We start from the raw sequence: 72089 nt of genomic DNA, 5'->3' as shown, positions 1-72089 counted from the left end.
CTCTGCTGAGGATCTCTTCATTTGAAGAAGACGCCTACAGAAGCTCAAGAGCTGATTGAAATGGTTGCAAATAACCAATTCATGTACACTTCTGAAAGGAATCCTGTGAACAATGGATAATCAGAAGAAAGGAGTTCTTGAGATTGATGCTCTGAATGCCATTCTAGCTCAGAATAAAATATTGATTCAACAAGTCAATCTGATTTCTCAAGTCTGTCTGGAATGCAAAATGCACCTGGCAGTACTAAGGAAGCTCATCTGGAAGAAGCCTATGATCCTGAGAACCCTTCAATGGAAGAGGTGAATTACCTAGAGAACTATGAACACCTATAATTCTTCATGGAGAATCACCCAAATTCTCATGGAAGATCAACAGAGACCTCAACAAGGTTTCAACACATAATGGTGAAGAAATAGGTTTAGCAATAGCAAGCCTTTTCCTCATCTTCTCAGCAACAGACAGAGTTCTAAGCAAATACCTCTGACTTAGCAACCATGGTCTCTGATCTAATCAAAACCACTCAAAGTTTATGACTGAAATAAGGTCCTCCATTAGAAACTTGAAGGACAAGTGGTCAGCTGAGCAAGAAAATCACTGAACTCCCTCCTAGTACTCTCCCAAGCAATACTGAAGAAATCCAAAAGGAGAGTGCAAAGCCATTAACATGGCCGAATTCTGGAGAAGAAGAGGCAGTGAACACCACTGAGGAAGGCCTCACTGGACGTCCACTGGCCTCCAATGAGTTCCCCAATGAGGAACCATGGAATCTGAGGCTCAAAATGAGACCATAGAGGTTCCATTGGAATTACTTCTGCCATTCATGAGCTCTGATGATCTTCCTCTGAAGAGGATGAGTATGTCACTGAAAGCAAGTTGCTAAATACCTTGGAGCAATCATGAAGCTAAATGACAAGTTATTTGGAAATGAGACTTGGGAGAATGAACCTCCTTTGCTCACCAAAGAACTGATGACTTGTCTAGGCAGAAACTGCCTCAAAGAGGCAGGATCCTGGGAAGTTTTAATACCTTGTACTATAGGCACCATGACCTTCAAGAAGGCCTGTGTGACTTAGGGTCAAGTGTAAACCTCATGCCCCCTCTGTAATGGAGAAGCTAGGGATCTTTGAGGTGCAAGCTGCAAAAATCTCACTAGAGATGGCAGACAACTCAAAAACAAGCCTATGGACTTGTAGATGTTCTGGTTAAAGTTGAAGACCATTACATCCCTACTGATTTCATAGTCCTAGAGACTGGGAAGTGCATGGATGAATCCATCATCCTTGGTAGACCCTTCCTAGCCACAGCAAGGCTGTGATTGATGTTGATAGAGGAGAGTTGATCAAGTGAATGAAGAATCCTTGGTGTTTAAGGCCCAAGGATATCCTCTATCACCATGGAGAGAAGCATGAAGAGCTTCTTTCAAAGCAGAGCAAACGCCCCCACAGTCAAACTCTAAGTTTGGTGTTGGGAGGCCACAACCAAACTCTAAGTTGTGTTGAACCCCACATTCAAACTCTAAGTTTGGTGTTGGGAGGTCCCAACATGGCTCTAAGTATCTGTGAGGCTCCATGAGTCCTCTGTCAAGCTAATGACATTAAAGAAGCGCTTGTTGGGAGGCAACCCAATGTTTTATAATTAACTATTTTCTTTTGTTTTTTTGTCTTTTGTAGGTTGATGATCATAGAAGTCACAAAATTAATGAAAAAAGCAAAAAAGAATGAAAAACAGAAGAAAATAGCACACCCTGGAGGACGCACCTACTGGCGTTTAACGCCAGTGAGGTTAGCTGTTGGGCGTTTAACGCCCGTCTGGCACCATTCTGGGCGTTTAACGCCAGAAAGGGGCACCAGACTGCGTTAAACGCCGAAAGGGCAAAACCTGGCGTTAAACGCCAGGAATGGCACCAGCCCGGCGTTAACGCCAAAAAGGCACAAAACGTGATTTTGCATGCCATTTGGTGCAGGGATGACTTTCCTTGACACCTCAGGATCTGTGGACCCCACAGGATCCCCACATACCCTACCACTCTCTCTCTCTTCACCAATCACCTCAACACCTCTTCCCCAAAAACCCCTCACCTATCAATCCCTTCTTTCTCTTCACCACTCACATCCATCCTTCATAAAACCCACCTACCCCACCATTCAAATTCAACCACTTTCCCACCCAAACCACCCTCAAATGGCCGAACATCCCTCTCTCTCTCCTATATAAACCCTCCTCACTCCTTCATTTTCACACACCTTAAACACCATATCTCTCCCTTGGCCGAATACAAAGCCATTCCCTTTCTCCCATTTCTTCTTCTTCTACTCTCTTCTTTCTTTTGCTCGAGGACGAGCAAACATTTAAGTTTGGTGTGGTAAAAGCGTTGTTTTTCGTTTTTTCCATAACCTTTATGGCATCCAAGGCCGAGAAACCTCTAGAAAGAGGAAAGGGAAGGCAAAAGCTTCCACCTCCGAGTCATGGGAGATGGAGAGATTCATCTCAAGGGTGCATCAAGACACTTCTATGAAGTTGTGGCCTTGAAGAAGGTGATCCCCGAGGTCCCTTTTTCACTCAAAAAGGGTGAATATCCGGAGATCCGACATGAATCCGAAGAAGAGGTTGGGAAGTCCTTACCAACCCCATTCAACAAGTCAGAATCTTGATGGTTCAAGAGTTCTATGCCAATGCATGGATCCCAAGAACCATGACCAAAGTGTGACCCAAATCCAAAGAATTATCTTACTATGGTTCGGGGAAATACTTGGATTTTAGTCCGGAGAATGTGAGGTTGGCGTTCAACTTGCCTATAATGCAAGGAGATGACATCCTTACACTAGAAGGGTCAACTTTGATCAAAGGTTGGACCAAGTCCTCACAGTCATATGTAAGAGGCGCCCAATGGAAGAGAGATTCAAGAGGAAAGCCGGTTCAATTGAGAAGGCATGACCTCAAGCCCGTGCTAGAGGATGGTTAGAGTTTATACACGCTCAATCATTCCCACTAGCAACCGGTCCGAAGTTACCATAGACCGGGCTATCATGATCCATAGCATCATGATTGGAGAAGAAATAGAGGTTTATGAGGTATAGCCCAAGAACTCTACAGGTGGCGGACAAGTCCTCTACCTTGGCAAGGTTAGCCTTTCCTCATCTCATTGTCACCTCTGTTATTCAGTAGGAGTTGACATAGAGGAGACACCCCCATTGAAGACAAGCCCATCACTAGAAAAGGAGGAGCACACAAGAACCCCACTCATCATGAGATCCCTGAGATGCCTCAAGGGATGCACTTTCCTCCACAAAACAACTAAGGGGAGCATCAAGAACACTCCATCATCCTTCATGAAATTAGAGAAGACCAAAGAATCATGAGGGAGAGCACAAAGACAAGGAAGAGATATTGAGCTCAAGCACTCCATAGGATCTTCAAGAGGAAGAAGAGCCGCCATCACTAAGGTGGACCCGTTCTTTGATTTCCTTGTTCTTTATTCTTCTGTTTTTCGAATTTTATGCTTATGTTTATCCATGTTTGTCTTGTGATCATTGTGTCTTAGTGTCTATGCCTTAAAGTTATGAATGTCCTATGAATCCATCACCTTTCTTGAATAAAAACGTGCTTAATTGAAAACAAAGAAGAATTGCATGAATTTGAATTTATAATAGTTTAATTATTTTGATGTGGTGGCAATACTCTTGTTCTCTGAATGTATGCTTAACAGTGCATATGTATCTTGAATTTGTGGTTCATGAATGTGGCTCTTGAAAGAATGATGAAAAAGGAGATGTTACTGAGGATCTGAAAAATCATAAAAATGATTCTTGAAGCAAGAAAAAGCAGTGAATAAAAAAAACGAAAAAAAAGGGAAAGAGAAAAAGAAAGAAAAGAAAGAATAAAGTTGTGATCCAAGGCAAAAGAGTGCTAGAACCCTGGACACCTCTAATTGGGACTTTAGCAAAGCGAGTCACAATCTGAAAAGGTTCCAATTATGTGTCTGTGGCATGTATGTATCCGGGGTAATACTGAAGACAGAGTGCTTTGGGCCACGGCCAAGACTCAATAAGTAGCTGTGTTCAAGAATCATCATACTTAACTAGGAGAATCAAACACTATCTGGATTCTGAGTTCCTAAGAAGCCATCATTCTGAGTTGCAAAGGATAGAGTGAGATGCCAAAACTGTTCAGAGGTAAAAAGCTAAAAGCCCCGCTCATCTAATTAATACTGATCTTCATAGACGTTTTGGAATTCATTGCATATTCTCTTCTTTTATTATTGATTTTTAGTTGCTTGAGGACAAGCAACAATTAGTTTGGTGTTGTGATGAGCGGATAATTTATACACTTTTTGGCATGTTTTTAGTATGTTTTTGGTATGATCTAGTTAGTTTTTAGTATTTTATTAGTTTTTAGTTAAAAATCACTTTTCTGGACTTTACTATGAGTTTGTGTGTTTTTCTGTGATTTCAGGTATTTTCTGGCTGAAATGAGGGACCTGAGCAAAAATCTGATTCGAGACTGAAAAGGATTGCAGATGCTGTTGGATTGACCTCCCTGCACTCGAAGTGGATTTTCTGGAGCTACAGAGCCCAATTGGCGCGCTCTTAACGGCGTTGAAGTAGACATCCTGGGCTTTCCAGCAATATATGATAGTCATACTTTGCCCAAGATTTGATGGCCCAAACCGTGTTCAAAGTCACCCTCAGGAATCCCAGCGTTAACGCTGGAACTGGCACCAATGGGAGTTAACGCCCAAACTGGCATAAAAGCTGGCGTTTAACTCCAGGAAGAGTCTCTACACGAAAATGCTTCATTGCTCAGCCCAAGCACACCAAGGGGCCCGGAAGTGGATTTTTATGTCATTACTCATCTGTACACCCTAGGCTACTAGTTTTCTATAAGTAGGACCTTTTACTATTGTATTGAGATATCTGGGTAGCTATCTTCGTGTTTATGCTATCTTAGATCATTGGGAGGCTGGCCATTCGGCCATGCCTAGACCTTATGCTTATGTATTTTCAACGGTGGAGTTTCTACATCATGATTAAGGTGTGGAGCTCTGCAGTACCTCGAGTATTAATGATGAATGTGATGATCCGTGACACTCATCATCATTCTCACTTATGAACAAGGTGACTGACAACCACTTTTGTTCTACAAGCAACCAAGGCTCTAGTGAATATCTCTTGGATTCCTGATTGTACGATGCATGGTTGATCGCCTGACAACCGAGTGCTCGCCTGACAAACGAGCCAACCATTCCGTGAGATCAGAGTCTTCGTGGTATAGGCGAGAACAGATGGCGGCATTCAAGAGAATCCGGGAGGTCTAAACCTTGTCTGTGGTATTCTGAGTAGGATTCAATGATTGAATGACTGTGACGTGCTTCAAACTCCTAGCAGGCGGGGCGTTAGTGACAGACGCAAAAGAATCGATGGATTCTATTCCGGCCTGACCGAGAACCGACAGCTGAATTCCGCGTGCTGTGACAGAGCATATGCAATCGTTTTCACTGAGAGGATGGGAGGTAGCCATTGACAACGGTGAAACCCTACACAAGCTTGCCATGGAAAGGAATAAGAAGGATTGGATGAAGATAGTAGGAAAGCAGAGAGACGGAAGGGAAGGCATCTTCATGCGCTTATCTGAAGTTCCTACCAATGAATTACATAAGTATCTCTATCTTTATCTTTTATGTTATTTTCGTTCATCACCATATCCATTTGAGTCTGCCTGACTAAGATTTACAAGATGACCATAGCTTGCTTCATACTAACAATCTCCGTGGGATCGACCCTTACTCGCGTAAGGTTTATTACTTGGACGACCCAGTGCACTTGCTGGTTAGTTGTGCGAAGTTGTGTAATGCCATGGAATTGAGCTACCAAGTTTTTGGAGTTCATGACCGGGGATTATGAGAGTTGTGAAAAAGTATTGTTCACAATTTCGCGCACCAGTCTCTTACAGCAAAAGGGAAAAGCATGAGTCTGTAGACTTCAGGATCAACTCCATTCGTCTTTACAGTCTCACAAATCTGCAAGAACGCAGTTAAAAACTGATAAGGATCTTCAGATGGAAGTCCATAAAACTTACAGTTCTGTTGCATTAAGGCAACTAGCTGAGGTTTCAGCTCAAAGTTATTGGCTCCAATGGCAGGAATGGAGATGCTTCTTCCATCAAATTTGGACGTTGGCTTTGTGAAGTCACCAAGCATTCTCCTTGCATTATTATTATTTTCGGCTGCCATCTCCTTCTCTTGTTCGAAAATTTCTGAAAGGTTGTTTCTGGATTGTTGTAATTTAGCTTCTCTTAATTTTCTCTTAAGAGTCCTTTCAGGTTCTGGATCGATTTCAACAAGAGTGCCTTTTTCCCTGTTCCTGCTCATATGAAAGAGAAGAAAACAAGAAAAGAAAGAGGAATCCTCTATGTCACAGTATAGAGATTCCTTTATGTTAGTAGAAAAAGAAAGGGGAGAAGAGTGAAGAAGAATGGGTTCGGATATTTAGATGAAGAGAGGTGAAGAGAAGTGTTTAGTGATTAAATAATTAAATAGAAGAAGAAAAGAGAAGGGAAATTTTGAAAATAATTTTGAAAAAGGGGTTAGTAATTTTCGAAAATTAAAGATAAAATATAATTGAAATTAAAAAGAGAATAAAGTGATGAAGGGACTAATTTGGTGCTTAGTGCACGAAATTGTGATCATCAACTATGGCTCCAATAGTTTGGTAGCTCTCACACGTGAATTACACTCAGTCACAACTCCGCACAACTAACCAGCAAGTGCACTGGGTCGTCCAAGTAATACCTTACGTGAGTAAGGGTCGATCCCACGGAGATTGTTGGTATGAAGCAAGCTATGGTCATCTTGTAAATCTCATTCAGGCAGATAATAATTAGTTATGGGAAATATAAAGAGATACTTGCTTGAATAATAAAGGATAGAAATACTTATGTAAATTAATGGTGGGAATTTCAGATAAGCATATGGAGATGCTTGTCCCGGTTGAATCTCTGCTTTCCTACTGCTTTCATCCAATCCTTCTTACTCCTTTCCATGGCAAGCTGTATGTAGGGCATCACCGTTGTCAATGGCTACATCCCATCCTTTCAGTGAAAATGGTCCAAATGCTCTATCACAGCACGGCTAATCATCTGTCGGTTCTCAATCAGGCTGGAATAGAATCTCGTGATTCTTTTGCGTCTGTCACTAACGCCCAGCCTTCAGGAGTTTGAAGCTCGTCACAGTCATTCAATTCCAGAATCCTACTCGAAATACCACATACAAGGTTTAGACTTTTTGGATTCTCATGAATGTCGCCATCAATTCTAGCTTATACCACGAAGATTCTGATTAAGGAATCCAAGAGATATGCGCCCGGCCTAAGATAGAACGGAAGTGGTTGTCAATCACGCGCGTTCATAGGTGAGAATGATGATGAGTGTCACGGATCATCACATTCATCAAGTTTGAAGTGCAACGAATGTCTTAGAACAGGAATAAATCGAATTGAATAGAAAATAGTAGTAATTGCATTAAAACTTGAGGTACAACAGAGCTCCACACCATTAATCTATGGTGTGTAGAAATTCCACCGTTGAAAATACATAAGTAAAAGGTCCAAGCATGGCCGAATGGCCAACCCCCATGATCTGAGAACTAAACGTCCCAGGATGTCTAATACAATAGTAAACTATCCTATTTATACTAGACTAGCTACTAGGGTTTACAGAAGTAAGTAATTGATGCATAAATCCACTTCCAGGGCCCACTTGGTGTATGTTTGGGCTGAGCTTGATCTATCCACGAGCAGAGGCTTCTTTTGGAGTTGAACGCCAAGTTGTAACATGTTTTGGGCGTTCAACTCCGGTACGTGACGTGTTTCTGGCGTTTGACTCCAGATAGCAACATGGAACTGGCGTTGAGCGCCAGTTTACATCATCTAATCACGAATAAAGTATGGACTATTATATATTGCTGGAAAGCTCTGGATGTATACTTTCCAACGCCATTAAGAGCGCACCATTTGGAGTTTTGTAGCTCCAGAAAATCCATTTCGAGTGCAGGGAGGTCAAATTCCAACAGCATCCGCAGTCCTTTGTCAGCCTCCTATCAGAGTTTTGCTCAGGTCCCTCAATTTCAGCCAGAAAATACCTGAAATCACAGAAAAATACACAAACTCATAGTAAAGTCCAGAAATGTAAATTTATCATAAAAACTAATGAAAACATCCCTAAAAGTAACTAGATCATACTAAAAACTACCTAAAAACAATGCCAAAAAGCGTATAAATTATCCGCTCATCACAACACCAAACTTAAATTGTTGCTTGTCCCCAAGCAACTGAAAATCAACTAGGATAAAAAGAAGATAATATACTGTAAATTCCAAAATATCAATGAATATTAATTCTAATTAGATGAGCGGGACTTGTAGCTTTTTGCTTCTGAACAGTTTTGGCATCTCACTTTATCCTTTGAAGTTTAGAATGATTGGCATCTCTAGGAACTTAGAATTTCGGACAGTGTTATTGATTTTCCTAGTTAAGTATGTTGATTCTTGAACACAGCTACTTTTATGAGTCTTGGTTGTGGCCCTAAGAACTTTGTTTTCCAGTATTACCACCGGATACATAAATGCCACAGACATATGACTGGGTGAACCTTTTCAGATTGTGACTCAGCTTTGCTAGAGTCCCCAGTTAGAGGTGTCCAGAGCTCTTAAGCACACTCTTTTTGCTTTGGATCACGACTTTAACCACTCAGTCTCAAGCTTTTCACTTGGACCTGCATGCCACAAGCACATGGTTAGGGACAGCTTGATTTAGCCGCTTAGGCCTGGATTTTATTTCCTTGGGCCCTCCTATCCATTGATGCTCAAAGCCTTGGATCCTTTTTACCCTTGCCTTTTGGTTTTAAGGGCTATTGGCTTTTTCTGCTTGCTTTTTCTTTTTCTTTCTAAATATTTTTTTCGCCATTTTTTTTCTTTCTTTTTTTTTCGCAAGCTTTTGCTTTTCACTGCTTTTTCTTCCTTCAAGAATCAATTTCATGATTTTTCAGATTATCAATAACATTTCTCTTTGTTCATCATTCTTTCAAGAGCCAACAATTTTAACATTCATAAACAACAAGATCAAAAATATGCACTGTTCAATCATTCATTCAGAAAACAAAAAGTATTGTCACCACATCAATATAATTAAACTAATTTCAAGGATAATTTCGAAATTCATGTACTTTCTTGTTATTTTGAATTAGAAACATTTTTTTTATTTAAGAGAGGTGAAGGACTCATGGAATTATTTATAGCCTTAAGACATAGTTACTAAATACTAATGATCATGAAGTAGAGACACAAAACATAGATAAACATATAACATAAAAACCAAAAAACAGAGAGATAAGAACAAGGAAATTAAGGAATGAGTCCACCTTAGTGAGGGTGGCGCCTTTTGAAGGTCCAATGGTGCTTTTTGAGCTCCTTTATATCTCTTCCTTGCTTTTGTTGCATGATCCCTAGTGATTTTGGTGTTCCTACCCCTTAGTTGCTTCCAATAATTATGTGGAGGAACATATATCCCCTGAGGTATCTCAAAGATTTCTTGATGAGGGAATTTCTCATGCTCTCTTGATGTGCAGTCAAATACTCTTCTACTGAGTTATGGACCCTTGAGATGAATCTCTCCATCTCCCATGACTCAGAGGTGGAAGCTTTTGTCTTCCCTTTTCTCTTCTTCTTTTTTTTTTTTGAGGTTTCTCTAGCCTTAGGTGCCATCAATGGTTATGAAAAAGCAAAAAAGCTATGCTTTTACCACACCAAACTTAGAATGTTGCTCGCCCTCGAGCAAAAGAAGAAAGAATAGAAAAAGAAGAAGAAGATATAGAGGAGAGGGAGAGAGGTGTGTATTCGGCTATGTAGGGTGGGTTTGGGTGGGAAGAGAAGGATGGATGTGAGTGGTGAAGAAGAGAGAAGGTGAGTTGAGGTAGGTGGGGATCCTATGGGGTCCACAGATCCTGAGGTGATCCTGTGGGATTCACAGATCCTGAGGTGTCAAGGATTTACATCCCTGCACCAATGAGGCATGTAGAATGCCTTTGCATACAATTCTGGCGTTTAAACGCCGAAGTGATGCTCATTCTGGGCGTTCAACACCCATGTGTAGCATGTTTCTGGCGTTGAACGCCAGTTCCATTCTTGTTACTGGCGTTCAGCGCCAGATCCATGCTCTGTTTTGGCGTTGAACACCAGCCAGATGCATCTTACTGGTGTTTAAATGCCAGTAAGTCCTTCCTCCCGGGTGTGATTTTTCTTCTACTGTTTTTGATTCTATTTTTAATTTTAATAATATTTTTGTGACTCCACATGATCATGAACCTACTAAAACACAAAATAACAATTAAATAAAAATAAAATTAGATAAAAATTGGGTTGCCTCCCAACAAGCGCTTCTTTAACGTCAATAGCTTGACAGTGGGCTCTCATGGAGCCACAAAGGTGGTCAGGACAATGTTGTGGACTCCCAACACCAAACTTAGAGTTTGGATATGGGGGTTCAATCCCAAACTTAGAGTTTGGTTGTGGCCTCCCAACACTAAACGTAGAGTTTGATTGTGGGGGCTCTGTTTGACTCTGTATTTAGAGAAGCTCTGCATGCTTACTCTCCCTTGTTACAGAAGGATAGCCGTGTGCCTTAAACATAAGGTAGTCCCCATTCAATTGAAGGACTAATTCTCCTCTGTTAACATCAATCACAGCACCTGCTGTGGCTAGGAAAGGTCTTCCAAGGATGATGCATTCATCCTCTTCCTTCCTAGTGTTTAAGATTATGAAATCAGCAGGGATGTAAAGGCCTTCAACCTTTACTAATACGTCCTCTACTAATCCATAAGCTTGTCTTACTGACTTGTCTGCCAATTGTAATGAGAATAAGGTAGGCTGTACCTCAATGATCCCTAGTTTCTCCATTACAGAGAGTGGCATAAGATTTATGCCTGACCCTAGGTCACACAGAGCTTTTTCAAAGGTCATGGTGCCTATGGTACAGGGTATTAAGAATTTCCCAGGATCTTGTTTCTTTTGAGGTGGAGTTTGCTGAACCCATGTATCAAGTTCACTAATGAGCAAGGGAGGTTCACCTTCCCAAGTCTCATTACCAAATAACTTGGCATTCAGCTTCATGATGGCTCCTAGATATTGAGCAACTTGCTTTCCAATTACATCTTCATCCTCTTCAGAGGAAGAATAGTCTTCAGAGATCATGAATGGCAGAAGGAGGTTTAATGGAATCTCTATGGTCTCTATATGAGCCTCAGATTCCTTTGGGTCCTCAATAGGGAACTCCTTCTTGTTTGAGAGACGTCCCAGGAGGTCTTTCTCACTAGGATTTTCGTCCTTCTCCTCCCTTGTGCATTCGGCCATATTGATTACGTTAATGGCCTTGCACTCTCCTTTTGGATTCTCTTCTGTATTGCTTGGGAGAATACTAGGAGGAGTTTCAATGATTTTTTTACTCAGCTGGCCCACTTGTGCCTCCAAATTTCTAATGGAGGATCTTGTTTCATTCATGAAACTTAAAGTGGCCTTAGACAGATCAGAGACTATGTTTGATAAGTTAGAGGGGCTCTGTTCAAGATTCTTTCTCTGTTGCTGAGAAGATGATGGAAAAGGCTTGTTATTGCTTAGCTTGTTTCTTCCACCATTATTAAAGCCTTGTTGAGGCTTTTGTTAATCCTTCCATGAGAAATTTGGATGATTTCTCCATGATGAATTATAGGTGTTTCCATAAGGTTCACCCATGTAATTAACCTCTGCCATTGCAGGGTTCTCAGGATCATAAGCTTCTTCAGAAGCTGCTTCTTTAGTACTGTTGGATGCATTTTGCCATCCATTCAGACTTTGAGAGATCATGTTGACTTGCTGAGTCAACACTTTGTTCTGAGCCAATATGGCATTTAGAGCATCAATTTCAAGAACTCCCTTCCTCTGAGGCGTCCCATTATTCACGGAATTCCTCTCAAAAGTGTACATGAATTGGTTATTTGCAACCATGTCAAAAAGTTCTTGAGCTTCTGCAGGTGTTTTCTTTAAGTGAATAGATCCACCTGCAGAATGGTCCAATGACATTTTAGAGAACTCAGACAGACCATAATAGAATATATCTAATATGGTCCATTCTGAAAACATGTCAGAAGGACACTTTTTGGTCATCTGCTTGTATTTTTCCCAAGCTTCATAGAGGGATTCACCATCTTTTTGCTTGAAGGTCTAAACATCCACTCTCAGCTTGCTCAGATTTTGAGGAGAAAAGAATTTATCCAAGAAGGCTGTGACCAACTTATCCCAGGAGTCCAGGCTATCTTTAGGTTGAGAGTCCAACCATGCTCTAGCTTTGTCTCTTACAGCAAAAGGGAAAAGTATGAGCCTGTAGACTTCAGGATCTACTCTATTAGTCTTTACAGTCTCACAGATCTGCAAGAACTCAGTTAAAAACTGATAGGGATCTTCTGATGGAAGTCCATGAAACTTGCAGTTTTGTTGCATTAGAGCAACTAGTTGAGGTTTTAGCTCAAAATTGTTTGCCCCAATGGTAGGGATTGAGATGCTTCTTCCATCAAACTTGGAAGTAGGTGTAGTGTAATCACCAAACATCCTCCTTGCATTATTGTTGTTAGGTTCGGCTGCCATCTCCTTCTCTTGTTCGAAAATTTCAGTAAGGTTGTCTCTGGATTGTTGTAATTTAGCTTCTATTAGTTTCCTCTTCAGAGTCCTTTCAGGTTCTGGATCAGCTTCAACAAGAATGCCTTTTTCCTTGTTCCTGCTCATATGAAAGAGAAGAAAACAAGAAAAGAAGAGGAATCTTCTATGTCACAGTAAAGAGGTTCCTTATTATTAGTAGAAGAAGAAAGGGGATAAAGAAAGGAGACTCCAAACAGAAGGGTGAGGATAGGGGTAGTGAATTGAGATGAAGAGAGGTGAAGAAAAGTGTTAGTAAATAAATAAATAAATAGAAGAAGATGAGAGAGAGATTTTCGAAAATATTTTTGGAAAGGAGTTAATGATTTTCGAAAATTAAGATAAGAAATTAAAATTAAAATTAAAATTTGAAACAATTAATTAATTAAAAAGAATTTTTGAAAAAGAAGGAGATATTTTCAAAAATTAGAGATAGAAAAGTAGTTAGGTGATTTTGAAAAAGATAAGAAACCAACAAAAAGTTAGTTAGTTGATTGAAAGAGATTTGAAAATCAATTTTGAAAAGATAAGAAGATAAGAAGATATTTTGAAATCAAATTTTTGGATAAGACAAAATTTTTGAAAAAGATATGATATAAAAGATATGATAAAAAGATATGATAAGAAGATAAGATAGAAAAGATATGGTTTAAAAAAGATTTAAATTTTAAAATTAAATTTGATTACTTTACTAACAATAAACTATAAGATACGATTCTAGAATTTAAAAATTGAACCTTTCTTAACAAGAAAGTAACAAACTTTAAATTTTTGAATTAATCACATTAATTGTTAGCACATTTTCGAAAATTTTGAAATAAACTTAAGAAAAAGATATTTTGAAAAATAATTTTCAAAATTTTCGAAAAATAGAAAAAATGAAAAGTATATGATTTTTGAAAAAGATTTTGAAAAGATAGGATTTTTTTTTAAATTGAAAATTTGACTTGACTTGTAAGAAACAACTAATTTTAAAAATTTTTGACTAAGTCAACCCAAATTTTTGAAATTTTGAGAGAAAAAAAGAAAAGATATATTTTTTATTTTTTTAAAATTTTTAATGATGAGAGAGAAAAACGACAAAAATGACTCACAACATAAAAATTATGAATCAAAACTCATGATGCATGCAAGAACTCTATGAATGTCAAGATGAACACCAAGAACACTTTGAAGATCATGATGAACATCCAGAACATATTTTTTAAAAAATTTTGATGCAAAGAAAACATGCAAGACACCAAACTTAGAAATCTTTAATGCTTGGACTCTAACAAACGAAAAATGCATATGAAAAACAAGAAAATACACAAAACAAGAAAACATCAAGATCAAACAAGAAGACTTACCAAGAACAACTTGAAGATCATGAAGAACACTATGAATGCATGAATTTTTGAAAAATGCATAATAATTTAAAAAAAATGCAATTGACACCAAACTTAAAAATGGACTCAAGACTCAAACAAGAAACACAAAATATTTTTGATTTTTTTTATTTTATTTTATTTTTTCGAAAAATATATAGGAAAAAGAAAATAAGAAATTCAAAATCTTTAAGAAGAATTCGAGGAATCTTTCAATATTAGCCCAAAGCTCCAATCAAAGGGTTGGACATGGCTTAATAGCCAGTCAGCTTTAGGATGGAATTACATGCATTGTGGTGATTAGTTGAAGACCAATTCCAAAGGAGTTTGAATATGGCTTTGCAGCCAGCCAGGATTCAACATGCTTCATGAAACTTTGGAATCCATTCTTAAATGTTTTGAAGCCATAGAATGATTTATTTTTAAAAAAAATTCAAAAATAGGAATAAAAAATTTTTTTGAAAGATTTTTGAAAAGTTTTTGAAAAGAAAATTACCTAATCTGAGTAACAAGATGAACTGTCAGTTGTCCATACTCGAACAATCCCCGGCAACGGCGCCAAAAACTTGGTGCACGAAATTGTGATCATCAACTATGGCTCCAATAGTTTGGTAGCTCTCACACGTGAATTACACTCAGTCACAACTCCGCACAACTAACCAGCAAGTGCACTGGGTCATCCAAGTAATACCTTACGTGAGTAAGGGTCGATCCCACGGAGATTGTTGGTATGAAGCAAGCTATGGTCATCTTGTAAATCTCATTCAGGCAGATAATAATTGGTTATGGGAAATATAAAGAGATACTTGCTTGAATAATAAAGGATAGAAATACTTATGTAAATTAATGGTGGGAATTTCAAATAAGCGTATGGAGATGCTTGTCCTGGTTGAATCTCTGCTTTCCTACTGCTTTCATCCAATCCTTCTTACTCCTTTCCATGGCAAGCTGTATGTAGGGCATCACCATTGTCAATGGCTACATCCCATCCTCTCAGTGAAAATGGTCCAAATGCTCTGTCACAGCACGGCTAATCATCTGTCGGTTCTCAATCAGGCTGGAATAGAATCCCGTGATTCTTTTGCGTCTGTCACTAACGCCCAGCCTTCAGGAGTTTGAAGCTCGTCATAGTCATTCAATCCCAGAATCCTACTCGGAATACCACAGACAAGGTTTAGACTTTCCGGATTCTAATGAATGCCGCCATCAATTCTAGCTTATACCACAAAGATTCTAATTAAGGAATCCAAGAGATATGCGCCCGGCCTAAGATAGAACGGAAGTGGTTGTCAATCACGCGTGTTCATAGGTGAGAATGATGATGAGTGTCACGGATCATCACATTTATCAAGTTGAAGTGCAACAAATATCTTAGAACAGGAATAAATCGAATTGAATAGAAAATAGTAGTAATTGCATTGAAACTTGAGGTACAACAGAGCTCCACACCCTTAATCTATGGTGTGTAGAAACTCCACCATTGAAAATACATAAGTAAAAGGTCCAGGCATGGCCGAATGGCCAGCCCCCATGATCTGAGAACTAAACATCCCAAGATGTCTAATACAATAGTAAACTATCCTATTTATACTAGACTAGCTACTAGGGTTTACAAGAGTAAGTAATTGATGCATAAATACACTTCCAGGGCCCACTTGGTGTATGTTTGGACTGAGCTTAATCTATCCACGAGCTGAGGCTTCTTTTGGAGTTGAACGCCAAGTTGTAACGTGTTTTGGGCGTTCAACTCCGGTTCGTGACGTGTTTCTGGCGTTTGACTCCAGACAGCAACATGGAACTGGTGTTGAGCGCCAGTTTACGTCATCTAATCACGAATAAAGTATGGACTATTATATATTTCTGGAAAGCTCTAGATGTCTACTTTCCAACGCCATTGAGAGCGTGCCATTTGAAGTTCTATAGCTCCAGAAAATTTATTTCGAGTGCAGGGAGTTCAGATTCCAACAGCATCAGCAGTCCTTTGTCAGCCTCCTATTAGAGTTTTACTCAGGTCCCTCAATTTCAGCCAGAAAATATCTGAAATCACAGAAAAACACATAAACTCATAGTAAAGTCCAGAAATGTGAATTTAGCATAAAAACTAATGAAAACATCCCTAAAAGTAACTAGATCATACTAAAAACTACCTAAAAACAATGCCAAAAAGCGTATAAATTATCCGCTCATCAGTGCTCAACATTTTATTTTAGGGACTAAAATGATTTATTTAATGCAAAGTAAGGGGACCATTTTAGTGCATATGTAATGATGATATAGTGGATGACACGTGGACAAATAGCATTGTGACTCGTGGCATAACAATCTACATCACCATGCCACGTGTCATTGACCGACAGGTCATCATACTGTTGCATGTGGCTAAATCATGAGGTGACACGTGTCACTAAAGGTCCGCATCATCAAGCCACGTCAGTGCGTCGTTAACGGAATACGGATCAGTGGCTAATATAGTGCAATTCTTTCAATCTTAGGGATGTAATTGGTACAATTAGAATCTCAAAGACGATTTTGGTGTACAATATCAATCTCAGGGACCATTTTTGGAATTTAGTCGAATTGTTGATGATGTATGATGATTATTGATGTTTGTGATTACTTTGATGACTATTGATTGTGTGGTTGATGTTGATAAAGATTGGAGGTGGTGGTGAGTTTGATGATGATTGAATTGGAAAATAATGATTTTGATGAATTTGATTAGTAGTGATGATGTTTCATGGTGATGATGTTGATAGGAAATATAAGGAAAATTGTGAAATTAATAGTTTTGATAGTGAATAAATGAGGGATATTTGAGAAATGCTTGGTATGATGCTTGAGTATGTTTTGAGCTAGTTTGGTTTTAAGAGTTTTGAAAAAGCTAGAGAATTGTCACTTTTGGTAAAAATCTGTTTTTAGTGAATTTTGGTGGATCATAACTGGAGTCTCAATTTTTGAAATTGACTGAATTTTATTTTATTTTAAATTGAAAATTATTTAAAGAGTTTTAAAATGATATAAAGTTTGAGAAAAATATAGTTTTGTAGAGGAAGTTATGAACGTCGAAAGTTCCGTACAAAAATCTAAATTCTGCAGCTTTTGAATTTTTTCATGTCTGATAAGAGCTACGTAGGCGGACCTATGCACACGACATGAGCATTTTTCACTGTCTTGTAATCTCATGTACGCGGGCACTGGCATGCGTATGTGAGCATGTGACTTTCAGCCATGTGTACGCGAGTTTTTGACACATGACGCAAGCATTCCATGAGGTTTGGGACTCTTGTGTACGCGAAGAAGGTGTCACGTACGCGAGCACCATTTTTACACACATGCGTACGCGAAATAGGAGCTTGCGTACGCAAGCTTTCTATTTTGTTAAAAACTTGTTTTTCTTTATTTTTAAAGGATTCTCTAGTTTTCCAACCTTCTTTAACTTCTATTTTAGACTCCTAACTAGTAATTGACACTTGAGACTAATGAGAAAGAGTTAGAGGGCTTAAATTAGATAAAGTTAGTTAAATCTTAGAAGACGGAGACTTAGGTGTGGTATGAATTATAGATGAATTATTCTGAGTAAGCTGGTGGAGAGTTCTTTGAGACTGAATGGAGGACACATGATGTGATGATGATCTTATTTTAAGATTGAGAATATTGAGGCATGAATGCCGAGTACGATAAGACTCAGAATGAGCTGAGAGATTTTAACATGAATCATTAAACTATTTTTTAAAATGATGATTTCTTTTGAATAATATTGATGAGTTTAGGTATAAGGGCAGGATTCGTCCCACTTTTGCTTAGATGTAGGCTTAAGGATAGTGGTTCGTCCTGCTTATGTTGAGATATAGGCTTAAGGGCAGTGGTTTGTCCCGCTTATGCTGAGTTGTAGGCGTAAGGAGTGGGGTCGTTCTTCTTATGCTGAGATGTGAGGGCTGTGGTAAATGTCTCACTCACATACTTTCGTTCATAAGAGTGGCCAAGCATTATATCTCTGGGAAAGTGAGCCGGGCACTATATCCTTAAGGGTTCCCATTTATAAACATGAGCGAAATTGACATTTTCATGAGAATATGTCGAGTTGACAGTTTAACCAACAATCTGATATAACAGCCAATAGGACAGACATTCTTCATGTGCATTTTTTATATGTTTGCTTGCTTTGCCTACTTGCATTAATTTGCCTAATTATATAAAATGTTTATATATGCTTCCTGAATTCCTTGCTGTATATGTCATATTACCTGCGTATTACTTGTTTGTATCTATTTATGTTTGCCACTGGGGTTGAGGAGGTTCGGTAGGCAGTAGCGATGGGATCGTGTGGAGGTTAGGCTGGTGAAGGCTGTAGGATAGCCGTGTTGGTTTAGTTAGAAATTTCTAAGTTAGATTACCTCTGGTGCACTGTTACCATGCTGAGAACTTCCGGTTCTCATATCATATGTTGTTTTTTAGATACAGGTCGTAACCCACCTCGGTTAGTTGCGGGATGATAACAGAGTGGAGGAGATTTTGTGATCCTTGTATTTTGGTTTATATGTTGTAGATACTCTCACTTTTGTATATTTAAAACTTTGATGCCTTAGAGGCTTAATATGAGAGTTAGTATGTTGCTGTTTTATATCAAACACTCTGTTATATTCTGTATTAACTAGCTGGCCTAGACTCCAAATGTTGTGACTATTCTATCCTTTATATATATATATATATATATATATATATATATATGTTATGTTCTTTCTTGAACCTTACGTTTTAGTTATCGTGTGTGATGATTTGCGATTCTATATATCTGTTTTCTACGTCTTTGAGCTATATTTTTTCATCGCGCTTCTAGTATTAATATTCCTTTCTATATTTACTATTGTATGAGCTTTAGAACTATCGTGACATCTTGTTATCTTTTGCTTTACGGCTAGAGGTAAGGTTTAGGATAATAGGGTGTTATAGACCGCGAGCTGCATTGAACATTGAGATGGAGGATGGAGGTGGTGGTGGTTAGGGAGGATGCCTCGTGCACGGTAGGAATGTCCAAAATAGACGGTGAAAATAAGCATGCGAATTATCGGACTACCCCTCCATTCGCACAGACTGATCTTTAATACTGCAACACTACCAGGCATCATCATCTACACACCTAGAACCCACCGCGGTAACTCATTATATGACTCATGATCTCCGTAAATCTGAGCCACGGCCTTCTACTTAGCCAACCAAACCCTCCTGTAAGTCGGTCTGAAACCGAAATGTGCCTTTGTCGCATTCATCAGTACCTTGATTGATATGGAAGCATCCGCTCTAATCATAGACAGTATGAACACTGAGATTACCTGGTAATCAAGCCTCTTATGATCGCTCGATATCAAGGTGGCCAGACAATTATGAGATCCATTGTACCATTTTACCTCCCAAATACATCTGCACTGGCAGAAACTGATCCGAATCAACCATGGGCACCCGTTGTTAGATTCCTTACATTTTTCATAGTACTTGTGTTATTCATGAAAAACCTCAAAAGAGGCATATACTAAGATGCTTTCCACTTTATAGCTTGCAGTAGAAACAGTACCATGAGTCATCTGAACCAAAATACAGAACACCAAACGAAGAAAAAAAAGGAAACGACAGAAAATAAAATTTGCATTTTGTAATTTAGTGGTGTCTGTTTTTTAATATATCTTTTTTTATATATAAAAAAATAACCAAACCCGTTATTGCATGGTGTAAAAGATGGAAGCAGTATTTCTTTTGCCATGGCTTTAAACTATGGCTGTATGAGGTATAGTGACAACTTACACTAATCAGTTTTAAAGTGAATGTTATAATATCAACCAACCAATATTTAACTTTCCAATCTAGGTTTATATCCTTCTTTAAATGATTAGTTGTCCATGCTTCTACATTACTAGACAAAGACCAGGGAAAGAGGAAAAAAAGAAGAAAGCGACTACGAAAACCTAAAAGGAACGAAATGGGAATAACACCTTCAAATGCTAGAAATGTTTAAACAGAAGATGAGGTTGCTGTAGCAATTGCCACCTCTTTAAAATAGGTGCTGGTCAAATTAACGCTTGTTTCGCAACCATGACAATCAATTAAACCATGGTGAACATGCAAACTAGTTGGGGACGGTCTTACTCTTGATGTGCAGAGGAATGCTAGAAATGGAAGCCGGGAAGGGTGATGGAGGAAAGTATGGCAAAACTTTGAAGCCTAGTTGGCTAAAATGTTATTCTATATTATATCAATATTATAAGACACATTTTAAAGAGCACAAGACTAAAATATACTAGGGTGCAAGTTTTGTCGCTTATTTTGGTAAAGACTATAATTCAAGGACAAATATAAGGCACTAACCCTACAAAAAATAACAGATTTTTACCTGTACAATTGTCACTTTGAGCTAATGAGTTTCATCGTTGTCTCAATCTTCATCATCAGAGCTGACTTCATCACTGTTGTAATCGTTACACTTGAATGACTTCAGGTTGCTTAGGCTAAGAGATGTGACGGGGTACTTGTTGCTGCTCAAACCTTGGTACAAGAAGTGAGTCCTTGGGTGGCAATGGCACAGGATCCCCAAGTTTTCACCCAAGTTGGGTAAGTGGAAGATCAATAGGCAATTGCATAGGCATTCCAGGCTTCCAGCCAGGTGGAACTGTAAAATTTGATGGAAGCAACCCTTGAATTGCAGACAAATTGGCATCCACTTGCTGTGGAGGTAGAGGCTCAATAATGGCCTCAATTGTTTTCTCTTTTGTTTCAATAACTTTAGGCAATCCAACATCAAGGTCAACAAATTTATATAACTGTGAAGCCCTCATTTGCTCCTCTTGTGGCGCAGGTGGCATTGGACCACGTAAAGGAGCTTGCCCAGCTTCAAATTATGGCGACGCAAAGGTTGTATAACTTATCCGGTGAGCATATGATAATATATCTGATAGCTTCAGTTGGGATGAGATAGTTGAGGATGTCAAAGAATCATCTTCACTGTCATCTCCTTATTTCAAGCTCTTGGTGCTGCAGCGATAATCAAAGTAATCATTAACAAGAATGTCGAGACACCGCTCAACATCTTTGAGTTTGTTAGCAAATGCAAGAAGTGATGAATCTTTTGAGTGAATTTCCTAATCAATCTTCTGCTTAGCATCTTACAGATTAAGAATTTCTTAGAGTTCAGCGACATCTTCAAAGCTCTGAGTTTGAAGAATAGTGAATTGTGAAATAACTTCTTTGGTTGTGGAAGAAGAATTATGTGGGGTAGATGAACGAGCTTGGCCTTGGGTGGAAAGGAAGGTGGGGATGGATAAAGTGACCTGTTGGGTGAAACTTCAAATAGTTTAGAAGCTAAGAAAGCCATTTGTTGAAGAAGTGCTTGTGCTCGAGGGAGAGGTAGGAGAAGAGAGAGCAGAGCTACAGAAGGGCCAGCTGCATGGCAGTCTAAGTGGGGCTGGTGATGATGACCATGTGAGGAAGGGAGCTTTGGAGGAGTAAGATTCGGAATGGATGGGAAATTTGGGTTTGTGAGGCCTAGCCTAGCAGGGGATTGCACAATTTGGTGCTTTGTACAAAAATTAGGGGTTCACATGGCCGATCTGGCCGAGGCTCGAAGCATTTTGGACGATGAAGACTCGAACCCAAAATGACCCGGAGTTGACCTGGGGAGAAAAAAATGAAATCTGGAAAGAGAGTGAAATCGGGACTGGGCCATAGCTTGGGTCACCTGAACCTAACCCGGTCATTATATACATTACACAATTAGGACTAGGGCAGGGGTGTACACGCAATAATGCAGCCCTCAAGGTTTGTTTAGGTGCCATTCTCAAAAAAAATCTTTTTCTAAATGATATTTTTTTAAATGATATCTTTTATGTTAATCCAAATAAGATACTAAGTATAACTCAATCTTGTACACTTTACACGAAACACAATACAAAAACTTAATTTAGTCTTTGTCTTTCATTTTTTGTCTCCAGTTTCTTCTTTCAGTTTTGTCTCCCTTCCATACGTTAATTAAATTTCTGTCCTCCTCACTCGTCGCTTCTTTAAAAAATGGAGCAAATTGGAAAGCAACGACGGTGACAACTAGCAGATCCAGAATGTTGGCACAGTAGAGACAGATCCAGAATGCTGGGGTGGCAATAGCAGATCTAGATTTTAAAATGAGATTATATGGTGGCGGTAGAAAATATAACAATCTAACTCCTAGCACGTCATAATCAATATTAGTAGTCAGATGCTACTATTTGGCTTAACTTAGGGACTCTAGGCTAGATATAATAAGCATATAGATATGAGCCTGTATCGCTTATTGAAACCGTGTATTAACTAGATATAAAGGAATAGATATAAGTTAGGCAATCAAAATATGTAGCATATAAATATACAAAAGCATATTAATAACATGTATTTGTTCATAACCAATTTAGGTTGGTTGAGTGGTTAGTTTACTCGTTTACTTAAATAAGTTTGGAAATTTAAAACTTGCCTTGTGCATGCAGTAACTCATTGGTCAACAACAAATCCTTAAATAGAGCTCAGATCTATGATATCATAAAAAAACATCTACTTAGTCATAAGTTCAGTTTAATACATTATAAAAAGTACAACTACTTATTTATATTACATATAGATATTTACAAACTCTACTACTTATATTAACATACTCAACTCTACAGTAACAATTCTACTCTGGAATCCAACTATAACTCTCTCTTAAATTCTCTCATTCTTTTTTCAAAATTGATTACAATAAAATAAGTATATGCATAAAGTTTGCTTCATCGGAAACTAATTTTCAAATTAAAGTCGGAACTCAAAAACTTCTATTTTAGTATATGTAATAAGTATAATAACTCGTATCATGCACGTGATAAGATTGAAATTATAATTTTAAATTAATCTATTAAAATTAATTTAAATTGTAATAACTTAATTAATAAATAAATAATATGATGTGCATTGTTATTTTTTTTAATATGGTATTAAGTGTATTAATTTGAATGTAGCTATTAAATGTATAAAAATTATGTTTGAATTATGAATTCTCTAAATAAAATTATCCCGTTCAAAATATTTAAATTATGATTTCAATCATAAATTACAATTATGATTTAAAATTTTTTTTTGATATGATATTATATTTTTTTCTCCACTTCACTATTAATATACTAATATTGCAAGTCTAAATTACAGTATCTTACTAAATCTTGACTGAAAAAAATATAATTATGTGTTTCTATCATTCAATTTATTTATTACACCATGTACTAACATTAATGGTATTTTTTAAAAAAATATATTGATAAAAATAGATATAATATGATTATAAATTAAATACAACATAAATAAATAAAATATATAAATAAATGCTAAATCAATATGCTTACCAATGCTTTTGTTAAATTTTGTAAATTAGAGAATAATTATGTATTCGATTGTTTAGTGATCACATAGATAATCAAGTAATTAGATTATAAATTGATCTCACAGCTGACATCTTATTTTTTTCTCATTTTTGAATGAAAGCGAGAATTAAAAAAAAAAGTAGTAATACATAAAAAAAAAAGATTTTGCACCACAACACATAATTATTACCAAAAGATATTTTTTATATTAAAATATTAAAATTTTATATACCGCAAATCATGAAGATCAATCACAATGTATTAGTTATTTCTCTTTATTTTTGACCATAATATAAATTTTTCTTTTCCGGTCAAGAGTCTAATAACATCTAATTGAACAAAAAAATTGAATTAAAAGTACTAAATTAAGGACAAATGAGTGAATAATATAAGAAATTATAACTTTGTATGTATATAAAATAAAGAGAATTTACTCATTTATTTTATGTTAAACAATAAAACTAATAGTAGTATATTAATAAAAGGATATACCTTTAAAAAAGTCATAATACAATTTCAAATATTTTTATAAATATACTGTTAAAATTTTTGTTATCAATAAAATGATGCTATTATACAATTTCTTGACGAAACTTAAAATTAAAAGGAAAACAGTTTTGTGTGGGTTAATATAAATTAACTACGTACCAAATAAGTAGAATCGTTTATTTGTTTGTTTCAGTATATCAGCATGAGAAAGCAAATTAAAATGTATCATCCGGAGTTTTACGATCGTCGACGTATGTACTATACATGACTCATTCTTAAAAGATATTTTGCACTGTGTGCAGTCGGAAGATATATTCCACTTGATTCCTCAATCTCAAATAAATTTGAGAAGAAATAGACTTTTCTTTTTACCAATTCATTTTCAAATATTTTTATCAAATAATTCTTAATTGAACAACGAATTTTATCGTACTGCAAAACAAATTAAATATAAAAGCTATTATCATCTACAAAGCTATTAAAAAGAATTGTCTTTGACATGTGGAATGGTGTACTTATAAAATTAACTTAAAATACAAACTACAAAGATTTATAAGAATTTAATTTTGATGCACTAACAGTGTAAAGTAGTTTTACACGTGCATCCAATTACGTAATGACATATCACTAAAAATAACTATTTTTCACATTGACCGCGTGATGTCATCCAAAAGAACGGATATGATTGTATGACTGTGTAAATCGATTTACACTGTCAGTGCATCAAGATTAAACTCTATTTATAAACTGAACTTGGAAACAATTGCTCAATCAAATAAAAATAACAAATTAGAAAAAAAGAATGTTTTGCCTCTTATTTTTAGACTCACAAATCGCAAAAGAAACATTATATATAGCCTTTAGTAATACAAAAATAATTATAAAAATTAATTATTGATATTAATATCAATTTACCACTATTAACGTTAGTATCATATTTATGTCAATTAAAATTATAAATTTATGTTTATTTTTTATTTTTAATTATTGATATCTTAATCCTTTTAAAAATATATTTTGTTTTTTTTAAATATAATGTGTGTGCTGTTTAGACCTTTTCTATTATTATTATTATTATTATTATTATTATTATTATTATTATTATTATTATTATTATTATTATTATTATTATTTGATATCAATATCAATTTATCACCATTAATGTATGTATTAATTTTTTACTAATTATGCTTGATTAAAAATAATAATTAAAAAATAATAATTAAAAAACATTAATAATTGATAATTAGTATTATACAATTAATATAATAATTAGTATCAATTTGTTTTAACGTATATATCAAGTTGCACAATGATTGAAAATTAGAATTATATAAATTAATATAATAATTAGAATGATTAAAGATATGTAATGATTGACAATTAGTATAATAATATATTAAATATTTTTATATAATTATTAAAAAGATATTTTTTTAAAATAGATTGAGCAGAGAGTAAATATAATTAAATATATTAAAAGTAGAGCTTTTATTTTAAATAAAAAAAATTATGAGAAATTGATATCTCACTTCCAATATTTCTAAAAATACACTAATATACCAATAATACTAATAGTTAAAAAATAATTGTGGAGACTTATTAATAATCAATATCTAAAATAAGTAAATTAAATAATAATAATTGAAAAAAATATTTAACAAATGTGAGAAATAAAAATAAAAGAAATTGGTAAATAATAAATATAAATATATTAAACAATGTATTAAATATTGATTTAATATAATTATAATAAAAATATTTTCCTAAGTTAATATAATTATGTATTATTCATTAAATACTAATTGTAATATTATAATATAATTATAATAAAAATATTTTTTTAAATAAATTTATTTAGAGAAATATAAATTGATTATTAATAACTGATGCCATTATTATATAATTATCATATCATATTATTATTATTATTATTATTAAAATTATTAAAAATATTTTCAATTGATAATTGATAAGTAGTTTAATAATACATTAAATATTGATTTTATATAACTATATAATAAAGATATTTTCCTAAATTAATATAATGATGCATTATTATCTATTTTGACGAAAAAATGAATTGAAATTGACACTTTCATTAGTTGGGAGAAAACCCAAATTCAGTATATTAAGTAGATAAATAGTTGTGCTTGAATCATTGTTAATATATATATGTAGCATTTAATAAATCCGATGAAATAATATGTAGCAAAGTAAAACATACAGGAGTATATATGCGTTGTGATGTGTTGTCAAAAGTAAAAAAGGGAAAAGAAAAGGAACGGGATGAGCCAACTGCAGAAAAAAGGTAACACCATAAAAGGACTAAAAGCCAATCGTTTAGTTGAATCAATCTAGAATAATAATGTTGCATTCTTTTGCATCTTCGTGATATTATTTGCTGATAAATAAAATGCTCCTCATTTTTGCAGATAACAATAGAGCACAGGAGACAGAGATTCAAATACAAATAATTAAAGAAAAAAATTTTGTTGAGGGAAAAAATGAAAAAGAGAAAGATATTAATTAGCACATACATATATATATTATTGGTCACAAATATAATAGGATGATTGACTTGACCAAAAATTAATTTATCGCACAACATTAATTTGTAAATATCGTTATGTGTTAGGTAAGCATCGAGAATCGTAAGAAAGGACATCTTTTCTATTAGGGTGCTGCCGAAACAACAATGTTAATACTAAGCCTAAAACCAAAAAAAAAAAAAGGAAGAAGAAGAGAAGATGGTAACGAGAATCGAAGAGTAAAATAAACAACTTCATATGCAGCTATTATTATAGTTTGTGAAATTATTTAGCACAAAGAAATAAAAAAGGTAAAACGGAAAACTACCTTAGAAAAAATATGAAGAACCACCGTTAAGAGGCTTTAGGTATTTATATGTTCAAGAATAAGAAGGTCCATCAAGGTAATTTATTATTCACATTATAATCTCTTACCATGATTTTATTATTCACATTATAATCTCTTACCATGATTCTCGTAAAATAATTTATTCTATTAAATTACATTTATTATTCCCATATCTTTTTTTCTATTATTATTTACGAAAGTCAAATATAAATATAAATTTTTAGATAATTATGATATTTTAAAATATTATATTTACAACACTAAATTAATCATTATATATATATATATATATATATATATATATATATATATATATATTAATTAACTTATTTTTAATATATATATATGTTATACAAATTAATCTCTTATATCCATATAATATCATTAATATTTTGTCTTTGAATATTTTTTCTATTTTCTATTAATATCATTATAATATCTTTTTTTTTTGCTACTAAAGGTCATAGTTATTAATTATGTATATGTAGTAAGATGATCGAAAACTAACATACAGTTGAGAATTTAATTATAAATTATCTATTTTGTTATGCATCTTATAAAGTAATGAATTAAAGTAATTGATTGATATAAATTATAATAAATTATGTGATATTTAAATATCTAATCAAATCAATTAGTTGATATAATTAATTTATTGTAATGAATTGAATTTAATGAATTAAAAGAAATAAATCAAGAAACACGACCGGTGTAATTATTATATCATTAATTATTATTATTATTATTATTATTATTATTATTATTATTATTATTATTATTATTATTATTATTATTATGATTAAAAGTATTTTTAATTGAAAATTGATAACTAGTTTAATAATGCATTAAATATTGATTTGATATAATTATAATGAAGATATATTCCTAAATTAGTATAATTATATATTATTCATTAGATATTAATTATAATAAAAATATTTTTTTATAAAATAATTTAGAATAGAGAATAGTGTATTCATTTTGGAGAGAAAACGGAGTCACGAGAAATCGACATTTAACCTTTATTAGTTGGGGGAAAACTCAGTTTTAATATATTAAGTAGAAAGTAGATAAGTTCTTGAATTTGAATTTCGGATACAAAAGATAAATTGCTTTGCATACTTTTGTTTCATATTTAACATTGACTTTTCGTGAAGCACTTAAATATTCCAGATTTACCCGGTAAACAATTATATTGCATTTGAGTGACATCTGTTTTAAAATTGCGGTTATGGCCCCACGAATTATACAATGCACAAAATTTGTTTGGACACCATTTTTAAAAAATATCTTTTATAAAAATAAAAATAATTTTATATTTAAATATTTCATATAAAAAAATATTTTATTTATCAATTATATTTGAATAAAATAAGATAAAAATATTTTTTTATTAATTTATTATATAAAAAATATATTTTTTTCTAATAATTTTAATTTTTATTAAAAATTTATCAAACACACTTAAAATTTTTTTATATTAAAATTTATTTTTATCAATTTAATAGCACCAAATCAATCACTCAAGTTCCTGTCTCCCTCTGCCATTCAGCTTTACTCTCCCGGTCTCCACTCCCTAGACTGGCAGTCCGCACTCCCCATGCCTATGAAGCACGGACACTTGGCTGAGTTGTCGTGTTTGCGTGTCGGACACATTTCAGATACAACACTCGTCCGACACTCGTCTGACATTAGTGTCTGTTGTATCCAACCGTATCTTAATAAAAAATAAAAAATTCTTCGTCGGACACATTTGAACACACCTAAATACTATCACGTGTTAGTCAGTTCAGTCTTATTGTTAAGATATATTCTTGAAATAAATTTAGCTATAATATATATTATTATTTATTAAAACAAAAAATATTTTAAATACTTGATATATTAAAATAAGACATTAAAAATAATTAAAAAATTAATTTATATTTTAATATTAATAAAATATTAAAATATTATTACGATTTATTTAAAAAAATACTTTATATTTTATATGTATACGTATCCTCGTATCTTATAAGATTTTAAAATTTACGTGTCCATATCGTGCCGTGTCCCATGTGAGTGTCAGTGTCCGTGGATCAGAGCCCCACGCTGACCCTGACCTCGTCTTCTCCCCCACTCCCAGTCTCCCAGCATGCACGACGCACTCCCAGCACGCACCACGCAGTCGCACCCTCCTCCCCTCCTCGTATTCTCAGCCCTCCGTGTCTCACACCAGTCACCGGCGAAACTCGTCGTTCGACTGACGACGGTGAAGACCGACGACTGACGACCTACGGTGCTGCCCTGCTTCTCGGTGACCACTGACGCTTCTCTGCTTGGCCCGGTCGTCTTCTTCTTCTCTATTACTCCCCCGCCACTGCTCTGCTCTGCTAGTCCCGCTCCCTCTGCTCCGCTCTCTTCTCCGGTCTTCTTCTCAGGTAAATAATTAATTTTATTGTTTAATTAATATTGTGATTAGGGAATAGGGATTTTGATTATCAGAATTTGTGAATTTAGGGATGTGGGTGTTGATTTTGGTTATTAAAATTTTGATTAAGGGTGTGGGTGTTGATTTTTTATTATTAGAACTCTGATTAGGTGTGGGTGTTGATGCTTCCAAACCCAAATGGAGCATATTTCTTAGCTTTTGCTACTGTTTTGAACTGAAGCAGATATTGTTACATAATTTAATTTCTGTTATAATTTCTCCTCATGATTGCTTTGTCTTTAAATGGAGACTCAAGCTGCAAGCTTATTAAAATAAAATTATGCGTTTTGCTCAGCTGAAGTCACTCAATTCACGAGCACGAAATAAACTTGTTCTTGACCTTCATTTCAATTCCATTTAAACTTTTAGAGTGTCTCAGTTCAAACTTGTTCATGTTAAGCTCCACATATGTAGTTATAATGAAATCTAACTCCCAAAATTATGCTTTTTAATATAATGAGGGCATGGTTTTAAAGATTGGATTCCTGCACTTTTGTTGTCTTTTCATATTTTTGGCACAATACATATGCTGGCTGATTTCTCCCACTCTGTTAATATATGGCCGTAATATGTCATATTATCAGCCACCTCTAAACCCGATCATGCCGATAGACAACCAGCTAAGTTTGGCAGATATAGACACAATCAAAGTGGTTGGAAAAGGAACTGGAGGGGTTGTGCAGTTGGTGCAACATAAATGGACTAATCAGTTTTTTTTCTGATTTGTTCAGTTGATGTGTTTACTGATTTGATCTAAATTATTACTTGGTTTTTTACTAATTTGTTTAGTTGATTATTGTTCTGTTTATTTTACTGTTTAGTTGATTATTGTTTTGTTCTTCATGTTTTATTATAAGGTTTCTGTCTTTCTGATTTGCTGATTATTGTTGAATTTGTTCTTCATGTTTGTTGATTATGGTGGTGGGCTTGGTTAAGGTTGTTTGTGTTTAGGAAGTGGTGGGTAATATGGTGGTTAGGTTGCTTCAGTATGGTTAAAGAGATGTGTGATGATTGTCATGATTTCCTGCATTGTGGTTACGTATTTGTGTGCTGACTTATGTGTGTTTGGAAGGTTGTGTTGTGTTGAATCCAGGTTTTAAACTGTTTATGTAAGTGATTTTTGTGGATATATGTTTCAGATGGCTATGAAGCCATGAGGGAGTTAACGTAGAAAAACCCCATCATCCCAAGAACATCAGATGAAGATAAATACTTAGACTTTGAAATTAATCCTTGGACATAGTGCATAGAATATTATTCTCATTGTGTCAAATTAAGATATTATTGTAGCAGTTCTGATTAATTTTATGTCTATTTTCATATTAGTTATTTTTAGAATTTGAGACTTGATTGTTGTTCAAATGTTAGTGAAGGCATGTATTTCAAATTTTAATTTTAAATTTTGACTATTTTATATTTTTATTTAAATAAGACCGGATCAACCAGTTCAATCAATGACTCACCGGTTGAACAAGAGGCTTAATGATCCAATAGTCTGAACGGTTCGATTACCAGATTAATTCTGACAACTATGGATATATCAATTACAGTTCTAACTAAAGATAATTACAATAGTAAAATAACAAAATGATAAAACTTAAACTTAATCCAGCTAAAAAAAGTTGAATTTAAAATAATATCATTTTATGATTTATTAATTAATTATCAGTTTCCACGGTTAGCAATAATTCTATATTAACAACTTATTTTAAATGTTAATATATGAACATTTCAAAAGGCTACTCACAATTATTAGAAACACATTAAATCAATTAACCATAAAGTGTACTCCTAGAAGGAAAAAACAAAAATGCTTTCAGTTTTTTTTTTTTTTTTGGTGACTGAAAATGCTTTCAGTTGGGAAGCCATTTGAAATTTCTAGCTAAATTTGTTTTTTCTTATTCTGAGCTTCTCTTTGCAGAGTTGCACTTCTCTTTACTCTTTCTTTTCATCTTCTCGGTGATCGTCGAGTTCTTCATTACTTGAACCATTCACTCACGAAGGCTGCACGAATGAAAATTCTCTCAAGAAGCCAAGGTCCTTTTTTTTTCATTGTCCTTATCATCATAAATATGCTTTTTACAGTTTCATAGTTAAATTGAAGTCTTCTTGTTTGATGTTTTCTTTCCCTTTTTTGGGGGTTGCAGTTCTAAAACTTCGATTTTTTCTGAGATGCCGAAAAAAGATTGAGCCCTTATCAAAGAGGTTCTCTTCACAGTGGTCAAATGGATTTCCTCCTTCTCCTGAGATGAACGGTAAAGCTGTTCCCTTTGTGGAAGAGAATGCAACAAAAGTGGAAGGTATTCATAAGGCAGTGTTTGATGTGTGTGGGGTATTGGAAACTAGCATGTGGGGACCTGCCGTTGAGGATGCCCTCAAGATGTATGATGAAATGCTTCAACCAGAACTTGTTGTTGGAGTGATAAGGAGGTTGAAGGATGTGAATAAGGCGTTGCATTTTTTTCGATGGGTGGAGCAGAAAACTGAAGAAGCTCATGGTCGTGAGGCCTACAATGCACTTCTCGTGGTTATGGCTAGGACTAAAAACTTGGTGTACTTGGAGCAGGTTCTTGAAGAAATGTGTGTGGCAGGGTTTGGACCAGATAACAATACTTGTATTGAATTGGTTGGTAGTTTTGTCAAGTCAAATAAGTTGAGGGAAGCTTTTGGGATTATTGAGAGTATGAGGAAGTACATGTTTCGCCCTGCTTTTTCAGCTTATACTACATTGATTGGTGCGCTCTCTTCAGTTCATGAATGTGATTCCATGCTTACTCTCTTTCATCAAATGCAGGAACTAGGCTATGAAGTAAATATACACTTGTTTACTACGCTTGTTCGTGCGTTTGCAAGGGAGGGTCGTGTTGATGCTGCTCTTTCCTTGCTGGACGAAATGAAGAGTAATTCGTTTCATGCTGACCTTGTTCTCTACAATGTTTGCATAGATAGTTTTGGCAAAGTCGGCACAGTGGATATGGCCTGGAAATTCTTTCATGAATTGAAAGCACAAGGGTTGGTTCCTGATGATGTGACCTATACTAGCATGATAGGTGTTCTTTGCAAGGCTGAGAGGCTGGATGAAGCTGTTGAGTTGTTTGAAGAATTGGATCAAAACAGAAGTGTCCCGTGTGTTTATGCTTATAATACCATGATTATGGGTTATGGTTCAGTTGGAAAATTTGATGAAGCATATGATTTACTCGAGAGACAAAAAAGAAAGGGATGCATACCTAGTGTAGTTGCTTATAATTGCCTTCTGACTTGCCTGGGTAAAAAGGGTAAAGTAGCTGAAGCATTGAGGATCTATGAAGAAATGAAAAAAGATGCGGCACCAAATCTTGCAACCTACAATATCTTGATTGACATGCTTTGTAAGGCAGGACAGCTCGAACCCGCACTGAAGGTTCAGGAAGCCATGAAAGAGGCTGGTTTGTTCCCTAATATCATGACTGTAAATATAATGATTGATAGACTATGTAAAGCTCAAAGACTTGATGATGCTTGCTCCATATTTTTAGGATTGGATCATAAACTTTGCACCCCTGATGCAGTTACATTTTGTTCTCTTATTGAGGGTTTGGGTAGACATGGCAGGGTAGATGATGCCTACATGCTTTATGAGAAGATGTTAGATTCCGATCAAAGTCCAAATGCAGTAGTGTATACATCTCTTATTAGGAATTTCTTCAAGTGTGGTAGGAAGGAGGATGGTCACAAAATTTACAAGGAGATGATGCATAGGGGTTGTTCTCCTGATCTAACGCTCCTTAATATTTACATGGATTGTGTTTTTAAAGCAGGTGAAATTGATAGAGGAAGGGATTTGTTTGAAGAGATAAAGGCTCAAGGGTTAATTCCTGATGTTCGGAGCTACTCAATTTTAATTCATGGTCTTGTGAAAGCAGGCTTTGCAAAAGAAACATACAAGTTGTTTTATGAGATGAAGGAGCAAGGACTACATTTGGACACCCGCGCTTACAATGCTGTTATTGATGGGTTTTGCAAGTCTGGTAAGGTCAATAAGGCTTACCAACTGCTGGACGAAATGAAGACAAAGGGCCTGCAACCTACTGTTGTCACTTATGGATCTGTCATTGATGGACTTTCTAAAATCGACAGGCTCGATGAAGCATATATGTTATTTGAAGAAGTAAAATCCAAAGGTGTTGACTTGAATGTAGTGATCTATAGTAGTCTCATTGATGGGTTTGGGAAGGTGGGAAGGATTGATGAGGCATATTTAATTTTGGAGGAGTTGATGCAGAAGGGTCTAACTGCAAACACATTCACATGGAATTGCTTACTTGATGCATTGGTGAAAGCTGAGGAAATCGATGAAGCTCTTGTCTGCTTCCAGAATATGAAAAGTTTGAAATGTCCTCCAAATGAAATAACTTATAGCATTATGATAAATGGTCTTTGCAAGGTTAGAAAATTTAACAAGGCTTTTGTGTTCTGGCAAGAGATGCAGAAGAAAGGGCTAAAACCTAATACTATCACATACACAACCATGATTGCGGGACTTGCAAGGGTTGGAAATGTTCAAGAAGCAAAAGGTCTCTTTGAGAGATTTAAGGCAAGCGGGGGTAGGCCTGATTCAGCTTGTTATAATTCTATGATTGAAGGATTAAGCAGTGTCAATAAAGCAATGGATGCATATACACTTTTCGAGGAAACTCGCACGAAAGGTTGTCGTATTTATAGCAAAACATGCGTTATCCTTTTAGATGCACTGCATAAGGCTGACTGCCTTGAGCAAGCCGCAATCGTTGGAGCTGTCTTAAGGGAAATGGCAAAGTCCCAACATGCCACAAGATTCTCTTGAGAATAAGTTATATATGTGTGTTGTACTGGTATTGGTATTGAAAGCCGTTTTCCATATAAAGATTGTTTGCACTTTATCGCCCTTCACATTGACTGCTCAGGCAATTTGTGAGATATTTAAAGACTTCTAATGTCACCACTTCTCTGGATAATGTTAATGGCTTAATGGTCTTAGCCCTAAGGTAATCCTTACAAATTAAAGTAGTTATGCATACTATTTTTTGAAGTATTGTGCTATAATTTATTGTTATGCCTGATGGTTATTTTCTGAGAAGGAATACACTGGATTTTTTTTCTATTATGTTTTGTCCTGTGTGCAATATATTTTTGTTGTTGTTTCTTTGTCCATAATAATGTTTTATTTTGAAGTGATTGATTCAAAAGGTATTGTTAATGTGATAATGTGTTTATAAACTTATTGCAGGGAACAAGTACCCAATCAAGTTACACCTTCGTTGTATTTTTTCCATTCTTGAAGAATATGTACACAAGATTTACTCTCAATGCAGTGTCTTCATTCTTCGAGTTCTTTCTATACTCATGTAATTCTAAGTGAATGCCAATTTTGTTTCTTATTTGGCAAGAGTTATAACATCATTCATTTTTGTACACTCCTAATTTCTTTGAAAAATAATTGAAAGTATAAGAGAATGTTGGTTAACATTTACATGGTATTGTAATTTGATGATTTATTGGCATCCCGTTGTTAATAATCAAATGAAATATTTGAAGTGCTTTGGTTACAAGTGTTAATAGCTTTCTGTCTTTGTACTATCATTTCCTTATTATATGATTTTAAGCAGCGCTTTGCAGAAAATGCTCAACTCATACTGAAATTTGAGCAGAACATTCTCCTTATTCTATAGATAGATAATATATATCCTTCACGATTTAATACATGGAATCCAAACTTAATTTTATATGTACACTTATAATCAAATGTTGAACTCCATTACTTAGTTGGAAGGATGAACAATGGACCAATTTTCAACAATCTCACCTAGGTTCCATCACTGGCCTCCAATGATGAGCGTAAATGGAGGAGGATCAATGTTTTTGGCACAATGTTATGTACATTCTTAACTTTTATTGTTGCAACACAACACAATGCAAACGCATGTAATTGGAATTGAATTTATTTATTCAATATGTATATTACTTTTTAAATTTTTTTGAAGTGATAGATGTCCAATTTATCTGATGGAGAATAATAAAAGTTTATTTAAAGTATTTAATCTAAAATTCTTAAAACCAAATTAGATATTTACTTTATCTCTTTTGTTGTAATTTCAATAACTCATCATGTCAAATTCGGAATTGATTATCTTTTACAGATTTACCAGCATTTTTTTTTAAGTGCACAAGATGCTTCACACTTTTGTCATTTCTAGACTTGATTCAACTTTGGTTTAAAACAAGTTAGAAACTTAAAATTGGAAAAGCATCATAAATAAATTTTATAATAGCAAAAACAGGAAATATACCATGATCACGACACGAAAACACCAAGTCATGCAGTTCTATCTTAATCTGACAGTAGCACTTACATTTTAGTTTGAAAAACGAAGTAATATGTCTCATTATATAATTAATCAAAGGAAAACCAACTCGTGTTTGAATATTATTCCATGCTTGACGAAAACCAACTAAATTTTAATTAGTTGAATTAGTTTAGTTATTAACTCACTAATTTGCTTAAACAAATGGCAGAGGTTCGAATCTCGCATTCGGGTTATTTGTACTTATTTATTTGGCGTACCAAGTTGATATATACCATATTATTAGATAGAGTGTGAGTTCCACACAACCACTCTTCATCTAATCTTTTGCTTCTTCTGATAATCGTGATCACTAGCATGGGATTGGAGCTTCAGGTTTTCGTTTCCATGATCCTCCCTTTCTTCATCTTCTTGTTTATGTTGCTCACCATCTTTTGGAGGATGTCATGATCACTCATGAAGGATGTCATGGAGGCAGTTTAGGGTTCTCTGTTGTTGATCTGTATCCTCCGTTTGGATAGGATACTCGAGAACATTGTGACAGATCATAGGGACAAAATTACAGTTGGTGGAGGAGGAGGAGGGGAAGATCTTGTTGATATTCTTTTAAGGCTTCAAAAGCAAAATGATCTCCAATATCCCTTATCAGACAGTGTTGTCAAAGCAATCATTTTGGTTAGTATGTTTCAGTTCAAAAACCATGCAAAAATTAAATTGATGTCATGACACTGATATGATTCTTTTTCTTCAAGCTTTTACAGTTTTGTCAAAGTAATCATTGATTAGTATTCTTTTGAATATGAAACCTTGCATATAATAGAGTTCCCTTAAGATCACTCCTTTTTTAGTATTTTCATTTATATACTTGATAATGAAGATTGATAAACTGATGAACTCGTTTTATCCAGAAAGGTTCATTGATGATTATAATAACTCATCAGATGATTAATACAAGTTTATAGCAAACCTGAAGAACTTGACATGGCTGAATCCTTTGGATTATCTGTAAGAAGAAAATATGATTTGGAGTTGATTCCTATCACTTATCACTCAGCAGAATAAAATGTAATTTTATTAGCACAAGTTCTCAAGTTAAGTAGAATAAAAGTTTTGAATGTAAATTTCACTAGACTATATATTCATATCTCTCATTTCCTTTTATTATAGTGATAACCTATTTCTATAACTATGTATTATGTTAGGAGCTTAATCTAAATTAGTTACAAATATTGAACATATCTAGAGAAAAAAATTACTATACGTTAAACATAGTGAGAAACTACAAATTTTAATAAAACAAGATATTTAATATAAATTTTTTTGGTATTATCATTAACCATCCCATTTTTTCTTTTTTTTTTTTCTTCACTCTAAATTCTAAACAAAAGAAACTCATTCAATTTTTGAGAGATTCTATTATCTATTATTTAACAACAATTCATTCATTTTTTAAAAATCTCTTCTCCTCTAATTATTTTAAGAATTTTTCTCAATTTTCTTATACTACATTTTGTATTGTAGTTCCAACTCTACCCTCCTTGCATTTAATTACGGAAATGTTTATTCACTATTACAAAAGAAGAAAAGCATGCTTCTTCTCTTCATCTTCCTCTGTTCCTCATTCAGAGTAACATTTCTCCCATTTTTTCAGCTTCAGGCAAAGAAAAGGCAATAACTTTTTCGAATCCCACTTCCCTTTTTCTTCAAAGTTCGAATCTTTTGCCCTTGTCACGTCAATTCAACCAAAAACCAAACCTGGGTCACTCCCCATTCTCTCATCAAACAACCGGTAACAAAAGCTTGGAGACGATGAGCATTCCTGAGCTCATTCAAATTCTTCGAGTTAAGCGGCAAAAAGAGGATTATGACAGAGTTGAAAAGGCTTTGATAGCAAGAGAGGAAAAACTTAAAACCAAGGTTGGTCAACTTGAAGAGAAGTTTCAGATTCAGAGTCTAGCTAGAATTGATGCTGAGAAGGTACAAGGGCTTTATGAGACGTTGTTTAAGGAAGTGAAGGAAAGTGGGTTGGACAAGGAAACCATTAAGAATTTGAGGAAGAAGAACAAGGAGGTAGAGTGCGAGAATCTTAAGTTGTTGGAGTTGAAGAACAAATGTGAGGTTAATGGCAATGCTGTTGAATTAAGGAAGAAAGTGGTTGAGTTAGAGGCTGAAAAGAAGAATAATTTGAATAGTTGAATGATGAGAATGAGAAGTTGGAAGATGAGAAAATAGAGGATCAGCCTATAGCTCGCAAGAAAAATTTTAGCTTAGAAAAGAAAAAGAGTGGAGATTGATACTCAGAAGAATAAAATGGTAGATCTGATCAACTTTAAAATTGCGGGAAAAAAGATTGGTTTGGGATAGAAAAATTTATCAAAAATCAAAAGAGATAATACTCAATTTGGTTCCTAAACTTACACATGAGTCTCAATTTAGTTCCTGAGGTTTTAATTGTTTCTATTTAGTCCCTGAAGTTTATAAATGTGCCTCATATTAGTCCTTGAGACCATTTTTAGTATAAAAACGTTAATAGAGCGCTGTTGTGGACTATCACATGTCACGTTAAAATTTGTAAAATGATGCAGTTTTGGTTTTGACATTTAAATAGCTCAAAAAGGGCATCGTATTACTTATTTTGTTAGGTAAAATTTTAATAAACACCATTTAGGATGTTGTTTTTGGGTTATTTGAGTGCCAAAACAAAAACGACATTATTTTACAAAGTTTAGTGTGCCATCCGACTGTCACGACAGTGTTCCGATAACGTTTGTACGTTGAAAATTGTTTCAAGGACTAACATGAGTTATGTTCACAAAGTTTGGGGACTAAATAGATGTAATTGAAACTTTAAGGACTAAATTGAGACTCGCATGTAAGTTCAGGGACCAAATTGAATATTACCTCAAATCAAAAAGAATTTCATGGATATAAGAGAAATGATGTTCCTTTATCTATATGGAGTGAGCACTTTCCATTTATGTTAATAGCTGATGAGTATGGACAATGTTATCCTGACGTGAAATTGGTTCATGATGTGAGTGATATTGGTATAGCTCAATATTTACAGGTAAGTTTTTGTTATAATGTATTGTTATTTATTATGTTAGTAACGAGACTATAAAAGTAATTTATTAAGTATAGCTCAATATTATACACAGCATACGATACGATACAAGACACGTCGACACGCGAATTTTAAAATTTTACAAGATACTAGGACATGTATACATATAAAATATAAAATATTTTTTAGATAAATCGTAATGATATTTTAATATTTTATTGATATTAAAATATAAATTAATTTTTTTGATTATTTTTAATGTCTTATTTTAATTATATCAAGTATTTAAAATATTTTTTGTTTTAATAAATAATAATATATATTATATCTAAATTTATTTTAAGAATATATGTCAAGAATAAGATTGGACACGCAGACACATGATAATATTTAGGTGTGTCAAAGTGTGTCCAGAAAATTTTTTTTTGTTTTTTTATTAAGATATAATTAGACATAACAGACACGTGTGTTGGACGAGTGTCGTGTCCAGCTCACAGACACGACAACTCAGCGAGGTGTCCGTACTTTATAGGTTATAAAAGATGGGTTGTTATCTATCTCAAAAATTGAGACATGCTTGACAATAAAAATATGAAGAAACTTATGCAGGAGAATCTAGAATAAAAGAAGAAATTCTGGGTCGTTTTAGAGCAGATAGACTCGAAAGATGAAAAAATGAAAAGCTTGACAGAAAAGATGTTACTATTAGAGAAAATAGGGGTGAGTACGGATCGGTTTGGTTCAGATTCAAGGTAAAATTAGAACCGAATCGATCAAAATATAATTGGTTCGATTTGGTTCGGATTTGCATTTTTTTTATATATATCCGAACCAAACCAAACCGATTAAGAACGGATTGGTTCGATTCGGGTAATTGGATAGCCGATGACTTTGAAATTCATAAAAAAAACTAAATTTTTATCTTAAAAATTCAACAAGTACAATAAACGTGTATCACTAATAGAAATAATCCAAACATGTTAAACACTAAATACATTAAAAACTAAACACATTAAAATCCAAAATATTAATAGTGAATAATCTTTGTCTAATGAAAATATAAAAGTGCAATAGAAATATTAGAAGCTAAATACAAAAGTCTAGTGAATAATCTTTCAAAGAAGCTAAAATAAAAACACATTAAAATCCAAACATTAGAAGCTAAATACAAAAGGGCAATAGAAATATTTGTCTAATTTTCAAAGTGTTAGGGTTACGAGTTGCAAAACTCACTAAAGGCCATATTTTTTATTTATTTTTTATTTAATTAATATATGATCGGGTTTACGGGTTGGTTCGGATTTCGCACTCCTAGAATCGATATCCGAACCGATCAGTAACAAAAGTTATCGGTTTGGTTCGGATTGGACCCAATTACTCGTTAGTTTTAAAACCAATTTAATTGGTTTGGTTCGGATTTGGACGGATAATTGGATACCCGCTGCCCGTGTTCACCCCTAAGAGAAAAAAGAAAAAAATTGAATGAAAAAAAAGTGGATTTGTAGACAAAGATACTGGAGTTGATAATAGAAAAGATGTTTGAGACTGAGAGGGATAACCATGGATTAGAAATGTTTATCATTGGATTTGATAGAGAGCACGAGGTCATTAATGGTCAACTGATTGATGATGCTCAGGATCAAGAGGGTGGAAGTAAAAATGTGACCGTCCCCCCTAATGTTTGTTACTTTTGTTTTATGTAAGAGAATATGTTTTTTTGTTTCTATTTAAATAGATGATATTAGATGAATTTTGATGATAATATTTTGGTAGATTTGTGATCTGAGTTTAACTTGGTCAAATATAGTATGTTTATTATTTTGGGAACAGTTTTTAATATTTGAAGTATTTTGAATAAACATAATTGAAGTATGTTTCATGTTTTAATTGTTTGCATGGTAATTGTTTTGCTATTCTAAAATATGTTGTGGAAAAAAAGTTGATGTTTCGACTTATAGGTCGTCGGTATGAATTTTGCTTAATTAGAAGATGTATAAAAATAATAATTAAAAAAATGTGGAGAAGTAAATGGTGGTTTGTTCGTACAAATATTTATAGATAAATATAAATATTATAAAAGATAAAGTAACTTATATGTGTTGTTCTTAAAATTGCAAAATTGAATAAGTATAAGGATTAATCTTTACATACAAATATTTTGTGCTTACAAATTTTACAAATCTGAATAAAACGAAACTCCTAAACATACTATTTATGTTACGTGCCTCTTTAATAGATTTTAAAATCAATTCAAATTAATTAACGCGTAAATATATAACTTCCATTTTTCAAAAGATTTCGTTTCTTTTTTCGAGTTTCTTGCCAAATTTGTTCGATCTCTTTCGTGCGTTCTATCTTTACATTTTCATTCGTTGTTTTACCTGCGTTTATCACTGGTTTCTTCTTCGTCATTTACGTGCGTTTCTCTCTCTATATTCTTGCTTCGTTTTTTTTTTCGATTTTCATGGTTTCTGAAATCAAGCTTTGAAATCGTCTTGAAGATAATGAAACTTCAGAAATAAACCAAAACGATTACAGAAATATACCCAAATGGTTGCAGAAATACACCCAAACGATTACAGAAATATACCAAAAGGATTAAAGAAATACATCCAAAATTCGTTGAAGTACACCTTACCACAATATCATGGGGAAGACAGTATATTTCTTCTTGAAATCTTTTAACGTTTTTCTGGTTAAGGATGAGGCACATGGCAGAGACAATCTAGGAAAAAAACCTAGAAGAATAGTAAAACAGTATCTTGAATAATGTTTCTTCATTTTTTCTGTGATTTTTATGGAGATTTGTATCTTTTCTTTTTTATTTCTTCTACTCTTCGCGAGGAGTTGGAATCGTTTCTTTAGAATCGTAGTTTGTTTCGAATGTCGCTTGAATATTGACGGTTTGCGTTTTGATTGAGGAAGAAGAGGAAGAGTGCGGCATAATGAACGTGTTATGGAAAAACGCAACGGGTGATTAAGGCGCGTGCGTTGGATGCTCGATTCTAAAGGAGTGGTGCCCGTATTTTTTTTTTAGACTTGCAACTTGTATAACTTGTAAGCTAAAAAGTTTGTATGTGTAGCAAGCCTCCTTTATAATTAACGAGGAATGCTAGGGGACCAGCAACTTTTGAAATTTATAACCATCAAATAGTCATTAATGAGGCTTTTAATGGTGTAAGATTGGTGTAGGATTTCATCTAATGACTTACTTTTCTTTGTTGATTACATACTGGCCAGAATTTGATAAAATTGCTAACCCTAGACTTTTCTATATTTAATAATAATTGATGAGGAGCAATTTTAATAGGTCAAATAGATAGCTTTGATTGTCAGTAAGTTGTTTGACTAATTTACAAGAGCAAAATTATTTTATAGGAATTATTAGATGACCAATGTAATTGGTCGGTTTAAAACTTGGTTATGGAAATAGCGTATATAATATCAATTAGCATGGGATTTTGGTTTGACATATAGGTCAGTTTGTGTTTCTAACATTAAAGAGATAAAAAAATAAAATATAACTGTTCTTGTATGGATACCTGGAGGGAGAGCTCCGTCTCGGGGAGTCGACGTCGAGTTGTTACTTTCGGTGTCGACCTTTGCGTTTTGTGGTAATCCGAGCTTTTCTCCAAGAGGGTGTCCAATCGTGTATAGCTTTGAGCAAGAAACGGGGGGGGGGGGGGGGGGGGGGAGTGTACCTGCAAAGGCACTCCGAAGCTTAAGTCAGTATTGAGAATTTAATGTGTCTTTAGGATAGGAGATCATACCTTTTGTAGACGAAGATGTATTAGTCCGTTATGATTCTACTTTATTGCATGTATTAAAGAGCAATAATAAAGTGAAACGTTAGGTTGGACGTTTCATTTTTATAAATCAGCCCGTTAGGCTGAGTTGTAACGTAAGTGGCCGACTAATGACGTTGAATGCCGATTAATGACTACAATGCCGAACTATAACGCCAGGTTTCTGGGTAATAATGTGAATAATGCCGAGTTATGAATGATAAAGCCGATTTATGATGTTGGATTTGTAATGGCCGGATCACAGCCCCCAAGCTTAGCCTGAGGAAATGTTTAATGAAGCAGGTTGAGCTTTAAATGATGTATGAGTCGGCTGCTGAATAGTTCGGCGTGTGGTTCTGCCTTGTAGCCCCCAGGTCAAGGTGCTTTATTGAACAGTTACTAAGATTATAGGCATTCATGATTAGGATAGAGAAATAATTAAATGAAGGTATTAATGAGTTTGCGTGTTTTCAAGGTGGGTTTATTGGGGTTAACGTGACTGATTTGATGGGAAGTGGAAGCGAGATTTTGGGTTAAAGTGTGTGAATTAAAATTTAGGAATTCTGAAGGTTTGCATGCTTGCTGTTTTATTTTTTCTGAAGCATTTTCAACCAAAACATGAGTAAAAGAGGTGAGTGTCTCTTAGTTCTTTTTGCTTTTTCTGCTTAATCGTGTTTTCCTCTTCTCCTTCTTTGCTTTTGTTTTTTCAATGGGTTATGAGAAAGAAACGAAAGGGGAGGTAGACTGGTCTTACGACTGGGTGAATGATGATGTAAGGGATCATGTTTCTCTATTTTTGGATGTTGGTGCTGTGAATGATATAGATAAGTCTAAGGTTGTTAGGGCTAATTCTGGGGTTTCGATTGGAGCTGCTCCCATGTGCGGTTGATGATAGGGTTTTTCATAGAGGGGAGGGTTTTGATCATTTTTTTATGTATAGCTGTGTTTTGGAGGAACTAAGGATGAGAATTCCATTCAGTGATTTTGAGTGTAAAGTTCTGAAGCAATTGAACTGTGCGCCTTCACAACTTCACCCCAATGGTTGGGCTTTCCTTTGGCCGTTTGAGATTCTTATGGATTTTTTGGAAGAAAATCCATCAATGGAGCTGTTTTTCTCATTGTTTCAGGCAAAGGGTGTTTGGAAGGGTGGTTGGGTAAACCTGAACAACTCTCCAGGGTTTTGTGTGTTCAAGTTATACAAATTGTCTTTTAAGAACTTTAAGGAAATGTACCTTATGGTGAGTAGCTGCGAGGATGACTTTCCGTTCTATGTGGACGAGCATTTGGCAAAAAAATTTCCTCTTTGGTGGTGTTTAGAGCCTCAAAACATTTTAGGTCCTGAAACTATAAGTCCAAAAGATGAGTGCATAATTGAGTTTTTGACCGAGGTTGTTGATCGGAAGGAGTTGATTTCTATTTATGCTCTACTGCAGTGGAAGGAAAATAAGGCTGCTGTTATAGATTATTTGGGTAAGATTTTGAATTGTGGATGTTGTATCATATCTGAGGTTTTTTAAACAGTTTTTTGTTTTTTTTTTTTTTTTTGCTTTTCAGGTGGTAAGTACCCGGGTGTATCTGCAGCGAGTTTGAGGTCTCGGGTGAAGAGCAAAGGTTTGGATAAGGAAGTATCTTTGTCGAAGGCGGATAAGGTCGGTGTAGGCGAGGTTGATCAGCCAAGGCCGGGGAGGAGAAAAGTTATTGCTAAGAAAAGAAAGGGTGATGTGGTGGATTTGTCCAACGTTTCTGATGATGAGAAAGATGATGTTCCGATGGATGAGGTTCATAGGTTTTGTGATAACCAGAAGAAGTTGCATGATTTTGTTGAGCGGAGTGAGGGGTCGTTGCTCTGGGGAAAAGATTATCCATTCATGATCACTGCTGATGATTTATGCCAGACCCCGTCCGATATTAGTTTGGCGGAAGAGGTGGGGGATGTGGCTATTGATCAATATATGCAGGTGATTCTGTTTTTGAGGTAAAAAGTTTTGAATTTGTGTTTTTGTTTTATGGAAAATTAATGTGTTAATGTCTGATCCTCAGGTGGTGGGTCTGCGGCTGGCGAGTTTAGGACGGAGCCGTGAAAAAATTCATCGGAAGGTGGTTGAGAAAAAAGAGGATCCGAGTTTGAGGGAAGAGTTTGCTATAAAGGTTGCTAAGGTTTTTGAGCTGGAGGTCAAGTTAGTTGAGGTTGAGAAGCATTTGAAAGAGGTGAAGGAGAGCTATGCCAAAGATGTTGAAGATTTAAAGAAGAAAGAAGCTGACTTATCTGCTCTGAGTACCCGTATGATCGAGGTTACTGCCCAGTTGAAGGAGGTGGAGAAGAACAAGCAAGGAGAAATTCTTGATTCCTTCCTTGAAGGATTTGAGAGGGCTGTTCTTCAGGCGAGATTTCTGGCTCCCGAGGTGGATTTCTCGGCAATGGATCCAGGCAAAATAGTGCAGGATGGCGTTATGGTTGAAGATGATGGTGCTACTGAGTACGGAGATGAAAATGTTTAGTTTGTGTGTTGTTTTGCTGCTGTTTGTAGACTTATTTTGCTCCTGAGTTGAGCTTAATTTTGTGATATTATGTATGCTGCTGTTTTTGTGGAGAACAAACTCTTGGTATTTCAGGTTACATGCTTTTTATGCATGTTATTTTATGAGATAATATTATTGCTTGAATGGGTTTGATTTTTGAATGTGGTTTTGAGGCAGGTATCTTTATTAGGTAAAAATGTGTTAATGGTGAAATGCCATTATTTGATGGAAAAGCATAAAAAGGCTGAGTAGGCCGAGCATATTGAGATAGGCCTAGGTTTTATTTGATAATATCTGGACTTTGTTGAGTGGTTGGCAGTGATTTGTGTTAAATTTTGAAAAGTTGTTTTTTGAGTATTGTTTTGGTATCTGAGTGATTTATTTCAAGTGCTAGTTGTGGTTTGAGATCTGAAATGTGCCGAATGATCGAATTTGGATTGTAATCGGTAATTTGATTTATTGATTGTGGTTGGATTAACATAAGTTATTTGGTGTATTGAGTGATGAACAGTTTTCCGACTTAGACCGTTTATTGGATTGAATCATATTATCCAAGTTACTGGATCTCGTTTAAAGGTTGGCAGTCTGAATGACTGATTGTATCCGAATACTCAAATTCTATTTTAAGATCGGTAGTCGGATTGACTGATTGTATCCAATTTATCGGATTCCCTTTTAAGGTCGGCAGTCGGTTTGACAGATTGTATCCGCGCATCGGATCCCGTTTTAAGGTCGGCAGTCGGAATGACTGATTGCATCCGAGTGTTTGGATTCTGTTTTAAGGTCGGCAGTCGGAATGACTGATTGCATCCGAGTGTTCGGATTCCGTTTTAAGGTCGGTTGTTTAAATTTTGACAAATGAGGAGTATAAATGCACATAATATTGACTGGATAAGGGATTTTATTAATGTAAAACCTTTGAATTTAAAGGCCCAAGTAGGCTAGCCTCGTTAAAACCTCTCCAAGCAAAACCCTCATGGGAAAAAATCTTAGTAGTAGGAAAAAGAGTACTGGCCTGTCCCTGGTGTTAACTGTAATATAACTTTAAGGAAGATACATTCCAAGTGTTAGGGAGATTTTTACCCTCTAGGGTTTGTAGTTTGTAGGCTCCATTGCCGATTACTTTGGTGACTTGGTAAGGGCCGTCCCAATTAGCTGCTAGTTTGCCATGTGATGATGGTTTTCTAGCTTGTTCTGTTTTTCTAAGCACAAGGTCATTTACATGGAAAGATCTTGGATGAAGTCTTTGATTATATCTTCTGGCAATGTGCTATTGCATGGCTAAATGTTTGACGGCTGTAGACGATCTGAGTTCTTCAGTGAGATCGAGCTCGGATTGCCGAGCTATGTCTTGTGTAGTTTGGTAGGCCAATTCAGTGCGTAGTGAGGATTGGGAGATCTCTACTGGTATCATTGCGTTTGAACCGTAGGCTAACCGGAAGGGTGTCTCCTTTGTGGTTGAGTGAATTGTTGTATTGTATCCCCATATGATCTTTGGAATAAGCTCGGCCCAAAGGCCTTTTGCATCACCCAGTTTTTTTCTTAGAGCATGTAGTATTACTTTATTTGCGGCTTCAGCTAACCCATTTGTTTGTGGGTGCTCTACTGATGAGAAGTGTTGTTTGATTTTCAAGTTCTGCAAGAAAGATGTGAATTTTTTATCGGCAAACTGGCGACCATTATCTGTGATAATGTGCCGAGAAATGCCGAATCGACAAATAATATATTTCCAAACAAAGGAAAGCATTTGTTGTTATGTAATATTGGGTAGAGGTTGTGTCTCTATCCATTTGGAAAAATAATCAATTGCTACCACAAGGAATTTTACCTGACCTGCTGTTGTGGGGAAAGGACCGAGGATATCTATGTCTCATTGGTTGAATGGCCAACTAACCTCGGAACAGTGTAGGAGTTCGGCTGGGAGATGTGTAATCGGACTGTGTTTTTGGCAATTGCTACAGCTTTTAACTTTTGCTTGATAATCCTGTCGTATTGTCGGCCAATATAATCCAGTTCTGTGGATTTTTGAAGACAGACTTCGGACTCCGAGGTGTGTACCACAGATCCCTTCATGTGCCTCAGCGAGTGCAAGCTCGGCTTCTATTCTGCAAAGACATTTAAGTAATGGACGGGAGAATCCCCGTCTATATAGGCAATTATAATAATTGTAAAAAAGGAGGCTTGTCGGCGGAAGTGTCGAGCATTTTCGACGTCGCCTGGCAAGATCCCTGTCTAGAGATACTGTATGTATGGAGATCTCCAATCTGATTCCTGTGTTACACTTAAGACTTGTGTTAGCTCAATGCTTGGCTTGATTAGTGTTGACTGATAAAGTGATGACCCATTTGGTTGAGTGCTGGCGAGTTTAGACAGAATGTCAGCTCGGCCATTACTCTCCCTTGGCATGTGCTGTATTTCATATTTAGAAAATTTTGAAAGTAAATTTTGTACGACATCCAGGTATTTAGAAAGCAAAGGGTCCTTTACTTGGTATAAGTTGTTTACCTGTTGGACGATAAGCAAGGAGTCGCAATATACCTTAAGTTCGGTGATGTTTAGGTCGGCAGCGAGTTTAAGGCCAGCAATTAGTGCTTCATACTCACTTTGATTGTTGCTTGCTTTAAATGAAAAGTTGAGGAAATGTTCGATGACGTTGCCGTGGCTATCGTCAAGTATGATACCTGCTCCACACCCTTGTGGGTTGGAGGACCTGTTGACGTATAAAGACCATTCGATGTAGTCTTCAGTTGTACTCGGTACTGAGAATTTGGCAATAAAGTCGGCCAAAAACTGGGATTTGATGGATGCTCGGCCTTCGTACCTGATATTAAATTCTGATAACTCTACCGACCATTTTACTAGTCGGCCAGCCAGCTCAGGCTTTTGAAGGACTTGGCGTAAAGGATGATCTGTTCGAACATGGATTTCATGGCTCTGAAAATATGGTCGGAGTTTTCTGGCCGAGAAGACAATGGCTAGAGCCAGCTTCTCAATGGTCGGATATCGAAGTTCGGCATTCTGTAATGTTTTGCTGGTAAAATAGATAGGAAACTGCTGCTTTTCCCTTTCTGCAACAAGAGTGGAGTTTACAGCCCAATTAGTGATAGATAGATATAAGTATAATGGTTCCCCATGTAAGGGGGTTTGTAAAATTGGTGGTTTTGAAAGAGTTTCTTTGATGGTTGTGAATGCTTGTTCACAGTCATCAGTCCATTGGAAAGATTTTTTCTTTTTTAAAGTTTGGAAAAAACATAAAGTTTTAGAAGCTAAGCAAGGTAAGAATCTAGAGAGTGCAGCAAGTCTCCCTGTTAACCGTTGGACTTCTTTGATGGTGTGTGGACTTGCCAGTCTAGAATAGCTCGGCATTTTTCTGGATTTGCCTCAATGCCTCGGCTAGTGAGCAAAAAGCCGAGAAATTTGCCACTCTGGACCCCAAATACGCACTTCTCGGGGTTTAGCCGCATGTTGTATTTTCTTAGCTGTCCGAAGATTTCCACGAGGTCGTCAAGGTGATTATTGCCGATCTTTGTCTTGGCGATCATATCGTCAACGTAGACCTCAATGTTTCTGCCGATTTGTTTGGTGAAGACTTTGTCCATGAGACGTTGATATGTCGCACCTGCATTCTTAAGGCCAAATGGCATGACTTTATAACAATAATTTCCATATTCAGTAATAAAGGCTGTCTTATTTTGGTCGGATGGATGCATTTGGATCTGGTTATAACCAGAATATGCATCCATAAAGCTGAGTTTTTCAAAACCAGATGCATTATCAACTAAGCAATCAATAGAAGGCAAAGGGTAGGAATCTTTGGGGCATGCTTTGTTGAGATCAGTGAAATCAACACACATGCGCCATTTACCGTTATGTTTTTTAACCATGACGACATTCGCCAGCCATGTTGTGAATCTAATTTCTCGGATGAAGCCCGCGTTGATGAGCTTCTTGGTTTCTTCCAGGGAGGCTTGTTTTCGGTCATGGCCGAGATTTCTCTTTTTCTGTGTTACTGGTCGGGCAGATGGGTCTAATGCCAATTTGTGTGATATGATGGATGGATCAATGCCTGACATATCAGCTGGGGTCCAAGCAAACAGGTCGGCATTTTGTTGTAAGAATGCTCGGAATGAGGATTTTTTTCCCAAGGATAATGTTGAACCGACGTATGTGAATTTGTCCGTGCTTTCTGTGAAATAGATTTTATGCAGGTCTTCTGTTGGGGTTGGCCTTTCTAGTGTTCCCGCTCTGGGGTCAAGGTCGGCCAGCATTTGTTGGTCGTTCATGTTGCCGATGTTGTGAACATGGGCTTTTGCGTTTCGGCTAGGTCTTTTGAGACTATTGTTGTAGCATTCTCTGGCTTCCCGGGCATCACTGTGAATGGTTGCAATTGTGTTATCCTGCAAAGGAAACTTAACGCAAAGATGAATTGTAGATACTATAGCGCCAAACTTATTTAAGAAAGGTCGGCCAAGTATTAAATTGTAGGGACTAAAACAGTCAACTACAAAGTATTGAATATCTGAAGTTTTTGACGAGGGAAACTCTCCAAGTGTGGTTTGTAACCACATGGAGCCCATAACCGGGACTCCTTACCTGAGAAACCTACCAAGTCTCCAGTAGAAGGTTGGAGGATGTTGCTGCTCAATTTCATCTTCTGGAATGTGGAGAAAAATAGGACATCGGCACTGCTTCCAGGATCCAGCAAGACCTTTTTGACCGGGAGATCTCCAAGCTGTAGGGAGATGACGACTAGGTCATTTAAGTTTGGTATACCTTTGTTATAATCAGCTTTCTGGAATGTTATCTGTGGAGATTGTGGTATTGTCTGCTGTTGAGTTTGATCAGCGTTGATGGAGAGCATAGCTCGGTAAGATCGCTTTCTTGCCGAACTTATTATTCCTCCACCTGAAAAACCTCCGGAAATACAGTTAATAATACGCCTTGGTTGGTCGGGATGGCTGGTGTCTGTTCGATCTTTATCTCGGCCATGCTGTATTGGTGGGTGTTGTTCGCCAGGAGTGGTTGTTCGTCGCTGCATGTGGCCGGCGATGTATTTGTCCAGGTGGCCTTGCCGAGCTAATCGCTCTAGGAGGTCTTTGGCGATGATACACTCGTCTATAGTATGTCCGTGCTTTTGGTGGAAAAAGCAGTATTTTGATCTGTTCCCGCCTCTTGAATATGGGTAACTGCCGGCTTTTCTTGGCGGTTTGATCAGCTTCGAATTCAAGATTTCCTTGATGATATCATCGCGTTTGGTGTTGAACTGAGTGTAGGGCTCACACTGCGAAGTCGGTTTGAAGTTCTTCTTTTTGTCTCGAGTCCTGTCGTCGTCTCTGTAATGAGGTCTTTCTGTTTTTCGAGCTTGTCGGAGTTCCTCGATGTTGATATGACCTTTTGCCTTTTCGCGAAATTCGGCCATAGTTTTAGGTTTGGTCACAGCAATAGTTTCCTGGAATTTTCCTGGTCGCAATCCGCTCTTTATGGCGTGCAGTTCCACCTCGGGGTGGAGGTCGGGTATACTTATGGCTATCTTTGTGAAACGCGTCATGTAGTCCTTGAGGCTTTCGTGTTGGCCTTGCTTGATTGTGTTCAGGTAATCGGAGTCATGCAGGTAGATGGCCGATCCAGCAAAGTGCTCCTCAAAGGGCTTTGATATGTCTCGAAACCGAGAAATAGAACCTACAGGCAAAGAACAAAATCAATCAAGTGCAGGACCGTCTAAGTAAGATGGAAAGCGACGACATAAAACTTTATCAGATGCACCGTTTACTATCATTATGGAGGTGAATTTCTTGATGTATTTCTTCGGATCACCTAACCCATCGTAGGGAGTTAGGGTAGTCGGCAGGGTGAACCTTCGGGGTAGCACGAAGTTCATCACCTCTGCCGTGAATGGTCCAGGGGAACTCTCCTGATTGTCGTCATCATTCTCTGGCCGAGCTTTTTCATTATGCTCGGGTTGCTCCTCTTCGTGCCGAGCAGTGTCAGAGACGTGTGTCGGCCCTGACTGATGCTCAGTTTTTTCTTGTCGGTCGTCGTTGTTTTCGGTTCGGGTGTTATTCAAGTTGGCAATTTGATTTGCCATTCTTTGGTTCTCCTCGGCCATGGCTTGCCGCAACTCGGTCATCATTTGAAGTAGTTCAGATGATGTGGGTGGAAGTTGTTCAACCATGACTTCAAGTGAAGACCTTGAAGCCGATGATATATGGAAAGGATTATATTCTCGGCCCCATGGTGGGCGCCAATTGTTCTTGTATGGATACCTGGAGGGAGAGCTCCGTCTCGGGGAGTCGACGCCGAGTTGTTACTTTCAGTGTCGACCTTTGCGCTTTGTGGTAATCCGGGCTTTTCTCCAAGAGGGTATCCAATCGCGTAGAGCTTTGAGCAAGAAACGGGGGGAGTGTACCTGCAAAGGCACTCCAAAACTTAAGTCAGTATTGAGAATTCAATGTGTCTTTAGGATAGGAGATCATACTTTTTGTAGACGAAGATGTATTAGTCCGTTATGATTCTGCTTTATTGCATGTATTAAAGAGCAATAATAAAGTGAAACGTTAGGTTGGACGTTTCATTTTTATAAATCAACCCGTTAGGCTGAGTTGTAACGTAAGTGGTCGATTAATGACGTTGAATGCCGATTAATGACTGCAATGCCGAACTATAACGCCAGATTTCTGGGTAATAATGTGAATAATTCCGATTTATGAATGATAAAGCCGATTTATGATGTTGGATTTGTAATGGCCGGATCAATAACAATAACAAAAAAAATAAAAAATAAAAAATATTATTTAATAAAAAACCTTTAGAATTGAAGGTGCCAGAGGTGTCTATTTAAAATCTCTTCCAATAAAATTTAATATGGGATAAAATTCAAGTAGTTAAAAGAAAATACATCATTATAATAACCTGTTATCTTCTAAAAATTGTTATCTGTTGCTGAATTATTAGAATGGAATAAGGATAGAGATGCTGTAAGTCTGTAACCGACTATATTGATAACTAGTAAAAAAAATAATATTATTTACTAGAGCATATATATTCATATCTCATTTCATTTTATTATAGTGATAACCTATTTCTATAACTATGTATTAAGTTAGGAGCTTAATCTAATCGTAGTTAGTTACAAATATTGAACATATCTAGAGGAGAAAAGGGACGACACGTTATAGAGAGTATAAATTTTTTTAGTATTATCATTGACCATCCCATTTTTTCATTTTTTTTTTCAAGTTTCGAAGTGCAGAACCCTAACAACTTCACTATCTGCTCCTCGTTCGCAGTGACATTGCTCCGATTTTTTCAGCTTCAGACAAAGAAAAGGCAATAACTTTTCGAACCCCACCTCCCTTTTTCTTCAAAGTTTGAATCTTTTGCCCTTGCCATGTCAATTCAACCAAAAACTGAACCTGGGTCACCCCCCATTCTCTCATCAACCAGTAACAAAAGCTTGGAGACGATGAGCGTTCCTGAGCTCATTGAAATTCTTCGAGTTAAGTGGCAAAAAGTGGATTATGACAGAGTTGAAGAGGTTTTGGTAGAAAGAGAGAAAAAACTTAAAACCAAGGCTGGTCAACTTGAAGAGAAGTTTCAGCTTCAGAGTCTAGCAAGGATTGATGCTGAGGATAAATTGAAGAAGAAAGAGCAAGAGTGTGAGAAGGTACAGAGGCTTTATGAGACGTTGTTTAAGGGAGTGAAGGAAAGTGGGTTAGACAAGGAAACCATTGAGAATTTGAGGAAGAAGAACAAAGTGTTAGAGTGCGAGAATCTTAAGTTGTTGGAGTTGAAGAAGAAATATGAGGTTGATGGCAACGCTGTTGATGAATTAAGGAAGAAAGTGGCTGAGATAGAGGCTGAAAAGAAGAATAATTTGGATACCACTACTGAGTTGAATGATAAGAATGGGAAGCTGGTGGATGTGAAATTGAAGGCTGAGTTTCCGTTTTTGGAAATTCTTGACCGTGTTTCGAGATGTTGGATAAAGGGTTGGATGAGTGATGCTTCTTTTGATGGAGAGCATGATATTAATAAAGCTGATGATCCTGGTTTTCCTTCTAAAGTCAAAGGAGAAGTGAAGGAGTTCAATGATGAAATCAATGATGGTTCTCTACCTTTGCAAAGAAACAAAGATTTTCATCAATCTCATGGTGCTGCAGCTGGTATTGAAATTCTACTTCAAATTCTCTTATTACTAAATCAATTAGTAATGTCCATTTTTTTTATTGGTAGTACTCTTTGAAAATATTAAACTTTGTAGTGATCTTTGGATTTATTATATAATTTTGTCAGGTTTTTAGGTGTGTGGGTCATGCTTATGTTTGATTGAGTCTAAGAGCAATATATTAGTCTCATTAACACATTGAACTAGGATTTTGGAAGCTGCATGCCTGCATTAACAGAAAATGTTCCGTTTTATATATATTTTAAATAACTTCAGAAGAATGTGAGGGGAAATTTCTTCTAGTAATTTTACTATATGACACAAATTGACAACATAAATTCGATACAGAATTCAATTTACTTTGAAATCAAAATGTCATAGTGCTTAGTGAAGTTCATCAGGTTGGTGCTTCCACAAGTATTAAGTTCATAACTGCCAAGTTTACCAAATAAAATTATGTGATTATTTGTGCTATGGAAATAGAATATTGTTCCAATTTACTCTCCTTGATGTTCACTTCTTGGCTTGACTGGGAAAATCTTAGTTACATGAGATTTGTGGGTATCAGAAAATTCTAAAATATCATTGTTGAAATTTTCTTTACCATTGTTGAGTAGATAAGTAAATTGATCAATTTATACAAGTAAGATCACTGAGTTTCCTATTGTTATGTTATTCAAACTTGATGAATGCATTATTCTTATGCAATAGACTTTCAATTACATGAAATGCTTGAGATTGACTTTACCTAAAAAAATGTTGCAATAATTATGGATATATATTTCATTCGAGTTATCCAATCTAGCATTCTTCAATTTCCATGCCTTTGATGCAGCTGAGGGAGGATCCAAATTTCAAAATATCATTGAGATCAGTGGTGACCATGACGATGATGATATTCCTATTTCACGAGTAATGCAAGCAAAAGCTACCGAATCACGCAAAAGAAAGCTCCCATTCTCACAATCTTGTTCTTGCAATAGGAGTGGTCCCTTTTAAGGTATTATTGTTCCTATACACATTCAAGTCAAATATGGTTCTAAACTTCTAACTTATCCTTTCATGGATTGAAAACAATGATGTGCAGATTGCTCTCTTTAGTCTAATACATGGAAGTTTCTGTTAGTTCTTAGTCTTGAAAACATTAGCACTCATTGTATAATGTATAGGAAACATTTCAAGTGCATCAGGGAGTACCAGTGCACCAGTTGTTTTAACCGTTGATTTTAATTAATATATATTATATATATTTTTTATAATTCAGATCAACGGTTAAAACAACTGGAGCACCGGTACTCCCGGTACACTTGAAATGTTTTCGTATGTATATAGTGTTGGTTGATATGTAATGTTTGTATGTTATTTCTCTTTCATTTTCTGAATTTTAGACAGTGATATATATACAAATTTGTGCTTTTTTGTTTGTTTGTTGAGATGGATTGAAACTTATATCACAAACTCACATTGTAAACCCCATAAAATTAGCGAATAATTAACCAATAAATTAAATTTTAATAAAAAAAATTAGAAATATGAATTTTATAATAAAATAAGATAGAGCTAATTAAAACAAAAATTTTGACACTAATTTCAAAGGATTTGGCCCAAGATTCGATCGAACGGACAAAATCGGGTCCAAAATGGGCCCAAAGCCCAACCCATTGGCTCAATAACTTAATGAAGAGAGTCCTCTTCTTCCCCATTAAGCAAAGGAACACTAAAACAAGCTAAGGGGAGAGAAGAAAAGGGTTCCAACCCTAGGCCTTGATTGAATGTGGTGTGATGTGGGGATTTTAGTGCTGTGTTGGTATGTTACAAACCTAAGTTTTGTGTTTTAAAGCTAAATTTCGAACTTCTAAACCTGTATTTTCATTTTTTTAACATTAGATCTTATTAGTAAGTCTAGAAATAAGATGGAGTTAGGAAATAGAGGTAACTTGGGGGTGAAGCAAAGTTAGAAAATTGATGAATTATATATGGAAATATGAATACTTGGAGTGCATATGGTGCTATGACTTGAATGATATGAGTATGCAATGATTACAAATGACTATGAATGTTTTTTGGCTTATGCACTCAATTATCTGAGATACGAGTTTTCCTGGGTAAAGTACAGTGGCTTGCCACCACGTGTTCTAAGTTGAGACTCGATACTCTATTGACCCTACGTCGTAAGGGTGACTGGACATTTATAAATTTCCTGGAAGGTTAACTCCTATCGAGTAAAGTTATATATATATATATATATGAATGAGAAGAGAAAAAGTTATGCATGGACTCATGGGGATGTGCGACGGGAGACAGTCCATGATTTAGCAACCGGACTTGTTGGGTTGGCTTGATAACCGATAGATGGAATTCATTAGTCATAGGACAGGCATACATCATGTGCATATTGTTTGCTTTGCTTGTTTGTGCATTGATTGGGAATGCCTAAGTGAATTTACTATGTTAGTTGTTATATTCGCTAATTGCAGTACTTGTATACTAGTTGTGTTTGCCTTTGCTTGCTTATTTGTTTTTGCGGTATCACAGGTGTTGGAGGATCAGAGAAAAGGAAAGGTGGGGAAGTTAGGGAGTTTAGTCAAATTTAAGGTTTGGTTAAGTTAGAATTTTAGAAGACCACCCGTTTATGGTTTTTGTTTTAGTCCTTTAAGTTTTATAATCTGAATGTCAGCATTCTAGGATTGCCTCTGGCATTCTCAGGACCTTATATCTTATCTACGTGACACATTTACCATGCTGAGAACTCTCGGTTCTCATTCTATACAATATTGTTGTTTTTCAGATGCAGGTAGAGAGGCACCTCGCTAGGCGTTTGGAGTTCTGCAGCGAAGTGTATTTTGGGATTTTAGTTTGATATATAGCATATATATGTTCATATGTATAACTCTCCAAATAACTTGTTTTATTTTGTACCTCTTAGAGGTTTAAAGAGAACTAGGGTTTTATATATGTATTTTGGACTTTGGGTTATGTATATATGTATGTAAATATTCTCCAGCCAGCTTTAGCTCTGCATGTTAAGTTAGGAGCTTGTTATTTTGTATTCTTTACCCTCTACTCTTGTTTTCTTGTTTTCTGTGTATATATGTTGGTGAATCATAGTTTTCTTAATACGCAAGTTACGTTATTTTTTGAGTGTTGCGCTTTTTAATTTCGCGATTTTGTTTTACTTATTTTTCAAGGGTCTTTTATATATTATATCCTTTTAATTACTATTTATATAAATTTTATTTTAGAAGTCGTAATATTACACCTTTATTTTACGGCTTAAACGTAAAACTCTTTGTTTTAGAGTGTTACACAGACAAACTATCCACTCACATATCCAACATTTTTAAGGGTTTTTATCCACCATTTGACATAACCAAGATTTAAATTCAAGTGCAGGATATTAAAAAACATGCTAATGTGTCATTTCAATCGAGCCTGATTTGCATACAAATTTGTGCTTAATTTTGTTAGGTTGAATGATTTGGGCTGAAATTTATATAGAAGCCCAACTCCTTAAGGAAAATCCATTCAACTAATTAACTGGGTTTGGAACATGGGCCTAACAATGGCAGTAAAATATAAGAACCCATAGTAATGACTAATGAGTGTGTGAGAGTGTGTAAGACCAAAAACAAAAAAATAAAAAAGAAAAACGAAAGTGAATTTATTGGAATTTAGTGGTAGTAACAGAATAAATTTTGGTCCACATTTAATTTTCAATTTGATAAGTTAATAACTAATTTTTCACAAATTAAAATTTTATTGAAAAATTTACGAATAAAATTCAAATATCCAATAGAAGAAAATTTTCATCTCTAAATTTAATTCAGACGTAGCTCGCTTCTTTTGGGGTGCGAAGCTGTGTCAAACCAAACTACCCAACAAGCATTAGCTCTTTCTAAAAAAGAGGTGATCCAGCCGCACCTTCTAGTATGGCTACCTTGTTACGACTTCATTCTAGTCACTAGCCTTGCCTTCGGCATCCTCCTCCTTACGATTAAGATAACGATTTCGGACATGGCCAGCTCCCATAGTGTGACGGGCAGTGTGTACAAGGCCCGGAAACAAATTCACCATTGTATGGTTGACCGACGATTACTAGCGATTCTAGCTTCATGCAGACGGATTACAGCCTACAATCTGAACTGAGTACGGATTTTTAACACTTAAACAAAATTCAAGTAAGTTGTTGTTGACCAATTAACAATTGTCACCGAAGTTAACAGGTGCATTTAGGATACCTAATAATATTTACCTATTTCACTCGTTATTATGGGATCCTGTCCCTTGATTTGGGAGCACATCAGAAGGCACCTATCTATATCATATATACACACGCATAGTATAAATATTTTATATTGAAGAAACATGAAAAATATGGTATGACAAAGGTTCTAAGTCAATCAAAGAATCCTGCATCTATACAAGCAATATATAAGTTGGATTATACTACGTTCAGTTACTAAAGTTAGTCATTCATATAAAATATATATTAGAATATGAATATACAATAAAAGTAAATTAAATTACATATATATTTATATATAAATATATTAGTAACTGATTTTAATAACTAATTTTAGTGTACAAATAGTAATTTTAATATAAGTTATAACACCTACGCAGCCATGTGGTTTATTATTATTGTTGTTGTATACAGCTTTTTTTTTAATCATTATTATTAGTTAGTAGTTAACTTCCAAGTTTTAAAGATGTTATTGTGAGTCTATTTCTTCAATTGAAAATATTTAATTTAAATAAATAAATTTTGCCAAAAACTAACACGTGTAAAATTTTCCTATAAATTAACCTTTAATTCATTCTATTTTATACAATAAACTGAATAAAGTGCACAACATCTACTTAGTATATTAAAATTGAGTTTTTCTCCAACTGCTAAAAGTGACGTGTCGATCTCTCATGTTTCTGTTTTCCCTCTAAAATGAGTGAAATTTTTTATATTCTAAATTATTTTATAAAAAATATCTTTATTGTAATTATATTATAGTTAATATTTAATGAATAATATATAATTATACTACTTTAAGAACATATCTTCATTATAATTATATCAAATCAATATTTAATGCACTATTAAATTACTTATTAAAAATATTTTTAATCATAATAATAATAATAATAATAATAATAATAATAATAATGCACATTAATTTTAAATATTTTTAGATATTTTAATTATATTAATTTTAAAAATATTGATATAATTCTAATTCTTATTCATTATTCAATAATAATAATAATAATAATAATAATAATAATAATAAAATATAACCCGTTATAATTTTTGTTCATATTTTAAAATTATAATTTTTTATTACTTTAACCAATTATAATTCTATTTTCTTATGATAATTATTTCAAGCATTTTAAGTTATTAAAATTGTGCATAATAATATATTTTTACCTCCTTTCTATTTCAATCTGTGTATATTATGTATAATATTGTTATTTATTATCCGAGATTTCTCTGATCATGATAGAAAATAATGATTCTATTCATGATATGATAAAATTATATAATTTTAACAAAATTAATATATGATGCGTAATTGCTGTACATAATAAAAAATTACCTTAATAATAAGTAATTTACATATTTATTTTTGTTTTACTACAGTCTATATATAGTATTTTCCTGTGGTACATGAATCTGAATTTGAGAGTCAACTCATAATTTTATAATTAGTATTTTTTTTTACTATTTCATAGAATAAGAATGTATTCTTCGTTTTTTATTGAAGTTGATCCTTTTAAGATACAATTTATAATTTTTTATAATATTTTTTATATACTCATTTTTATTATATTGTGTATCCAAGTTTATAGACTAATTTTGCTGCTAATCTTTGAGCTTTCATGAACAATTTGTTTTAAAAATAAAATGGTGAATTCCAGTTCAGTGGACTGTAGAAATTTAAGGGATTTGTTTGATTTCATTTTGTTTGTTTTAGTCTTCAAGTTTTGCTTGATCATGGTTAAACATTAATAAATCAATATTTTTTTAAGTTGATTTTATAGCATTTTATCACCGACTGTGTACTGAAAAATAATTGTTCGGTTGCATAAATTCTCATTAGATTCATCATCCTAAATTGATCAATTTGGTTCAAATTCAGATTTTGTTTTTGTTTTTGTTTTTTTTTTAATTGCTCTTATTGCAGCAAGTGGTTCTCAGATTTTTATTGTGAGCTGCAGAATGAATGTCCCAAATTCATATTAATTTTGTCATCCTCTTCATTGTGTTTTTGCCTATGTTGGTGTACTGTTCAAATTCAGTATGATAATTTTTAATTGTTGTTACTCTAATTTATTCTTATCGTCTAATGTTTCAGTTTAATTGTCTTTTGCCATAATCGTTTACAATGCATCACATCCATAAAATACCTCATTGAGTTGTCTTTACTGATTCGAGTTCCAACTACATGGATGTAAGCATTCAAAAAAGGGGCAATAATCTCTACTTTACCGAAGGATGGTTGGATCTACTCACCTATTATTACCAACCTAATGGAATGTGGTTAAAGTTAGCTTTCTTGGGAGGAGCTCGATTTTTGATTGAGGAATTGCATCCACGGAATTTTATAGGGCAAGATCAAGTTCCATCACCTTCATGCTTTTTACGTCTGCCTGAAAATCTTCGAAGTGGAGCTCATAATGAGATTGAATTTCCTCAGTTTAAGTTCAGTTTTGCTAAATTCGTGACAAACTTGGATATGCAATTTCAACGATTGGTAATATATTTAAATTTTCTTATTTTAAGCTGTTCATTATTAGAATAATTTTTTAACATATTGTGATTTTTTTCAGAAATTACCGATTTTCTTTTGCATGCATGCAATGCCATTGAGAGGAATAAGGGTTAGTTTGGTTTCTCGGTGTGAGAATTCTATACCTTGCCGCATTGCATGGATAGCGGATGATGAAACTTATTTAACAAGAGGATGGTCCGAATTTGCACGAATTCTAAATGTTGAAACTTACGATGTTATTTCAGTTGGTTGTCGTTACGAGAATGACTCTATGCTATACGTGACTAAGGACTAGAATAGATTCAATATTGTTTAAGTAATTTGGTTTTAATATTAGTATTTGATTAAGTTATAATTATAGAATTTTAAATTATCGCCTCAATTTATATATTATGAGTATTTTTTGTGTATCTGCTACTTTTAAATAATTTAATAAAATGAAGTAGTGTCGGATATAATTAAGTTTATTTTTATCCTTTAATTCTTTATTTGTATTTTCATTATATTTGACAAAATTTCTACCTAAGCATATAGTAAATCGTTGACCTAAACACAGTTTATTTGCCAATAACGACAGATTTTATCTAGAAAAAATAATGAAATATCAATAATGTATGATTATGTTATTTCCACGACTAGCTAATTAATGCAAAATCGAGTGCCTTTTTTTTCGATTGAAGTCATATTCTGTTTGGTGAAAGTTTCAATCACCTTAATTAAATCCTGTCTTTGTGCCTTAGCTTATACAGGTAATAATATGTTACATATTATTTGGTATATCTAAGTAGTTATTATTTTCCATAGCGGAAATGTAAAAATCATATTAAAGTATTTTGCTAAATAATTAACTCATGAATAATGTATGATTATATTATTTTTAATAAATATTTTTATTAAATTACATCAAATCAATATTTAATTATGATAAAATATATTAATTATAATTATATCATAAAATTATAATAATTATGATATTTATGTTATATATTTTAATCATTTATGTAAGTAAATAAAATAGAAATCAATCAAATCAAATTTCAAATAAAATTAATTAGTTAACAAATTGAATTTAGCTTATGGAGTTTTATTTTCAACTCAAATTTCTAATCATTGGTGATTTTATTTTTTATATTTACAGTAAATTTTGACTATAAAAAAAATAATTTTGATTGTTTCCTATTTTATTTATTTACAGTCATAATTAAATTTGATATAATTATAGTAAGTTTCTATAATTATAGCAATATAAAACTGCTTCATATCAATAATATTATACATATTTATATATCTTCTCTTTTATTTTTTTTTTCAAAATTTTGGCATATAATTAATTTAGACAATATATAATATTAAACTGTTTTGTTATGCATATAAAAATCAATCAAATCAAATTTCGAATAATAAAATTTATTATCACGTGAATTATCATTATTACTCAATAATAATAATAATAATAATAATAATAATAATAATAATTTTGAATTCATATAATTGATATAGTTCTAATTCTCATTCGTATGTAATAATTTTATTAGTATCACAGTTTTAATCAATATATAATAATAATAATATTATTATATGGTCGTAAAATTAATTAGTTAATAATTGAATTTAGTTTATGGAATTTTATTTTTTACTCAATTTTTTAATCATTAGTGCTTATTTTTTTATATTTACAGTAAATTTTGACTATAAAAAAATTAGTTTTGATTATTTCCTGTTTTATTTATTTACAGTCATAATTAAATTTGATATAATTATAGTAAATCTCTATAATTATAGCAATATAAAATTGCTTCATATATACCAATAATATGTTACATACTTATATATCTCCTCTTTTATTTTTTTTCAAAATTTTGGCATATAATTAATGTAGACAATATATAATATTAAATTATTTTGTTATGCATATATATAAAGTTATAACATAACCCGTATAATTTATACGTATGTCAAAAAAAGATTCCATAATTTTCGTTAACCACTATTTTGTTATGTGAAATTGAAATTGAAATTATATAATTTCTATTTATAGAATTTTTTCTATTAGTATCAATTATTTCTATTAAAAATTTATAATGTTTGTAATATATATATATATATATATATATATATATATATATATATATATATATATATATATATATATATAAGTTGTAACTTGTAATAGTCAATAGTCAATTGTTTCAATTATTTATCATCTATAAAATTCATACCTTATTCATATTTATTTTTCTCTTTATTATTTTCCATATCTAATGGCTACAAGCTATGATTCAATCAACAGTATTACCTGTAATAGATTATCTAATGAAAAGGTTTGGAAAATAAAGGCAAGAATTATAAGGTTATGGAAAGTTCCATCCAAATTTGACAAGAGTAAGACAGCTTACTTGGAAATAGTTCTCATGGATGATAAGGTATGTTGATTATCCACCATGATTTCTTCAAGTGATGTTAGGTCCAATTTATAGATATTTTCTGTGCGATTTAATAGAGTTGTAAGTGCTAATAGTCTTCATTTTTAATTTGTTTTACAGTGTGATAAAATTCATTGTTCAATCAAAAATTATTTGGCAAAGATGTTTGAGAATGATCTGATTGAGGAAAAGGTTTATGTCTTCTCAAATTTTCTGATTGAGGAATCAAGCGGAATTTATCTTCCGACTATACATGTGTGTAGAATAACTTTTAAGAAGGAGTTACGTATAGTAAATACGATCGATGATCCTAACATTCCTGACAAGCATTTCAATTTTCTCGATCATGCTGATATATTGAGACAAACAAATGAAAAGGCTAACTTATTTGGTACGTAGTTAATTTGTATTATTATTATTATTATTATTATTATTATTATTATTATTATTATTATTATTATTATTGTTGTTGTTGTTGTTGTGTTGTTTCATTTATTTGTCTTTAATTTTATGCTTTTAATTCGTCTTTTTTTTTTAAAAAAATTAGATGTTATTGGACTCTTAACCAGAAAAGGAAAACTTATATCATGGTCAAGAGCAGGAAAAAATGGTCATTACATTAGTTTATTTTTTAAAATATTGACATATTATTAATATATATAATAAGTAATAGTGAATTTTCTCTAACATATTTATCATTTAAAAAATTTATAATTTTGACATAGTCTTTATTCTATTTTTTTTTTTTACTTTTTCATATCTAATAGCTACTGTCTACTATCCTATCAATATAGTATCACCTACAGTAAATTATACGAAGAAAAAGTATGAAAAATAAAGACCAGAATTATAAAGCTATAGAAAGTCTCATCCAAGTTTGACAAGAACAAGATGACTTACATAGAAATAGTTCTTTTACTAAATTAGTTAATTCTTTTACTAAATTTTTTCAAGTAATCCTAAGTTCAATTTATAAATAGAGTTTAATTTTGATATACTGACAGTGTAAAATATTTTACACAATCGTGCAATTATATCCGTTCTTTTGGATGACCATTCACATATTCAATTTGAAAAGTAGTTATTTTTACTGATGTGTCATTATATAATTGGATGCATGTGCAAAACTACTTTACATTGTCAGTGCATTAAAATTAAATTCTTAAAAATATTTGTAATTTGTATTTTAAGTTAATTTTATAAGTACGCCATTCCACAAGTCAAAGATAATTCTTTTTAATAGTTTTGTAGAAGCTAATAGCTTTTATATTTAATTTATTTTGTAACAGTACGATAAAATTTATTGTTCAATAAAAAACTATTTGACAAAAATATTTGAGAATGAATTAGTATAAAGGAAGGTCTATGTCTTCTCAAATTTTGAGATTGAAGAATCAACTGGAATTTAATTTTTTTATATTATTCACTCATTTGTTTTTAATTTGGTACTTTTAATTTAATTTTTTTTTGTTCAATTAGATATTATTGGACTCTTGGGTGAAAAAGAAAAATTTATATCATGATAAAAAATAAGGAGAAGTGACCAGTACATTGTAATTGATTTTCATGATTTACAGTACGTATGTAAAATTTTAATATTTTAATGTGAATATTTTTTTTAGTAATAATTATGTGTTGTAGTGCAAAATCTTTTTTTTCTTTATATATTACTACTTATTTCTCTTAATTCTCGCTTTCATTTAGAAATGAGAAAAAAAAAAGATGCACACTGTGATATCATTTTACAATCTAATTAATTGATCATCTATGTGATCACTAAACAATCGAATACATAATTATTCTCTAATTTAGAAAATTCAACAAAGACATTGGTTTAGCATTTATTTATATATTTTATTTATTTATGTTATATTTGTAATCATATTATATCTATTTTTATCAATATATATTTTTTAAAAAAATATCGTTAGTGTTAACACATGGTGTATTAAATAAATTGAATGATAGAGACACATAACTATTTTCTTTTTCAGTCAAGATTCAGAAAAATATTGTAATATAGACTTGCAATATCAGTATATTAATAGTGAAATAGAGAAAAAAATGTAATATCATATCAATTTTTTAAAATTATAATTTAAATATTTTAAATGGGATAATTTTATTTAAAGAATTCATAATTCAAACATAATTCTTATACACTTAATAGTTACATTTGAGTTAATACACTTAATATCATATTTAAAAAAGAATAAACAATACACATCATATTACTTATTTATTAATTAAATTATTATCATTTAAATTAATTTTAATAAAATAATTTAAAATTATAATTTCAATCTTATCACGTGCATGGCACGGGTAATTAATTTTAATACAACAACTTAAAATTATAATTTCAATCTTATCACGTGCATGGTACGGGTAATTAAACTTGTATAGTATAAAAATACATGTTACATTATGTATGAAAAAAAATTAAATACACAAAATATTTTTTATTTAATAAAAAAATAATAATTCCTTTTACAAATCATATATTTATATATACATGCATGCGTTTCATATTCTATAAATATATAGGATTATGCTATATGTATATCAAAATCAATTATCAAAGTCAACCACTAATATAAAGGGTTAACCACCAAAAACGTCCCCGAATTATTCAAACGCTGACAAAAATACACCCGGATTTTACTATCGACAAAAATACCTTTAAATAATTTAAAAACACAACAAAAATACCCAACAGTAAATATATATTTTCAAAAAATGCCTTAGAGATTGAATTTTGATGCAATTTTTTGCAAGAATAATTATAAAATTGAGATATTATTATTCTTAAAATTTGGTGATTTTTCATTAAGTATATTATTTTTTTATAATTTTTTTGTTAACAACTAATAATACTTTTAAAAAATCACAAAAAAATATATACTTAACAAAAAATCACCAAATTTTAAAGATAATAATATCTTATTTTTCTAATCATGCTTCCAAAAAATCACATCAAAATTCAATCTCTAATGTATTTTTTGAGAAATACATATTTAATGTTAGTTTTTTTAATCATGCTTCCAAAAAATCGCATCAAAATTCAATCTCTAATGTATTTTTTGAGAAATACATATTTAATGTTAGTTTTTTTGCAAAAAAACTAACATTAAATATGTATTTCTCAAAAAATATATTAGAGATTGAATTTTGATGCGATTTTTTGGAAGCATGATTAGAAAAATAAGATATTATTATCTTTAAAATTTGGTGATTTTTTGTTAAGTATATAATTTTTTTGTAATTTTTTTGTTAATAACCAATAATACTTTTAAAAACTCACAAAAAAATATATATTCAGCAAAAAATTACCAAATTTTAAGAATAATAATATCTCATTTTTCTAATCATACTTGCAAAAAATTGAGTCAAAATTCAATCTCTAAGGTATTTTTTAAAAATATATATTTACTGTTGGATATTTTTGTTGTATTTTTAAATTATTTAAAGATATTTTTGTCTATAATAAAATTTGGGTGCATTTTTGTCAGCGTTTGAATAATTTGGGGACGTTTTTGGTAGTTAACCCTAATATAAAATACACATTGTAATATAAATACATATTAAAAATAAATTAAATTACACACATATATTTATACATAAATTCATTGATAACAAATTTTAGTAACTAATTTTAGTATACAAGTACATTTTTCAAATATATATAAAAGCACTAGCTTAACTTTATAATCACTTACCTCTCTCTTTCTCTACACATTTGATTTCCTCATGGAGAATCATCACTACTCATCATCCTTACCCTTCTTTCTATTTTCGTTAATAATCTTCATCCTTTTCATATCACAACTTCTCAAATTGTTAGCTAAAAAATATGGTCCTCTCATGCACCTTAAGCTCGGTGAAGCCTCAATCATGGTGGTTTCTTCTCCATAAGTTGGCAAAGAAGGTATTAAGAGGAGATAATATATTTGATGTGAATAGTCTCAGTTATTATGAGTGTTAATTTCTGCAGGAAGGTGAAGCATGAATTTTTGGTTTGGCACTTATTATTAAAAATCTATGAACTTTTTAGAAGGTAAAAGTCTAGTTATGTTGGTATTTCAAGAGTGAAATATTTAGTTGATATTTTTTTGTGTGTTTTTTAATATTTAAGATTTGAATTTTCTGTTGCTGTAAAGTTCTTTATGTTTGACTTTGACTTGATTAATTTTTGATTAATTATTTATTCTTGATGGCAATGTGAAAGGAGATTTTAATTAATTAAAGATCAGTCTTTGTACGTTTTTCCCTTTTTTAGATCGAGGTTATAATTGAATAATAAAAAAAATAATGCCAAAGAAGTGTTTAAAATCCATGACATCAACTTTGTCAAAAGACTTAGACATTTAGGTGCAGATATCTTGACTTATGGTTCCACCAACATAGCCACCGCGCGTTACGGTGGGTATTGGAAGCAGCTAATTAAGAAGAATATGCTCAATGGAACTTCTTAGCCCTAAGCGTGTGAGTTTATTCAAATCAATAAGGGAAGAAGAGGTAATGAATTTGATAACATGGATTTCTGATAATACTGGATCTTGTGTTAATCTTAGTAAGAAAGTTGCTTCTTTGACAAGTGCCATCACTGCTAGGGCAATTTTCGGAAAAAGTGCAAGGACCAAGAACAATTCATTTCATTGTTGAAAAATCTTAGAAAGATGGTAAAATGTGTATTCGTTATATTTGGTCTTTTTCCATTTTATACGTGGCTTCATTTTATAAGTGGAGCCAAACGTGAGGCAGAAAAAGTGCCTAAAGAATTTGATGTGATTATTGAAAGTATTATAAGAAATAAAATAAAAAGGATGAAAAATAATGATGATGGATCTGAAACATAAGATCTTCTTTCTATTCTCCTAAATATTGTTGAAGATCATGGAGTCTACGAAAAACTTGAAACAAAATTTTGGGCAAATAAAGAATAATTGTTAAGATGCTTTTAATATAGATCCCATTTAACATAAATTTATCTAATTTCATCTCTCTGATTTAGGTGATATTGTCAAATTTAAAGCCGTTTTTCAGGATCTCATTCTAAAAAATTAAGATCAAACTTGTTCATACACTGGCCCAACACTAAGGCCCAGGTCCAAATACACCAAAAGGCCCAATCCAAAGATTGGCCTTTGTTATTCACCGACCTCCTCAAAAGAGGTCGGACTCAACACAGACTTCTTTCCAAAGAAGTCGGGTTCAAGAGATAGCTGGCAGATAACGCTTATTCAAATAAGTAACTGTCCCTAAAATCTCTCTAACCACTTCTAGAAGCCATATCCCAACAATCCCTAGATAAAGGGACGGTTATCCACCTAAAAAGGTGGCACTACTCCAACGGTGGTTATTGGATCACCACTATAAATACCCTGACACCCCTCAGGTATCTCTAAGTTCCAATACATTCTAAACCTGCTTTACCCCATGCTGACTTAGGCATCGGAGTGTCTTTGCAGGTACCACCCCCCATCTCTTGGAACACACAACTCGGAGGCGGCTCCCAGACGTAAACCAAGTCGGAGACCACACTCCTCCAGCGCTTGGGTCTCAAACAAGTCCAACCACCGTCCGGTTCTAGGTAAGCCCCGGAACATTGGCGCCGTTGCCGGGGACCTGGAGCTCAACTCTTGATAATGGCGGATGATCAATAACATAGTCAGACAACCACTCGACATGAATAAGATGCAAGCATGTTAAAAAGAAGCTGGAATACAGTTTCTATGGATACCAGAAATCCCGTAAAAACTTCTCCCAATGGGCAGAAGATATCAAATAGGGATGATGATTCTACTTCTACAGTTAAATTGGATTAAAAGAGAAGAAAGCACCGTCCCAAGGCCATCGTAGAAAGCAAACCAAAACGAACTCGAAAGCCAATTGAATAAAAGAATTTTCAATTCAGAAAATTCAATTGGCAAAAGAAGTTACGTGAAAAAAAAAAGGACGAACTCAAAAGCCAATTGAATAAAAGAATTTTCAATTCAGAAAATTCAATTGGCAAAAGAAGTTACGTGAAAAAAAAAAACGAACTCGAAAGTCAATTGAATAAAAGAATTTTCAATTCAGAAAATTCAATTGGCAAAAGAAGTTACGTATAAAAAAAAAAAAAAAAAAAAAAAGAGGGGGAGAAAAGGGAACGTGACTAATCCCAACCTCTTCGTGAAATTGGATGGACAATGACATTTGTGCCGACTTACAATCTCGAAAAAATCCATGATACCCACTCATGGAATGGAGCAGTTGCATGTTCCAAATACATCAGTAATTGAAGAAAGAAGAGAAGGGAAAGCATTGTTGATAAAAACAATGAAACCTTTCTTTTCAACTTATGCCAAAAAGTGCAGCATCAGTCCATTTGAATACAACCCAATCCGACAATGAAGTGATGAATCCAGTTTTTTCTTCGTTGGATTCACATATCAATTACAACAGAGTAGTGAATAACACAAAAAATTCACATGGTACATCTTTCGTTGGTTGCTCACAAATTACATCACTGCCAATGAATATGGAAAGAAATATTCCTGCGGTAGAATTTGATGTTGTTTGCACACCAATAAAGATGGATGTCTTCCAGGAAGAAAACTGGAATCTGATCCAAAGAAAAAAGAAAGTCGGAGCGACAAAGGCCCAGTCTTCATTGGAAGGAATAATGGTCAGACTTTTCTTTAAAGGTCGGATGAGTTGGGAGCTCACCAAAGAAAATCCGACCTCTTTTAGAGAGCTCACAAATAAAAGTCCGACCTCTTTTAAAGGTCAGACTTTACAATAAAGTCGGATGAGTTGGGAGCTCACCAAAGAAAATCCGACCTCTTTTAGAGAGCTCATGAAGAAAAGTCCGACCTCTTTTAAAGGTCAGACTTTAAAATCCGACCTCTTTTAGAGAGCTCATGAAGAAAAGTCCGACCTCTTTTAAAGGTCAGACTTTAAAATCCGACCTCTTTTAGAGAGCTCACAAATAAAAGTCCGACCTCTTTTAAAGGTCAGACTTTACAATAAAGTCGGATGAGTTGGGAGCTCACCAAAGAAAATCCGACCTCTTTTAGAGAGCTCACAAATAAAAGTCCGACCTCTTTTAAAGGTCAGACTTTACAATAAAGTCGGATGAGTTGGGAGCTCACCAAAGAAAATCCGACCTCTTTTAGAGAGCTCATGAAGAAAAGTCCGACCTCTTTAGTATCCGACAAAGAAAAAATCCGACCTCGTTTTGGAGTCTGTAAAAAATCCGACCTCTTTCACGATCAACTCTACAATGAGGTCAAAAACCTCGAAGAATATCAGAAAGAGATTCCGACTTCTTTTAAAGATCAGGGTCTACAATGAGGTCGAAAAACCTCCAAGCTTAGAAAGAAATTCCGACCTCTTTCCAAGCTTAGAAAGAAAAATCCGACCTCTTCTAAAGATCCAAGCTTATGAAGATAATTTGACCTCCTCTGAGGATTCAAGTCTACAAATAAAAATCCGACTTCCTTTAAGAGCTTACAAAGAAAAGTCCGACTTCTTTCTTAAAACCAAAATCGGACGAAGAAAGGCCAACACCAAAAAAGATCCCAACAAAGTCACTTAAGACTTGAAAAAGAACTACTACAACATACTCGACTTACTCGAAAACAATCTACCTAGATTGTGCCATGTCTACAACAAAAGGGATACTACAGCTAAAAAGTGCACCTTACTTCCTGATGCACACCTTTTTGAAGTGACAAGATCCAAAGGGTGTAAGAAGTTATAATCGTGGTCTAACCTCATTAAGCCACTTGTACTAAAACAAGCTGGCAAGGGGCAAACCTGAAACGAATTGCAAAAATAACTTGAGGACAGCGTGACCATAATCAAACATCAATACGAAGAGGATGTAAACCCGACCTCACAACAATTTGTTTAAAACAAATTGAAAAAAGGATGGCGATTTATAAGAATGCCTCCTCGAGTCAAGAGATAAGGATCCGACCTTACTAAGTTGACACAACAAGTATAAAACAAGTTATCCGACCTCCCAAAAAGAGAGTCCAAAATAACTTGTAAAAGTCACATAGCAACAAATAGTAAGATTCAAGAATGGCATGACTGAATACTCGAGTCCGACTTTATGAAGCTCGACCTCGAGTAGGGGCACTGGCTTATCATGAAAGCTAAGTCCAAAATTATTAAAAACTAAAGACAACATTCTACAATGATGCTAGAGCACGAAAGAAGAACGTGACCCCCTTCCAGAAACCTGAGAGCAAACTCAGATAAGGAAAGAGCTCTTGAGACAAAGGATGGCTACGAGATTCGCCGCAAAAGACCTCATCTTGATAAGAAAAAATATCAGGCTACTGAGTTCGGGCGAATGAAAGCTGACAACAAAAAGGATAGGACCCTACAAGATTACTGAGATCTTAGGAAAAGGTTATTACAAGGTGACTGACTTAAACAGCACCGAGCTACCAAGGTCGTGGCATGAAAAGGTACTAAAAACGAACTCTACTCCCTGATGTACTCTTTTTCCAACTTCATGATTTTTTCCCAAAAATTAAAGGATTTTTTCTGAAGAAGGGTTTTTAACGAGGCATCGTAGTAGAGACTAAGGGATCATAGATAGTAAAAAATCCTTAGTAGCAATAAAAGTACCTTCGCAAATAAATAAAGATCTTTTATCTCTTATAAATTCCTTCTCGTTTTTCTTTCTTTCTACGAAACGCGCCGACTTAAGCTCGACAAAGCGTGAAAATCCCATGAACCGACCTAGATGGTCGTCAGGATAAAACGACGAGGTACAAGTCGGTGTAAAGAGGTTATAAAAGTCGATCGTAATAAACTCGGAAATTATCTGACTTACAAGTTGGAAAAACCGAGAAAAAAGAAACGCATCGCAAAAATAACCTAAATCATAAAAGCTCAATAAATCAAAAAATTGAGTATAAGGAATACCAAAAAGAGATCAGGAAACCTATTGAAAGCACTAAGGCAAAAGGCTGTCCCGAGTTGTTAGGGAAAACTTAACTTAAAGAAAGGGACAGTCAGCCAAGAAAAAGGTTTTTCCAAAACAAAGATCAAAAAGGTTTTTTCTAAGATTACTGAAATCTTAGAAAAGGGCTACTACAAAGTGTCTAACTTCGAGGGTGAAAAACTACCCAGGTCGCAACACACCTCCAACATAAGGAGATAAAACAATTCCTTATGAAAATTAATTTTCTACAATTAACACACACCAATTGAAGCTCGATAAACCGCGAAAATCACGGGCAGATCATATAGAAATCGCCTGGATGAAGCGGCGAAGAACCAATTGGTGGAAAGAAGTTACATATGCGAATTGGAAAGAAAACACCTCGAAACAGCTCGGGCCAAACGGGTTGAAAAAGTTGTGTTTAGAACAAGTCGCAAAAGTAACTTAATATGCCCCTTGAGGCATAAATACGATCTAACAACTCGATCCACACGGATAACAAATGGATCGTACAAAATCTCAAGCCCAGAATCTCATCTCTACAAGTTCTAAAAATAAACGACCTAGTCGTATAAAATGGAACACTTTCACAAAAACAAGTTGTTCCAAGAAAACTCGTTCTAGCATTCACAACAACATAAGGATAACTTGGATAAAACGAGTTATGCCAGTCAACCATATTTTCAACGAAATTGTGTCAAGCACAAGTCGTGTCTATCTAAAAGCAAAGCTTTAAAGTGATTTGTATCAAAATGAATCACTTCAAACGA

At 34.0% G+C, this 72089-nt stretch overlaps 2 protein-coding genes and 1 pseudogene across 4 annotated transcripts; 2 read left to right on the top strand and 1 right to left on the bottom strand.

Annotated features, from left to right (window-relative positions):
- Positions 1 to 20577: 20577 nt before the first annotated feature.
- Positions 20578 to 21900, bottom strand: LOC130956753 (mediator of RNA polymerase II transcription subunit 4-like; annotated as a pseudogene).
- A 7021-nt stretch (positions 21901 to 28921) lies between these two features.
- LOC130956327 (pentatricopeptide repeat-containing protein At3g06920) lies at positions 28922 to 34879 on the top strand. The gene is made up of 4 exons (XM_057883364.1): positions 28922 to 29276; positions 31248 to 31363; positions 31474 to 34332; positions 34575 to 34879. Exons 2-3 carry the CDS (start codon positions 31339 to 31341, stop codon positions 34149 to 34151), a joined length of 2703 nt encoding a protein of 900 aa, XP_057739347.1. The 5' UTR covers positions 28922 to 29276; positions 31248 to 31338; the 3' UTR covers positions 34152 to 34332; positions 34575 to 34879.
- A 17295-nt stretch (positions 34880 to 52174) lies between these two features.
- Positions 52175 to 56295, top strand: LOC130954292 (uncharacterized). 3 transcript variants are annotated; one of them, XM_057881029.1, is made up of 4 exons: positions 52175 to 53180; positions 54018 to 54182; positions 55718 to 55744; positions 55971 to 56295. In XM_057881029.1, exons 1-2 carry the CDS (start codon positions 52406 to 52408, stop codon positions 54179 to 54181), a joined length of 939 nt encoding a protein of 312 aa, XP_057737012.1. In that variant the 5' UTR covers positions 52175 to 52405; the 3' UTR covers position 54182; positions 55718 to 55744; positions 55971 to 56295. The 3 variants fall into 3 exon arrangements, with proteins under 3 accessions (XP_057737012.1, XP_057737011.1, XP_057737010.1); XM_057881028.1 differs by lacking the exon at positions 55971 to 56295 and having other exon boundaries at positions 55718 to 55955; XM_057881027.1 differs by lacking the exon at positions 55718 to 55744 and having other exon boundaries at positions 52176 to 53180; positions 55971 to 56293.
- The last annotated feature ends 15794 nt before the right edge of the window (positions 56296 to 72089 follow it).

The sequence above is a fragment of the Arachis stenosperma genome, chromosome 10, assembly GCF_014773155.1.
Source record: "Arachis stenosperma cultivar V10309 chromosome 10, arast.V10309.gnm1.PFL2, whole genome shotgun sequence".
Classification (NCBI taxonomy): domain Eukaryota; kingdom Viridiplantae; phylum Streptophyta; class Magnoliopsida; order Fabales; family Fabaceae; genus Arachis; species Arachis stenosperma.
This window is presented reverse-complemented; position numbering and strand designations above follow the sequence as displayed.

Bases quoted from the DNA above. Each gene is read 5' to 3' on its own strand.
- LOC130956327 (XM_057883364.1), top strand. From the start codon at position 31,339: ATGAAAATTCTCTCAAGAAGCCAAG. The intron at 31,364-31,473 runs GTCCTTTTTTTT...TGGGGGTTGCAG, and splicing joins AATTCTCTCAAGAAGCCAAG to TTCTAAAACTTCGATTTTTT.
- LOC130954292 (XM_057881029.1), top strand. From the start codon at position 52,406: ATGTCAATTCAACCAAAAACTGAACCTGGGTCACCCCCCATTCTCTCA. The intron at 53,181-54,017 runs GTATTGAAATTC...CCTTTGATGCAG, and splicing joins ATCTCATGGTGCTGCAGCTG to CTGAGGGAGGATCCAAATTT.